This window comes from Thunnus albacares, chromosome 6, assembly GCF_914725855.1.
Source record: "Thunnus albacares chromosome 6, fThuAlb1.1, whole genome shotgun sequence".
Classification (NCBI taxonomy): Eukaryota; Metazoa; Chordata; class Actinopteri; order Scombriformes; family Scombridae; genus Thunnus; species Thunnus albacares.
The window spans coordinates 2,104,707-2,176,795 of record NC_058111.1 but is presented as its reverse complement, the minus strand read 5'-3'; the positions used below and the strand labels follow the sequence as shown (position 1 = coordinate 2,176,795).

The window sequence follows — 72,089 nt, the reverse complement described above, 5'->3', positions numbered from 1 at the left end:
AGCGCCTCCCGCAGTGTGTTGCTGGCACAGCAGAGGCAGCCGGCATCCTCCAGCTGCAAGAAGCTGATGAAGTCACGCAAGAAAATGTTGGTGCTGGTCAGCGTCTTCTGCATTTGTTTTGTGCCGTACCACCTGGTTCGCCTTCCCTACACCTTCCTGAGGAGGTGGTGCGCTTTTAGCCAAGTGTTGTACTACGTGAAGGAGACGACCGTCCTGTTGTCAGCTCTCAACATCTGCCTGGATCCACTAATCTACTTCATCTTTTGTGAGGCGTTCGGGGCTCAGCTGAGCCGTCCACATAGCAAGAAGGCAAGGAGGCGCAGTGAAGGGCAGCCGAGAGCCACAAACAATGAGGCATCACCCAGCACTTCAACAAGACAAACTGATGGGCTGTAAGTTAAAGGATCATTCTGGTGATTTTCTATATTTTTCTTCTTGAGAGCAGGAAAAAAGTGTTGCACACACACTCTGGCTCCATTTGTATTTCTCTCCTATTCGAATGATGTTTCGGCCCTCAGGTCTTCTTCAAATTCAACAATCATATTAGGACACAGGCACGGGTATGTTATATGGGCCACACCCTAGTAACACAGCTGATGGTGATTAGATAATCATGTTCCACCATTAGGGGGAGTAAAACAATCAAAAGGCCTTCAGAAGATCAAAACTTTTAACAAACAGTGACAGGAACTACAGCCAATCAATTCTCTTCAAATAAACTGACAAAAACCAATATGTTTCATACCATATATAGAGATTCAAATTTTACATTCCCTTTGGTTAAGCACATTCAAATATGTTAAAAAATACATTCATGTTGACTAGATTTCTAATAGATATACAGAAAAAGTTCAACCTCAGCTGTGAATAAACATCATAAACAACTTATTCTAAATATCTACTAAATAGAGGAATATTACAGAAAACACTTCAAGTCATAATCTATATTTACTCCATGAGGTGACAGGGTTCTCAGACGGTGGATCCAACAGTGTTCCCTCCTGGAAAGTAAAACATCCAAGGTACCTTGGAGGGAGTAATACTTTCTCAATACAAATATATTCTAGAGAGGAAATATGATGATTAAATTCAACAGAATGTGCTGCTACTGGATAATTCATGTTTTTGCATCTAATAGTGCTTCTATGTTCAGCAATATGAGTTTTCAGTGCTTTACTCATCTTTCCAACATACCACACAAGGCCTAGTGATGAGATAAATGACTGACTTAGTGTGACATAAAAAACTCCTTTAATAGGGATCTCTTTACCTGTGTGAGGATGTTTAAAACTGTTACAACAGTAAATATAATTACACTGACTACAACGGCCACAGTGACGGTTGCCTTCAGGGATACAGTCGGTGTTAAAGTAGCTCGTGCTGGTTGTGATTGAAGAGGAGGTAAATATGAATGTACCAGGTTTTTACCTCTTTTATATACCATGAGAGGTCGTTCTTTGAATGCACCATTGAGTTGAAAATCAGATTCAAGTATATGCCAGTGTTTTGTTATTATTCCCTTTATCTGTTCTGCACTCTCAGAATACTCTGCTCTAAATATTATACATTGTCATTTGATTTCACCGTAGGTGTATTTTAAAAGATCAGACCTAGATCTGTCTTTTATTATACTGGCAGCATCATTTAGGACAGATTTTTTTGTATCTTCTTTGTTAAAAATTGTTGTGTCATTTGTCATTTCATTCACGTAAAATTTTCTGGCAAATTCGCTTTAATCAGCAAAACTGACTAAAAGGGAGAATTTTTTTTAACAGTAAGGGATGATCAGAGCAGGTCCAGGGTCTTTCTCTTCTTCCCGCGTCATGTATAGCTTTTCCTCTGCCTTGACTCCTTCTTCTGACTGTCATGCCTGGTTCGTCTATGGCTTGTTTGGCTAAAAAACTGGAATTTGAGGCTGTTCAGCTGGTCAGTTTTTTTACGTCCTGCAGACCGTCTTCTGGGGCTCTGTTCAGGGTTCCTCCAGTAATAGATGTTGCCCTCACTCGCATCCTTCTTGACTCTGTTGAATTTTTTCATTTCCATTTCTTTGACCTCTCTAGAGAGCACGTCATTGAATTTTCCTTCATTTCTGATTGCTTGGGATAAAGAAAGCTTGTTATATTATCCATTGTGTCAAATCTTCATCTGAAAAGCAACTAAAGCTGTCAAATAAATGTAGTGGAGTAGAAAGTACAATATTTCCCTCTGAAATGTAGAAAGTAGCATCACATGGAAATACTCAAGTAAAGTACAAGTATATCAGGGTGCATTTAAACATAAGAGTCACACCACCCTCTGCTGGTGTCACACGGTGCTGCACCAACACTGATTCATAGATGACAAACCCACATATAATCAATTTAACTTCCACTCTGACTGGACTAATCATGGCTAATAACTACATTTAGACTAATTAGATAATAATTAGCACCAAACTGATAAAAAACCAACGGAGATCTTGGATCTGACAGTGATGTGAAACAAAATAGGTGCTCTTGATGCACAGGTAGGCAGCCAAATAAAGTAATGTGGTAGTTTGACCCTGAGGGAGATCAGTGTTCCACTAAAATAAAGACTTATTAGCTTTTGTACGCTGACAAAGATATGAATGTGTCTGAACATCTTTACTTGTCTTTTCAATAACATGTCATACACACCCATAAACACACACATTTCTATACACATATCCATATATTTATATATGTAAACACACACACACACACACATAATAAAAAAAAACATTTAGCTCAACATCCCAGTATCTTTTAATATTTTAAAAATGTAAAAATATATTCTTATTGTTTCTTGTTCATTACTTGTTATTTATTGTCATTTTATAAATACAAAATACAAATCAGAGGAAAAACCTGAATAAATTAGTGGAGAAACAAATGCAGGTGCGCTGCGTGGTACAATCAAGCAGTTAACGTCCAATCATGCTCTGTAGCTTGTGTACAAATGTTGAGCAGGCCCAGCTGATTCTGATTTTGTATCAAGATGGCGAGAGGAAAAGATCTAAGTGACTTTGAAAGAGGGTTCATTGTTGAGGCACAGATGGCAAGAGCTTCAGTCACAATTTCAACAGTTTCAATAAGAACAGTGAATAAAGTGACATCTGCATTTAGATCTAAGGGAATGTCATCAGGAAATAAGGGAGGAAACTGTGGTTGACAGTTTACATTTGATGCTGGTGCATTAGTGTGATATGCAAGGACAGACAGAACGTGACTGAGAATGTCAATGCAAGAAAAGAAGAATGCACATTTGAGAGTTCAGTAGTGCAAAAACCACAGACAGTGGTCTACAGAGAGATGGAAAAAAGTGGTTTGGTGAGATGAGTCATCCTTCACCATATTCTCAGGTGGACGAGTGAATGTGTGAGACACTTCAATGTGAAACACATTGTTTTCTTTTGCATGTATTTGTATTAAACACATTTTGTAAATAAACTGTAAATAAATTGCCATTTGTCAATGGCGTCATACCCCTCTACCAAAGAGTATAGTGCACAAGATGCATGTGTCAGCGTTGTGTTTTTCCACCATGATTGTGTCTACCAAAGAATAACTTACACACATAGAAGATAACACATTGGTGTTGTGGCTGTTTGCCACAATGGCGTCTAACAAGGAGTATATGCATACAAGATAATACGTCAGTATTGTGGTTGTTCAACAGAAACTGTTAAAATTGGACTTTTATTCAGTTTTAAGCCACATTTTTATGATAAACCTTTTAGATCTTGGTCATCTTTAACTACATCTTTTAACTGGATGAAGGATTTTAGTCATCAAACGTCTGGATCTTAAGTTATCAGAGAAACAAGCTGAGCAAACGTCAGCAGCAGCTCAGCTAGCAGCCCCTACCAGATGTCCAGTGCCTGCTGAACAATGTCAGACAAACACAAATTTTTAATGTGAAACTGCTTTATTCAGTGTTTTTACCTGTTTTAATCAGCGGGTCTGTTTGTTTTGAAGAGGAGGAGACCTCTGCGGATAATTTGGCTCCTGGTAAAAACATCCTCAACCATGAACACTGGAGTAATCCTAACCTGAAGAAACTGGTTGTTTAACAATGAAGACAACAACTCCCATGATCCCACACTACTTCACACCATCATCACACTCTGTCTTTTTTATTGTTTTGATTGAGACCCCTAGCACCTGAAATTATATATTGTGCATTTAAATGGATCTCTGTTTATGACATGATTCTAGTGTTATAGGTCTGTATGTTTCTGCAGGTGGATTTTGACGGGCCAGTCTGAGTCTAAAGACCCAGCTGATTTTTCTTCTTACTCCACCACTAACCACAGCCGAGCTAATTTGGTGCTTAGTGACACAGCAACAGCCCCAGTAAAACCTTACTCTATTTCTTTTGTGGTCTTCCAACAAACAATGAACAAAAAAACAGGAAATGAAATAGCATCTGAACAGCAGTGTGTGTGTTTTCTGAGCCATTATGCAGTAACCACAGATTCACATTCACAGAATCTTCCTGTCCTGTGAACGCTGCACAGAAGGAGGCATTAAAGCAAACAGTTTGTATCGGAGATCTCCACTGACAGACAGAAAGGTGAGTGCTGCAAATATCTCATCTTCAGTTCTTTGTGCTTCTACTATTTAGGGCACTATTGTATTTCGTGTGTTTGTTTATTTGTTTGTTTCTTTATTATTACGGGACATCAGACCTAAATTTGACCCCCTAAACATGCTTAAAAACTCACCAAATTTGGCACACACATCAGGTCTGGTGAAATATTTGATAAAATGTAAAAATTAACCCCCGAAGTGCCAAAATGTGCTCTCTAGCGCCACCTATGTAATTAAAATGGCCACCACGGCCCGTAGGAATGTCATAGAGAGATCAAACCAAAACCAAGTTATTTGTCTCATCAAGACCTACAAATCATATGCTGACTCCCCTGACCTAAATCCAACAGGAAGTCCGCAATTAGCCTTTCAAAATGAGACTTTTTCTCAATTTTAGCTCCCGAACAAACGCTATCTCCTCCAAGGGCGTTAATGTTATTGGATTCAAACTTTAATACATGACTTATGACACTATGCTGAAAAAGTTGTTAAAAACGCGCGAAGGCCCATTCAACGTTGCTTGCAGCTTTAATTTTATGTTGAAATTTTGAGTCTTTTTTAAAAAATCTAAATCTTAATATATTTTCCAAGACAACTTAAGATAAAAACTGTTTTAAACAACTCTTGACACTTTGCACAGAGTTTATAAGAGGTTAACTACAGTCCATGTCCATGGGCTGTGTTTTTGTGTTTGTGGGGGTGGGGGGTGGCTACAGCAAAGGGCACAAATGACTTCTTGTATCCATTTTTCCTGGCTAGTGGGACCTTGAGTTTCCTGCCAGATGGCAACAGCTGGAATGATGAGTGAAGGGGGTGGGTGGGATTGTTATAGACTTGGGTTGCCTTTTTGGTTGTGGACTGGTTGTATAAGTTCTGGGGTTGCAATTGTTTATCTCCAATGATCTTATCCAGCCCAAATGAACATTTTACTTCATTTGTATATTTGGAGAACAGAAGGGGAGATAAAATGCACCCCTGTGGAATGCCGGTGTTCAGGTCAAGGCAGATCAATTTACCAAGTGAGCTATCGGCCTTAGAAGTGTCGCACTGTGTCTTTTAATATGAGAAACATATTGTATAAGTCATACAGATGCTGCATTTTATGGCAATCCATCCAGTAGTTGTTGAAATATTTACATCTGTACCAAATTAGAGGACCAAACAACAGACACCATCTTAGCCTGGCTAACAAAGCCACTCTGTTAAAGGCTAATAATCTAGGTGGCTGTTTATGTCAAATATGAGCAGAAACATAAAGGTCAGATATGTCTGTGAAAATTCTGGTAACGTTATATCTAGAAGTATTAAGTTAAAGGAAAGTTCACAATTTTTCAAATGTGTCTTTCCTCGTTGCGGGGGCTTGTCAATCGTCTGCTTGCCGTCCCCTTTGGAGCTGCTATCACCTGTGGGCCCGCCGACCACCAGCGTTTTGTGCCTCTTAATTTTCCTGGTAGCCACATAAAGGTAACTCATGCTTTGCACATGTGAGCACAATGTCAACTATAACTTTTATATGCTCCCGGTTTCTTTCTATTATCTCACTTTGTCGGCCTTCTGTGTTGACAAGCTGATTGTGAATGATTGTGCCATGTCTGGACTTGTCGCCTTCTCTGTAGTTATTGTATTTCTCCACAGCTATCTGATGAGCTTTGCTGGTTTCATGTTTATAACAAGCTGTGTTCATGTGTTTCTAATCCTTATATCCATGACGTCTAAATTACTCTTCCCCACCTATCTCATCAAACTACCGACACATTTTACAAAATACTGCATCCTTGCTAAGTCTGTAATGTAAAAATGCGTACTTCCTATACCAATATAAGGAGAAGCTCCTGGCCTCATGTCCAAAAACTGAGATGGGGTACTGTTTGAGTTTGGGCTGTGTTGCTGGTTCATCTATAGCTGAAAGGTCTACTGAAGTCAACGAGGCAGTCGCGATGGATGAGATTGATGAAGAAAAGATTGGAATGGAAATACATCCTTGAGAACATGACTGACTTTCACCTAGGTGAAACTGGCAGCCTTGTCCTTCAGTTATAGCCCCTTCTGTCCTGCCAACAGAACCCACGTCCCACGTGGAGCCCACGCTAGCATTAGCTTGATTTTCACTAACATGCGGAGATGGTGGTGGAAACACCTGTGATGATGGGGCATAGGCAGTCGAGGATTCTGGCAACTCTGATCTAACTCTTTAAAGTATTTATAACACAATATAGGATTGATTTTTCAAAAAAGTGTTTTTGGCCATCATCTGCTGCTGAACAACCTCCCTACCATGATATGCGTGCCCAGGCTTAACTGGCCTGGGTCAATGTAAAATGGCCTGTTGTTATTGGTCCAGACTTCACACATGATAGTAGCCTAATAAATGTCTTTCACTTTTTTAGAAAGGTTAACTTTTTTTAAGTCTTAATTGTGTATTTAAATGTTAATTTTAATAATTAAAAATAAAAGTTAAGAAGATATAGTCAGTCATTTAGGATGGGCCAGTTGTACAAGTGTGTTGTCCAACACTGTGCCTGCTATACTTCCACCGCAGCTCAACAGGGAAACACTGTCCAAGGAAACAAAAAGAGGCAATTTGATGGTAAAAAGACTGTAAATGTGGCAGATGCAGCTCTCTTCATGACGGCACAGACACAGGTCAGTTCTTTGAAATGGGTATTTATTGCTGGGGCACGTCTTGTTTCTCTGATGCATCCACACCTTAGTCATACCGTGAGAACTCATCGGTTGCTTCTCGAGTCCTTGAGAGTCTTTTGAAAGCCCTTCTGACTGTCTGCTTTGGCTTCATACATCAATAATTATAACTTTGAATGTAATATAGCAGAGCTTCGTGAGAGACCTCCGCTCACATTTCATTGTACACAGTGTTACAATGAAATTTGCTGTTGTGGTACTACGAACAGAGAACAGAAACATGGAAATACAAAAAATGGACTAATGCACTAGTGCAGGGGTGGAACTAGACTCTCAACACAGAAGGGGTGGAGCATTCTCAAGGGGCCCTTCTGATAAAATCATTTTAAAATTCACAACTGTAAAATAGCTGATATATCCTATCCGATCCATAAATACAAATTGTCACTTATTGAGCCGAGCAAGCCTATGTCTAAGAAAACATACAGGGAAGTTACTTTGTCAGACAAGCTTGTTCTGAAGATCAAAAAAATAAAACAGGTTGCCAGTTGTGTTCAAATATTTCAGCACGCGGTGCTCTACGTGCATTGATTAATGAACGGTTCAGCTCCACCGATGATAGACAGTGACGGACCAGTTGCTCTGTCTCAGTAACATGTCTTTCTTACTCAGGCATAACAAACATAAAATGGAGACAGTGGTCTACAATACTGTACTGTATAAGGCCTATTCAAATATAAAATAGACACAGTGGTCTACATCACTATAAAGCCTATTCAAATACAAAGTAGACAGTCTACAACACAGGCAGTGACACAGACAAGGTGCCAAGATGCCGTAAGCAAGGAGTTTAACAACACATTGTTGGGCTTCATACTCCATGTGCGTAAAACAACGGCAGGCCTGCATGCAACCCACAAAGCCTGATAACAAGAAACAGTCAAACAAAATGAGTCAGTTTCGCACTCCATATCCCACCATGCACTGCTCCGTGTACACCTAGGTGTTAAACCAGAAACTCTTGGGTGAGTGCAAGATGCCGACCACCAGGTGGCGCCATCTTGCTATTGTCTAACCAAGACACAGTGGTCACTTCCATGAGGCGCATGATGGGTGTTCCACAAGGATCAGTGTTAGGTCCCCTATTATTCAGCGTATATGTTAATGATCTCCCTCAACAGTGTCATGATGTAGAACTACAAATGTATGCAGATGACACCACTGTGTACACACATGCAAAAACAACTGAGTTAGATGCTGCTAAGATAACAACTGCATTGGAAAGGATCACACATTGGCTTGATCAATCATGTCTGAGTCTAAATGTAAACAAGACAAAAGTTATGTTTTTCTTTAAAACCATAATACAAAGGTAAAACGATTGAAATAGTTACTGATTTTAAATATCTTGGTGTGACACTGGATCCAAATTTGAACTTTAAGAAACATGTTAAAAAAAAAACGGTTAAAACCATGAAGTAAAACTTAGCACATTTTAGACATTTTAGAAAGTGTCTCTCTTTGGATGCAGCTAAGATATTTATGCATGCTATGATTCTTTCCCATATGTCTTATTGCATCACATGTTGCATCACATAGAGAAACAGCTATAAAACCTCTTTAGTCCTTATACAAACAAACTCTAAAACTCTGGACAAAAAGCCAATGCATTTCCATCACTGTAGGATACTGTTTATAAAATTTTAAATGGTTGGCCCCTCCTCCACTAAGTGACTTTGTGTACACTCACTCAGTAAGTTCTATTAGATCCTCCAGAATATCCTCTATACAAGATTGTACCAGACCTTTTCATCGCACTGCATTTGGGCAGTCAGCGTTCTCTGTGGAAGCCACAACTCGTTGGAACGTCCTACCTGATGATATGAAGAGCTGTAGTTCCATCAATATATTCAAGGCCAAATTAAAACATCAACTAAAGACCAATCAGCTCTGCAACCTCTGAATCCACACTTCATCTAGGGTCTTCTCATTAGCGCAAGTAGTCTTGCTTTTAATTTGACAAGTTTACATTATTAATTTCTAATTGACATTGAAAGTGTATGTGATGTTCTGTTGTGTGTAGGTTGTTGTGAGGCTCTCTAACAGCTGGTGTCCTGTATTATTAATTAATATTAATAATATTAATAGTTTCATGATTTCATAATAACCAAACACACTCCTACCAGTCCCAACAACATTCATCTAACATTCTGACTCATTTCTTCACAACCAAAATTTAAGTTAATAAAGACTAATTATAGATGTTTGTAACTTTATTGAGCCCTGAACAGGCATTTCCCAAAAAAAGAGCAGTTCGAGAAAAATCTGAAAAAATTAACAAAAATTGCTATTTTTTCTGTTTTATACTTTCTTGACCCCACACATTTATCAAGTTTAGCTAAATTAAGTCTGAAACTAAGCATTTGGCAGTGGTGTGGTCAGAAGCCAGTCAGACAGGTCATTAAAGGAAATGAGGTATACAGTAGGATAACATTCATTCAATCATTCATTCACACATTCATTTTATCAAAACAGTTAACAAATTCAGAGTGTTTCATAGTGGTGTAATACAACAAACCACATTACATCCAATTAGAAAACTCTAGGATGGCATTTAGACAGCATATTTATGTTCTTATCAAAAAGAAACAATGCACATATCATACTGCGTGTCAGATGCATTGTTCACATGCACGTCACACGCAACACATGCAACATATCTTTTGCATGAGATGTGCACGTGGAAAATGTGTCTGACACACTTTCTGTCCAGACACAAGACGAGAACCCCTTGGCTGAGGTGGGGGCTCGTCTCTACTCTGTGGAAGACAGACTCTGAGTCTTCTGAGGACTTTTTATTTTTTGTCACGATCAAGACACACAAACAGACTTATTAATATAATATTATTATATAATATTAATAATGTAATATTAATATTCAACTAAACAACAAAATGCATGTTCAGGCAGGCAGACTGGGCCCAAGGTGGGCCCCTTTGTAACTGGACCTGGGGCAGCCACCCATCTGCCCACCACTCACTCCGCTACAGCACTAGTGGTTACAACCCTTTCAGTCACCTATGTTCATTTGCTACCTGTTATACATCAGTATATTCCTATACTGTACAAGACAAATCTGTTTAATCACATCAGATTTAAATTTTAACTTTACATCCATTTTTTTCAATCAAATAAATTGTTTATTTATTTATTGTATTAAATAATGGAATCAAATATGAATCAATTATCACTTATGCATCATGAACATGGTGCATTTATGCAACAGCACTTACAGCAGATATCCACTTGATATGACTAACTCAGACTGCTGAAGCTTCATATAAGCTTCACATCAACTTTTAAATGACTGTGTGGACACACTGTGGATTTTGGCCTCCATCACTTACATTGAAAGCACATTTGAAGGGGATCTTTTAATATCCAGTATGAACAGGAGGAATGATTACAGCGAGGAAAACCTCTTTCACTGTTCATATGGACACCTGACTGCTGAAAGACATGCTTAACAAAGGGCACCTGGACTCACTTTAGATTTAATCCAAAAGGCTTCTTCATGTCTTACATGTGTAACGATAAAGTCAGCTGATGGTTCAGTAGGATACATAGTTAATGTGTGAAACTATATTTAACACTATAAAGATGATATAATTGTGTTCACCCTTCTTAGAACCTCCACAAACATGGGTGACCTGGTAACAAAGCGAGTGACCAACAATGATCATAATATGACTCACTGTGATCAGGTCGACACATCAGCCCACCTCTTCTTCATGCCGGTCTACAGTCTGGTGTTTCTGGTGAGTGTCTAATATTCACATTACAGTCACATTTTCTCCTCCTCCGTATGCTAATCAGCACACATGTTAATCTCTTAAAAACCTGTCCTGAGTTCCTCTTGTTTCCTCTCCAGGTGGGTTTGGTCCTCAACAGCTTCACCATGAAGGTTTACTTCTGCTCAGCTCAGCAGCAGATATCCAGCATCCTGATGGTCTACCTGAAGAACCTGGCAGTCTCCGACTTCCTGCTCTGCCTTGACCTCCCCTTTCGCATCATCAACTACACCAGCAGCTCCATCACCTTCCGCCTGGTCTACTGCACCTTTGGAGTCTCCACCTTTTACCTCAACACGTACGCCAGCATCCTGTTCATGGGCTACATCGCTGCTAACAGGTAGATCGCCCACCCTAGACTCCAACAAACCATGCAGTTTATCAGCACAGTTAATACTTTTTATAAATGTTTTATTGCTTTATTGTCTGTTTTTATATCCCTGCACATTATCTTTATACTGACTCTACAGAGCAACAGCAGTAACTACAGCTGTAAGTTCTTACAGTCAAATAAAAAACTGACTTCAAACTCAGAAAATACAGATGAAAACTGAATTTCATCTGAATTATATTTATAATTTCAAACAACAACCTGTGCAGTTCAATAAATTAGCAGATCTGAATCCACTGAATGAAGACCAGGGGTTTATACAACATGCAAAATTTAGTCAAGAGAACTTTTGTTTGCGTTAGAAGAGCTATTTGTATTTGTTAACTTAACCTAAACTATGAATGCAGCCCTTTCACTCATATTCTTAATTTGAAACAAGTTACATTTTACAATATACAAATTCAAGTGAGTTTATCTTCCCATATGCACAGACATAGAATACAAGCACATTGGAACTCCTGCAAGCTGAAATGTTCATGAGCTTTCTCCATGTCCTCGTATCATTGCAGGAGTAAAGAGCTGGTCCTCTCCTCTAGAACTAATATTAGAATCTTCATTCCTCATGAAATCTGTGGTTTGATTCTTTGTATCACTGTTAATCAGTGAAATAATCTGCTGACGCCTGCCTCTCTTCTCTCCAGGTATCTGAAGATCATCCATCCTTTAGGAAATCACATCCTTCAGACAGTGCAGGCTGCCCGCATCATCTCCACGGTAACCTGGGTTTTCCTGCTGGCCATAGTGATCACCTACGTCACCTTGTCACTACTCACACAGGAAACTCTGACCAATGTCCCTGACACCTGTGACGACTTGCGAAGCACCCAGGTCATTGTGTTCTACAAAATCATCCACACCTGCTCCACAGCCATCTTCCTGTTCGTCTTCGTCTCTCTGGTCTTCTTCTACTACAGCGCCTCCCGCAGTGTGTTGCTGGCACAGCAGAGGCAGCCGGCATCCTCCAGCTGCAAGAAGCTCATGAAGTCGCGCAAGAAAATGTTGGTGCTGGTCAGCGTCTTCTGCATTTGTTTTGTGCCGTACCACCTGGTTCGCCTTCCCTACACCTTCCTGAGTAAGCGGTGCGCTTTGAGCCAAGTGTTGTACTATGTGAAGGAGACGACCGTCCTGTTGTCAGCTCTCAACATCTGCCTGGATCCACTAATCTACTTCATCTTTTGTGAGGCGTTCCGGGCTCAGCTGAGCCGTCCACATAGCAAGAAGGCAAGGAGGCGCAGTGAAGGGCAGCCGAGAGCCACAAACAATGAGGCATCGCTCAGCACTTCAACAAGACAAACCGATGGGCTGTAACTTAAAGGATGAGTCTGGTGATTTTCTATATTTTTCTTCTTGAGAGCAGGAAAAAAGTGTTGCACACACACTCTGGCTCCATTTGTATTTCTCTCCTATTCGAATGATGTTTCGGCCCTCAGGTCTTCTTCAAATTCAACAATCATATTAGGACACAGGCACGGGTATGTTATATAGGCCACACCCTAGTAACACAGCTGATGGTGATTAGATAATCATGTTCCACCATTAGGGGGAGAAAAACAATCAAAAGGCCTTCAGAAGATCAAAACTTTTAACAAACAGTGACAGGAACTACAGCCAATCAATTCTCTTCAAATAAACTGACAAAAACCAATATGTTTCATACCACATATAGAGATTCAAATTTTACATTCCCTTTGGTTAAGCACATTCAAATATGTTGAAAAATACATTCATGGTGACTAGATTTCTAATAGATATACAGAAAAAGTTAAACCTCATCTGTGAATAAACATCATAAACAACTTATTCTAAATATCTACTAAATAGAGGAATATTACAGAAAACACTTCAAGTCATAATCTATATTTACTCCATGAGGTGACAGGGTTCTCAGACGGTGGATCCAACAGTGTTCCCTCCTGGAAAGTAAAACATCCAAGGTACCTTGGAGGGAGTAATACTTTCTCAATACAAATATATTCTAGAGAGGAAATATGATGATTAAATTCAACAGAATGTGCTGCTACTGGATAATTCATGTTTTTGCATCTAATAGTGCTTCTATGTTCAGCAATATGAGTTTTCAGTGCTTTACTCATCTTTCCAACATACCACACAAGGCCTAGTGATGAGATAAATGACTGACTTAGTGTGACATAAAAAACTCCTTTAATAGGGATCTCTTTACCTGTTTGAGGATGTTTAAAACTGTTACAACAGTAAATATAATTACACTGACTACAACGGCCACAGTGACGGTTGCCTTCAGGGATACAGTCGGTGTTAAAGTAGCTCGTGCTGGTTGTGATTGAAGAGGAGGTAAATATGAATGTACCAGGTTTTTACCTCTTTTATATACCATGAGAGGTCGTTCTTTGAATGCACCATTGAGTTGAAAATCAGATTCAAGTATATGCCAGTGTTTTGTTATTATTCCCTTTATCTGTTCTGCACTCTCAGAATACTTTGCTCTAAATATTATACAGTCATTTGATTTCACCGTAGGTTTATTTTAAAAGATCAGACCTAGATCTGTCTTTTATTATAGTGGCAGCATCATTTAGGACAGATTTTCCACTTTGTTAAAAATTGTTGTGTCATTTGTCATTTCATTCATGTTCCTGTCAAAATGATCAATTTTCTGGCAAATTCGCTTTAATCAGCAAAACTGACTAAAAGGGAGAATTTTTTTTAAAAGTAAGGGATGATCAGAGCAGGTCCAGGGTCTTTCTCTTCTTCCCACGTCATGTATAGCTTTTCCTCTGTCTTAACTCCTTCTTCTGACTGTCATGCCTGGTTCGTCTATGGCTTGTTTGGCTAAAAAACTGGAATTTGAGGCTGTTCAGCTGGTCAGTTTTTTTACGTCCTGCAGGCCGTCTTCTGGGGCTCTGTTCAGGGTTCCTCCAGTAATAGATGTTGCCCTCACTCGCATCCTTCTTGTCTCTGTTGAATTTTTTCATTTCCATTTCTTTGATCTCTCTAGAGAGCACGTCATTGAATTTTCCTTCATTTCTGATTGCTTGGGATAAAGAAAGCTTGTTATATTATCCATTGTGTCAAATCTTCATCTGAAAAGTAACTAAAGCTGTCAAATAAATGTAGTGGAGTAGAAAGTACAATATTTCCCTCTGAAATGTAGTGGAGTGGAAGTATAAAGTAGCATCACATGGAAATACTCAAGTAAAGTACAAGTATATCAGGACACATTTAAATATAAGAGTCACACCACCCTCTCCTGGTGTCACACGGTGCTGCACCAACACTGATTCATAGATGACAAACCCACCTATAATCAATTTAACTTCCACTCTGACTGGACTAATCATGGCTAATAACTACATTTAGACTAATTAGATAATAATTAGCACCATACTGATAAAAAACCAACGGAGATCTTGGATCTGACAGTGATGTGAAACAAAATAGGTGCTCTTGATGCACAGGTAGGCAGCCAAATAAAGTAATGTGGTAGTTTGACCCTGAGGGAGACCAGTGTTCCACTAAAATAAAGACTTATTAACTTTTGTATGCTGACAAAGATATGAATGTGTCTGAACATCTTTACTTGTCTTTTCAATAACATGTCATACACACCCATAAACACACACATTTCTATACACATATCCATATATTTATATATGTAAACACACACACACACATAATAAAAAAAAACATTTAGCTCAACATCCCAGTATCTGTTAATATTTTAAAAACGTAAACATATATTCTTATTGTTTCTTGTTCATTACTTGTTATTTATTGTCATTTTATAAATACAAAATACAAATCAGAGGAAAAACCTGAATAAATGAGTGGAGAAACAAATGCAGGTGCACTGCATGGTACAATCAAGCAGTTAACATCCAATCATGCTCTGTAGCTTGTGTACAAATGTTGAGCAGGCCCAGCTGATTCTGATTTTGTATCAAGATGGCGAGAGGAAAAGATCTAAGTGACTTTGAAAGAGGGTTCATTGTTGAGGCACAGATGGCAAGAGCTTCAGTCACAATTTCAACAGTTTCAATAAGAACAGTGAATAAAGTGACATCTGCATTTAGATCTAAGGGTATGGCATCAGGAAATAAGGGAGGAAACTGTGGTTGACAGTTTACATTTGATGCTGGTGCATTAGTGTGATATGCAAGGACAAAGAGAAGGTGACTGAGAATGTCAATGCAAGAAAAGAAGAATGCACATTTGAGAGTTCAGTAGTGCAAAAACCACAGACAGTGGTCTACAGAGAGATGGAAAAAAGTGGTTTGGTGAGATGAGTCATCCTTCACCATATTCTCAACAGGTGGACGAGTGCATGTTTGAGACACTTTGTTTTCTTTTGCATGTATTTGTATTAAACACATTTTGTAAATAAACTGTAAATAAATTGCCATTTGTCAATGGCGTCATACCCCTCTACCAAAGAGTATAGTGCACAAGATGCATGTGTCAGTGTTGTGTTTGTCCACCATGATTGTGTCTTCCAAAGAGTAACTTACACACATAGAAGATAACACATTGGTGTTGTGGCTGTTTGCCACAATGGCGTCTACCAAAGAGTATATGCATACAAGATAATACGTCAGTATTGTGGTTGTTCAACAGAAACTGGCATAAATGGACTTTTATTCAGTTTTAAGCCACATTTTTATGATAAACCTTTTAGATCTTGGTCATCTTTAACTACATCTTTTAACTGGATGAAGGATTTTAGTCATGAAACATCTGGATCTTAAGTTATCAGAGAAACAAGCTAAACAAATGTTAGCAGCAGCCCGGCTAGAAGCCCCTCCACAAAGTTCGGTGCTCGTCGAACATTGTCAGAGAAACACTGATTTTTAACGTGAAATATCTTTATTCAGTATTTTTACTGTTTTAATCCCTATGTACATTTGTTGTTGGAGAGGAGGAGACCTCTGTGGATAATTCAGCTCCTGGTAGAAACCTGCTGAACATCTGAATCTTAAGTTATCAGAGAAACAAGCTGAGCAAACGTCAGCAGCAGCTCAGGTAGCAGCCCCTACCAGATGTCCAGTGCCCGCTGAACAATGTCAGACAAACACAAATTTTTAACGTGAAACTGCTTTATTCAGTGTTTTTACCTGTTTTAATCAGCGGATCTGTTTGTTTTGGAGAGGAGAAGGCCTCTGTGGATAATTTGGCTCCTGGTAAAAACATCCTCAACCATGAACACTGGAGTAATCCTAACCTGAAGAAACTGGTTGTTTAACAATGAAGACAACAACTCCCATGATCCCACACTACTTCACACCATCATCACACTCTGTCTTTTTTATTGTTTTGATTGAGACCCCTAGCACCTGAAATTATATATTGTGCATTTAAATGGATCTCTGTTTATGACATGATTCTAGTGTTATAGGTCGTATGTGTCTGCAGGTGGATTTTGACGGGCCAGTCTGAGTCTAAAGACCCAGCTGATTTTTATTCCCACTCCACCACTGACCACAGCCGAGCTAATTTGGTGCTTAGTGACACAGCAACAGCCCCAGTAAAACCTTACTCTATTTCTTTTGTGGTCTTCCAACAAACAATGAACAAAAAAGAGGAAATGAAATAGCATCTGAACAGCAGTGTGTGTGTTTTCTGAGCCATTATACAGTAACCACAGATTCACATTCACAGAATCTTTCTGTCCTGTGAACGCTGCACAGAAGGAAGCATTAAAGCAAACAGTTTGTATCGGAGATCTCCACTGACAGACAGAAAGGTGAGTGCTGCAAATATCTCATCTTCAGTTCTTTGTGCTTCTACTATTTAGGGCACTATTGTATTTCGTGTGTTTGTTTATTTGTTTGTTTCTTTATTATTATGGGACATCAGACCTAAATTTGACCCCCTAAACATGCTCAAAAACTCACCAAATTTGGCACACACATCAGGTCTGGTGAAATATTTGATAAAATGTAAAAATTAATCCCCGAAGTGCCAAAATGTGCTCTCTAGCGCCACCTATGTAATTAAAATGGCCACCACGGCCCGTAGGAATGTCATAGAGAGATCAAAACAAAACCAAGTTATTTGTCTCATCAAGACCTACAAATCATATGCTGACACCCCTGACCTAAATCCAACAGGAAGTCCGCAATTAGCCTTTCAAAATGAGACTTTTTCTCAATTTAAGCTCCCGAACAAATGCTATCTCCTCCGAGGGCGTTAATGTTATTGGATTCAAACTTTAATACATGACTTATGACACTATGCTGAAAAAAGTTGTTAAAAACACGTGAAGGCCCATTCAACGTTGCTTGCAGCTTTAATTTTATGTTGAAATTTTGAGTCTTTTTTAAAAAATCTAAATCTTAATATATTTTCCAAGACAACTTAAGATAAAAACTGTTTCAAACAACTCTTGACACTTTGCGCAGAGTTTATAAGAGGTTCACTACAGTCCATGTCCATGGGCTGTGTTTTTGTGTTTGTGGGGGTGGGGGGTGGCTACAGCAAAGGGCACAAATGACTTCTTGTATCCATTTTTCCTGGCTAGTGGGACCTTGAGTTTCCTGCCAGATGGCAACAGCTGGAATGATGAGTGAAGGGGGTGGGTGGGATTGTTATAGACATGGGTTGCCTTTTTGGTTGTGGACTGGTTGTATAAGTTCTGGAGTTGCAATTGTTTATTTCCAATGATCTTATCCAGCCCAAATGAACATTTTACTTCATTTGTATATTTGGAGAACAGAAGGGGAGATAAAATGCACCCCTGTGGAATGCCGGTGTTCAGGTCAAGGCAGTCGGAGATCAATTTACCAAGTGAGCTATCGGCCTTACAAGTGTCGCACTGTGTTTTTTAAGATGAGAAACATATTGTATAAGTCATACAGATGCTGCATTTTATGGCAATCCATCCAGTAGTTGTTGAAATATTTACATCTGTACCAAATTAGAGGACCAAACAACAGACACCATCTTAGCCTGGCTAACAAAGCCACTCTGTTAAAGGCTAATAATCTAGGTGGCTGTTTATGTCAAATATGAGCAGAAACATAATGGTCAGATATGTCTGTGAAAATTCTGGTAACGTTATATCTAGAAGTATTAAGTTAAAGGAAAGTTCACAATTTTTCAAATGTGTCTTTCCTCGTTGCGGGGGCTCGTCAGTCGTCTGCTTGCCGTCCCCTTTGGAGCTGCTATCGCCTGTGAGCCTGCCGACCACCAGCGTTTTGTGCCTCTTAATTTTCCTGGTATCCACATAAAGGTAACTCATGCTTTGCACATGTGAGCACAATGTCAACTATAACTTTTATATGTTCCCGGTTTCTTTCTATTATCTCACTTTGTCAGCCTTCTGTGTTGACAAGCTGATTGTGAATGACTGTGCCATGTCTGGACTTGTCGCCTTCTCTGTAGTTATTGTATTTCTCCACAGCTATCTGATGAGCTCTGCTGGTTTCATGTTTATAACAAGCTGTGTTCATGTGTTTCTAATCCTTATATCCATGACGTCTAAATTACTCTTCCCCACCTATCTCACCAAATTGCTGACACATTTTACAAAATACTGTATCCTTGCTACGTCTGTAATGTAAAAATGCGTACTTCCTATACCAATATAAGGAGAAGCTCCTGGCCTCATGTCCAAAAACTGAGATGGGGTACTGTTTGAGTTTGGGCTGTGTTGCTGGTTCATCTATAGCTGAAAGGTCCACTGAAGTCAACGAGGCAGTCGCGATGGATGAGACTGATGAAGAAAAGATGGGAATGGAAATACATCCTTGAGAACATGACTGACTTTCACCTAGGTGAAACTGGCAGCCTTGTCCTTCAGTTATAGCCCCTTCTGTCCCGCCAACAGAACCCACGTCCCATGTGGAGCCCACGCTAGCGTAGCTTGATTTTCACTAACATGCGGAGATGGTGGTGGAAACACCTGTGTTGATGGGGCATAGGCAGTCAAGGATTCTGGCAACTCTGTTCTAACTCTTTAAAGTATTTATAAATCAATGCCCGTTGTGCCATAATAATGAATTAATTTAGCTGTAGCCCACAATATTGGATTGATTTTTCAAAAAAGTGTTTTTGGCCATCATCTGCTGCTGAACAACCTCCCTACCATGATGTGCGTGCCCAGGCTTAACTGGCCTGGGTCAATGTAAAATGGCCTGTTGTGATTGGTCCAGACTTCACACATGATAGTAGCCTAATAAATGTTTTTCACTTTTTTAGAAAGGTTAACTTTTTTTTAAGTCTTTATTGTGTATTTAAATGTTAATTTTAATTATTAAAAATAAAAGTTAAGAAGATATAGTCAGTCATTTAGGATGGGCCAGTTGTACAAGTGTGTTGTACAACACTGTGCCTCCTATACTTCCACCGCAGCTCAACAGGGAAACACTGTCCAAGGAAACAAAAAGAGGCAATTTGATGGTAAAAAGACTGTAAATGTGGCAGATGTAGCTCTCTTCATGACGGCACAGACACAGGTCAGTTCTTTGAAATGGGTATTTATTGCTGGGGCACATCTTGTTTCTCTGATGCATCCACACCTTAGTCATGCCGTGAGAACTCATCGGTTGCTTCTCGAGTCCTTGAGAGTCTTTTGAAAGCCCTTCTGACTGTCTGCTTTGGCTTCATACATCAATAATTATAACTTTGAATGTAATATAGCAGAGCTTCGTGAGAGACCTCCGCTCACATTTCATTGTACACAGTGTTACAATGAAATTTGCTGTTGTGGTACTACGAACGGAGAACAGAAACATGGAAATACAAAAAATGGACTAATGCACTAGTGCAGGGGTGGAACTAGACTCTCAACACAGAAGGGGTGGAGCATTCTCAAGGGGCCCTTCTGATAAAATCATTTTAAAATTCACAACTGTAAAATAGCTGATATATCCTATCCGATCCATAAATACAAATTGTCACCTATTGAGCCGAGCAAGCCTATGTCTAAGAAAACATACAGTGAAGTCATTTTGTCAGACAAGCTTGTTCTGAAGATCAAAAAAATAAAACAGGTTGCCAGTTGTGTTCAAATATTTCAGCACGCGGTGCTCTACGTGCATTGATTAATGAACGGTTCAGCTCCACCGATGATAGACAGTGATGGACCAGTTGCTCTGTCTCAGTAACATGTCTTTCTTACTCAGGCATAACAAACATAAAATGGAGACAGTGGTCTACAATACTGTACTGTATAAGGCCTATTCAAATATAAAATAGACACAGTGGTCTACATCACTATAAAGCCTATTCAAATACAAAGTAGACAGTCTACAACACCACAGGCAGTGACACAGACAAGGTGCCAAGATGCCGTAAGCAAGGAGTTTAACAACACATTGTTGGGCTTCATACTCCATGTGCGTAAAACAAAGGCAGGCCTGCATGCAACCCACAAAGCCTGATAACAAGAAACAGTCAAACAAAATGAGTCAGTTTCGGACTCCATATCCCACCATGCACTGCTCCGTGTACACCTAGGTGTTAAACCGGAAACTCTTGGGTGAGTGCAAGATGCCGACCACCAGGTGGCGCCATCTTGCTATTGTCTAGCCAAGACACAGTGGTCACTTCCATGAAGCGCATGATGGGTGTTCCACAAGGATCAGTGTTAGGTCCCCTATTATTTAGCCTATATATTAATGATCTCCCTCAACAGTGTCATGATGTAGAACTACAAATGTATGCAGATGACACCGTTGTGTACACACATGCAAAAACAACTGATTTAGCTGCTGCTAAGATAACAACTGCATTGGAAAGGATCACACATTGGCTTGATCAATCATGTCTGAGTCTAAATGTAAACAAGACAAAAGTTATGTTTTTCTTTAAAACCATAGTACAAAGGTGAAAAGATTGAAATAGTTACTGATTTTAAATATCTTGGTTTGACACTGGATCCAAATTTGAACTTTAAGAAACATCTTTAAAAAAAACGGTTAAAACCATAAAGTACAACTTAGCACATTTTAGAAAGTGTCTCTCTTTGGATGCAGCCAAGATATTTATGCATGCTATGATTCTTTCCCGTATGTCTTATTGCATCACATGTTGCATCACATAGAGAAACAGCCATAAAACCTCTTTAGTCCTTATACAAACAAACTCTAAAACTCTGGACAAAAAGCCAATGCATTTCCATCACTGTAGGATACTGTTTATAAAATTTTAAATGGTTGGCCCCTTCTCCACTAAGTGACTTTGTGTACACTCACTCAGTAAGTTCTATTAGATCCTCCAGAATATCCTCTATACAAGATTGTACCAGACCATTTCATCACACTGCATTTGGGCAGTCAGCGTTCTCTGTGGAAGCCACAACTCAGTGGAACGTCCTACCTGATGATATGAAGAGCTGTAGTTCCATCAATACATTCAAGGCCAAATTAAAACATCAACTAAAGACCAATCAGCTCTGCAACCTCTGAATCTACACTTCATCTAGGGTCTTCTCATTAGCGCAAGTAGTCTTGCTTTTAATTTGACAAGTTTACATTATTAATTTATAATTGACATTGTAAGTGTATGTGATGTTCTGTTGTGTGTAGGTTGTTGTGAGGCTCTCTAACAGTTGGTGTCCTGTATTATTAATTAATATTAATAATTTCATGATTTCATAATTCATAATAATATATGATAATTATGAATTATTACTAATAACCAAACACACTCCTACCAGTCCCAACAACATTCATCTAACGTTCTGACTCATTTCTTCATAACCAAAATTTAAGTTAATAAAGACTAATTATAGATGTTTGTAACTTTATTGAGCCCTGAACAGGCATTTCCCAAAAAAAGAGCAGTTAGCGAAAAATCTGAAAAAATTCACAAAAATTGCTCTTTTTTCTGTTTTATACTTTCTTGACCCCACACATTTATCAAGTTTAGTTAAATTAAGTCTGAAAATAAGCACTTAGCAGTGGTGTGGTCAGAAGCCAGTCAGACAGGTCATTAAAGGAAATAAGGTATACAGTAGGATAACATTCATTCAATCATTCATTCACACATTCATTTTATCAAAACAGTTAACAAATTCAGAGTGTTTCATAGTGGTGTAATACAACAAACCACATTACATCCAATTAGAAAACTCTAGGATGGCATTTAGACAGCATATTTATGTTCTTATCAAAAAGAAACAATGCACATATCATACAGCGTGTCAGATGCATTGTTCAAATGCACGTCACACGCAACACATGCAACATATCTTTTGCATGAGATGTGCACGTGGAAAATGTGTCTGACACACTTTCTGTCCAGACACAAGACGAGAACCCCTTGGCTGAGGTGGGGGCTCGTCTCTACTATGTGGAAGACAGACTCTGAGTCTTCTGAGGACTTTTTATTTTTTGTCACGATCAAGACACACAAACAGACTTATTAATATAATATTATTATATAATATTAATAATGTAATATTAATATTCAACTAAACAACAAAATGCATGTTCAGGCAGGCAGACTGGGCCCAAGGTGGGCCCCTTTGTAACTGGACCTGGGGCAGCCACCCGTCTGCCCACCACTCACTCCGCTACAGCACTAGTGGTTACAACCCTCTCAGTCACCTATGTTCATTTGCTACCTGTTATACATCAGTATATTCCTATACTGTACAAGACAAATCTGTTTAATCACATCAGATTTATATTTTAACTTTACATCAAATTTTTTCAATCAAATAAATTGTTTATTTATTTATTGTATTAAATAATGGAATCAAATATGAATCAATTATCACTTATGCATCATGAACATGGTGCATTTATGCAACAGCACTTACAGCAGATATCCACTTGATATGACTAACTCAGACTGCTGAAGCTTCATATAAGCTTCACATCAACTTTTAAATGACTGTGTGGACACACTGTGGATTTTGGCCTCCATCACTTCCATTGAAAGCACATTTGAAGGGGATCTTTTAATATCCAGTATGAACAGGAGGAATGATTACAGCGAGGAAAACCTCTTTCACTGTTCATATGGACACCTGACTGCTGAAAGACATGCTTGAATAAGGTCACCTGGACTTGCTTTAGATTTAATCCAAAAGGCTTCTTCCTGTCTTACATGTGTAACGATAAAGTCAGCTGATGGTTCAGTAGGATACACAGTTAATGTGTCAAACTATATTTAACACTATAAAGATGATATAATTGTGTTCACCCTTCCTAGAACCTCCACAAACATGGGTGACCTGGTAGGAGAAGGAGTGACCTCAGTCACCAACCAGACCAACAATGATGATAATATGACTCACTGTGATCAGGTTGACACATCAGCCCACCTCTTCTTCATGCTGGTCTACAGTCTGGTGTTTCTGGTGAGTGTCCAATATTCACATTACAGTCACATTTCCTCCTCCTCTGTATGCTAATCAGCACACATGTTAATCTCTTAAAAACCTGTCCTGAGTTCCTCTTGTTTCCTCTCCAGGTGGGTTTGGTCCTCAACAGCTTCACCATGAAGGTTTACTTCTGCTCAGCTCAGCAGCAGGTATCCAGGATCATGATGGTCTACCTGAAGAACCTGGCAGTCTCCGACTTCCTGCTCTGCCTTGACCTCCCCTTCCGCATCATCAGCTACACCAGCAACTCAGCCACTTTCCGCCTGATCTACTGCACCTTTGGAGCTTCCACCTTTTACCTCAACATGTACGTCAGCATCCTGTTCATGGGCTACATCGCTGCTAACAGGTAGATCCCCCACCCTAGACTCCAACAAACCATGCAGTTTATCAGCACAGTTAATACTTTTTATAAATATTTTATTGCTTCATTGTCTGTTTTTATATTCCTGCACATTATCTTTATACTGACTCTACAGAGCAACAGCAGTAACTACAGCTGTAAGTTCTTACAGTCAAATAAAAAACTGACTTCAAATTCAGAAAATACAGATGAAAACTGAATTTAAGCTGAAATTTACAATTTCAAACAACAACCTGTGCAGTTCAATAAATTAACAGATCTGAATCCACTGAATGAAGACCAGGGGTTTATACAACATGCAAAATTTAGTCAAGATAACTTTTGTTTGCGTTAGAAGAGCTATTTGCATTTGCTAACTTAACCTAAACTATGAATGCAGCCCTTTCACTCATATTCTTAATTTGAAACAAGTTACATTTTACAATATACAAATTCAAGTGAGTTTATCTTCCCATATGCACAGACATAGAATACAAGCACATTGGAACTCCTGCAAGCTGAAATGTTCATGAGCTTTCTCCATGTCCTCGTGTCATTGCAGGAGTAAAGAGCTGGTCCTCTCCTCTAGAACTAATATTAGAATCTTCATTCCTCATGAAATCTGTGATTTGATGATTTGTATCACTGTTAATCAGTGAAATAATCTGCTGACGCCTGCCTCTCTTCTCTGCAGGTATCTGAAGATCATCCATCCTTTAGGAAATCACATCCTTCAGACAGTGCAGGCTGCCCGCATCATCTCCACGGTAACCTGGGTTTTCCTGCTGGCCATAGTGATCACCTACGTCACCTTGTCACTACTCACACAGGAAACTCTGACCGATGTCCCTGACACCTGTGATGCCTTGAGCGCCCAGGTCATTGTGTTCTACAAAATAATCCACACCTGCTCCACAGCCGTCTTCCTGTTCGTCTTCGTCTCCCTGGTCTTCTTCTACTACAGCGCCTCCCGCAGTGTGTTGCTGGCACAGCAGAGGCAGCCGGCATCCTCCAGCTGCAAGAAGCTGATGAAGTCACGCAAGAAAATGTTGGTGCTGGTCAGCGTCTTCTGCATTTGTTTTGTGCCGTACCACCTGGTTCGCCTTCCCTACACCTTCCTGAGGAGGTGGTGCTCTTTGAGCCTGATGTTGTACTACCTGAAGGAGACGACCGTCCTGTTGTCAGCTCTCAACATCTGCCTGGATCCACTAATCTACTTCATCTTTTGTGAGGCGTTCCGGGCTCAGCTGAGCCGTCCACATAGCAAGAAGGCAAGGAGGCGCAGTGAAGGGCAGCCGAGAGCCACAAACAGTGAGGCATCACTCAGCACTTCAACAAGACAAACTGATGGGCTGTAACTTAAAGGATCATTCTGGTGATTTTCTATATTTTTCTTCTTGAGAGCAGGAAAAAAGTGTTGCACACACACTCTGGCTCCATTTGTATTTCTCTTTTATTCGAATGACGTTTCGGCCCTCAGGTCTTCTTCAAATTCAACAATCATATTAGGACACAGGCACGGGTATGTTATATAGGCCTTCAGGGATACAGTCGTTGTTAAAGTAGCTCGTGCTGGTAGTGATTGAAGAGGAGGTAAATATGAATGTACCAGGTTTTTACCTCTTTTATATACCATGAGAGGTCGTTCTTTGAATGCACCATTGAGTTGAAAATCAGATTCAAGTATATGCCAGTGTTTTGTTATTATTCCCTTTATCTGTTCTGCACTCTCAGAATACTCTGCTCTAAATATTATATAGTCATTTGATTTCACTGTAGGTTTATTTTAAAAGATCAGACCTAGATCTGTCTTTTATTATAGTGGCTGCATCATTTAGGACAGATTTTTTTGTATCCTCTTTCTTAAAAATTGTTGTGTCATTTGTCATTTCATTCATGTTCCTGTCAAAATGATCAATTTTTGGCAAATTCGCTTCAATCAGCAAAACTGACTAAAAGGGAGAATTTTTTTTAAAAGTAAGGGATGATCAGAGCAGGTCCAGGGTCTTTCTCTTCTTCCCGTGTCATGTATAGCTTTTCCTCTGCCTTGACTCCTTCTTCTGACTGTCATGCCTGGTTCGTCTATGGTTTGTTTGGATAAAAAACTGGAATTTGAGGCTGTTCAGCTGGTCAGTTTTTTTACGTCCTGCAGGCCGTCTTCTGGGGCTCTGTTCAGGGTTCCTCCAGTAATAGATGTTGCCCTCACTCGCATCCTTCTTGTCTCTGTTGAATTTTTTCATTTCCATTTCTTTGATCTCTCTAGAGAGCACGTCATTGAATTTTCCTTCATTTCTGATTGCTTGGGATAAAGATAGAAAGAAAGTTTTTTCTTATCAATTGACCATTAACCCTCATTCTCTAACTTGTATTTGGGCTCATTTGAAGATAAGTTTGTTTATTCTAATCATGGCTTCAAGGAGAATATATTCTTATAGAAGAGGTATTTGGATGATGTGTTTTGTTTGTTTAAAGGGTCCAAGATGCATCTAGAGTCATTTTTTACATACCTCAGCTCATGTTCTGAATTGAAGTCATTTACTATGAATTATGACAACAAACGCATCTGTTTTCTGGGCAGGTAGAGTACAGGCACACTGTGGGTTTATGAGAAAACAGCTGAGACTGAACCAGACAGGAAATGTTTGAGAACAGGAAGTAAAAGAGGCCAAAAAGCATCAGATGGTAAACATAAATAATCAGTAGCTGCAGTGTTTTAATCTGTTATCAGTAAAGTTTGTCTGATCCTCACAGTTCTTCAAGTTTGTTGTTGATCTGAATCTTGTGCTATTTTGGCTCAATAAAAGCATCGCCGTCTCACCCTTTGAGCTGTATAATGATGTCATCAGTAAGATTAAATATGTCTGGTCTGTTTCCTCTCCTGTTCTGGTGAACATGAACCAATTTTACTGTCCAAATTTAGCCTTCAGAGTTTCATTTCTTCATCAAGCAGGAAGAACAAAATGTCTAGATCATAGGTGACAACTTCACACTTTAGCAACGTGTTAAAATACTGAATAACTCTCTCAATCATGAACCAAATTTAGAGCAAACTGGATCCATAAACTTGTGTATTTGAAGAGGAAACACTTTTAAAATAAGAAATAATCAACACTGATCAATCTACACAAAGATGTGGTTAAAGTATTGCAGTAAAAGTACATAAGTATTATGAGCTTGATGTAGTTAAAGTATTGCAGTAAAAGTACATAAGTATTATGAGCTTGATGTTATTATTATTAATAGTGAAGCATCAGTGTTAAAGCAGCATGTTACTGTTGTAGCTGCTGGAGGTGGAGCTAGTTTACACTACTTTATATACAGTTAGCTAGTTTAGTCCAGTGGTTCCCAACCTAGGGGTCGGGGCCCCTCCAAAGGGTCAGCAGATAAATCTGAGGGGTGGTGAGATGATTAATGGGAGAGGAAAGAAGAAAAAACAAAGTTCTGATACACAAATCTGTTTTCAGTTTTTGGACTTTTTCTCTAATCTTTGATTTTTGCTGAAATATTGGATCATTTGAACATTTATTGAAATGAAAGCATGTGAGAAGTTTAGAGGGAAAAATCACTATTTGGTGGAGCTGTTAACAACTCATAGACATGTGAAATGTGACCCCGACTACACACTGCTTTTTGTAAGACGTCAAAAGCCAAAAAGGTTGGAAACCACTGGTTTCATCTTTAACAATGTGTTGTATTTTAAAAACTTGTTATATTATCCATTGTGTCAAATCTTCATCTGAAAAGTAACTAAAGCTGTCAAATAAATGTAGTGGAGTAGAAAGTACAATAATCTTGAGAATGAAGTCAGCTTCTCAACCTCCACTGAGAGACAGAGCTAACAGCTACCTGACTTCCCATCTCTCTGACACAGACACCGAAGAGACATGTAGTTTATCCTCTAGAAGATATTCTGCCCAGTGTTTTTCTCAGCCACCGATGCATGACGCATTCATCCATGCTCATCCTTCCAAAGGGGGGACTAGAACATACCATAACTGGTTGGAAAGGTTGGAAACCACTGGTTTCATCTTTAACAATGTGTTGTATTTTAAAAGCTTGTTATATTATCCATTGTGTCAAATCTTCATCTGAAAAGCAACTAAAGCTGTCAAATAAATGTAGTGGAGTAGAAAGTACAATATTTCCCTCTGAAATATAGTGGAGTGGAAGTATAAAGTAGCATCACATGGAAATACTCAAGTAAAGTACAAGTATATCAGGACACATTTAAATATAAGAGTCACACCACCCTCTCCTGGTGTCACACGGTGCTGCACCAACACTGATTCATAGATGACAAACCCACCTATAATCAATTTAACTTCCACTCTGACTGGACTAATCATGGCTAATAACTACATTTAGACTAATTAGATAATAATTAGCACCATACTGATAAAAAACCAACGGAGATCTTGGATCTGACAGTGATGTGAAACAAAATAGGTGCTCTTGATGCACAGGTAGGCAGCCAAATAAAGTAATGTGGTAGTTTGACCCTGAGGGAGACCAGTGTTCCACTAAAATAAAGACTTATTAACTTTTGCACGCTGACAAAGATATGAATGTGTCTGAACATCTTTAAAATATAAATTAAAGGAAAAACCTGAATAAATGAGTGGAGAAACAAATGCAGGTGCACTGTGTGGTACAATCAAGCAGTTAACATCCAATCATGCTCTGTAGCTTGTGCACAAATGTTGAGCAGGCCCAGCTGATTCTGATTTTGTATCAAGATGGCGAGAGGAAAAGATCTAAGTGACTTTGAAAGAGGGTTCATTGTTGAGGCACAGATGGCAAGAGCTTCAGTCACAATTTCAACAGTTTCAATAAGAACAGTGAATAAAGTGACATCTGCATTTAGATCTAAGGGTATGACATCAGGAAATAAGGGAGGAAACTGTGGTTGACAGTTTACATTTGATGCTGGTGCATTAGTGTGATATGCAAGGACAAACAGAAGGTGACTGAGAATGTCAATGCAAGAAAAGAAGAATGCACATTTGAGAGTTCAGTAGTGCAGAAACCACAGGCACTGGTCTACAGAGAGGTGGTAAACCGTTTAGATCTTGGTCATCTTTAACTACATCTTTTAACTGGATGAAGGATTTTAGTCATCAAACGTCTGGATCTTAAGTTATCAGAGAAACAAGCAAATGTCAGCAGCAGCTCAGCTAGCAGCCCCTACCAGATGTCCGGTGCCCGCTGAACAATGTCAGACAAACACAAATTTTTAACGTGAAACTGCTTTATTCAGTGTTTTCACCTGTTTTAATCAGCGGGTCTGTTTGTTTTGGAGAGGAGGAGACCTCTGCGGATAAATTGGCTCCTGGTAAAAACATCCTCAACCATGAACACTGGAGTAATCCTAACCTGAAGAAACTGGTTGTTTAACAATGAAGACAACAACTCCCATGATCCCACACTACTTCACACCATCATCACACTCTGTCTTTTTTATTGTTTTGATTGAGACCCCTAGCACCTGAAATTACATATTGTGCATTTAAATGGATCTCTGTTTATGACATGATTCTAGTGTTATAGTTCGTATGTGTCTGCAGGTGGATTTTGATGGGCCAGTCTGAGTCTAAAGACCCAGCTGATTTTTATTCCCACTCCACCACTGACCACAGCCGAGCTAATTTGATGCTTAGTGACACAGCAACAACCCCAGTAAAACCTTACTCTATTTCTTTTGTGGTCTTCCAACAAACAATGAACAAAAAACAGGAAACGAAATAGCATCTGAACAGCAGTGTGTGTCTTTTCTGAGCCATTATACAGTAACCACAGATTCACATTCACAGAATCTTCCTGTCCTGTGAACGCTGCACAGAAGGAGGCATTAAAGCAAACAGTTTGTATCGGAGATCTCCACTGACAGACAGACAGGTGAGTGCTGCAAATATCTCATCTTCAGTTCTTTGTGCTTCTACTATTTAGGGCACTATTGTATTTCGTGTGTTTGTTTATTTGTTTGTTTGTTTCTTTATTATTACGGGACATCAGACCTAAATTTGACCCCCTAAACATCAAAAACTCACCAAATTTGGCACGCACATCAGGTCTGGTGAAATATTTGATAAAATGTAAAAATTAACCCCAAAAGTGCCAAAATGTGCTCTCTAGCGCCACCTATGTAATTAAAATGGCCACCATGGCCCATAGGAATGTCATAGAGAGATCAAACCAAAACCAAGTTATTTGTCTCATCAAGACCTACAAATCATATGCTGACACCCCTGACCTAAATCCAACAGGAAGTCCACAATTAGCCTTTCAAAATGAGACTTTTTCTCAATTTTAGCTCCCAAACAAACGTTATCTCCTCCGAGGGCGTTAATGTTATTGGCTTCAAACTTTAATACATGACTTATGACACTATGCTGAAAAAAGTAGATAAAAACTCGAACGGTTTGGATTTTATAAGCCATGAAAGTTGCAGTGCCACATCACCATTGTGTCAAACAGAGGCTTCTCGTGTCTAAACTATAAGTCTGACCACTTTCAAACCTGAATTAATGGATTCACCATGAAATTTCCTACTAAAGTATGATGAATGTAAGATTTTGCCAAAGTCATGGGATTTATGAGGAGATTTCACAAGAAGCGTACTCCAAAATCCTCCTCTCCGACTGCTCCTGGTGATGTCACTCCCTCAGTGCTGTGAAACATTCCGCAATACACACTCATTTGTCCTGCAAACATTGAATAAAAGGCTGTGGCAAGTTATGACCTGAGGAAGACTTTAAGTGACAGCTAGTATGCTAGTGTTAATAAGTTTAGCCAGTTAGCTTGATAAGTTACTAATATTATTTATTAAAGAAACATCAGACCGCCCAGCTGCTCCTATTTACTGCTAGTAAATACGTTACCAGTAACCCGCTGTCTACTGACTAAGTTAGTGTTGGTGTGAAGAAAGGCCTAATATCTCTTTACCAGGTGTGTGCACTAGCTCACTCATTATATAGATCAGTGGTTAAACCGCACTGTCACGCTGGAGCTATTGCATGACGTAGGGCTAGGTAGAGAGAGCGCGATGAAAACTGGAGGAAACTCGGATCATGTCAACACTAACACACCTCAGAAGCGCTGTGTGTAAGCATTTTGGATTTTACTCTATCAATGGCAAAATTATTGATAAAGATAAGGCTGTTTGCCGACTTCGTATGAATCAACTACTTTACAGTAACGTTACCACAACAACAAATGGAGTCACCTGTTAGCTTCTCACCCAAGCGAGGCTAAAGAATCAGAGCACCAGCAGCTACACAACCTCGCCCAACTTCCTATTTTTTGCCTATAAATTCTAATGTTCTATATAATTTGAACGAATTCCATAGCACTGTGAATTCATTCAAAGTGACAGCCGTAGCGCATATGCTGCACGGGAGATGGACCTGCTTTTCTGCTGCTCTGTTCATTTAAGCTTCAAGTCTATTTTTTTCCAACACTGCATCAGTGCCATTCCTAGTTGTAGAGACTAACTAACATGTGCAGTTTTCTCATGACATGGCTTGCCATTGTACCCTTTTCTCTCGTGTTTTAAGTGCTTCTTTCATGGTGACTGACTTGTGACTTAATTGACTTTTCTTGCTTGACGTTTAGCATTGACTTGACTTGGCTTACTTGAGTCTAAGTTACAGTGAGAGTCACAGTGATTTAAGACTTGCTTGAGCCTTTAAGGTTAAGACTTGAGACTTGCTTGTGACTTGCACATGTGTAACTTACTCCCACTTCTGATATTTGTGAACATGAACTACTTTCTCCCAAAGCCACAAACCAGAGACTCAAATTTGTGATGCCATCCAGAATAAAGTCTGGAGCTGCTTCATATACAATGAATGTGAATCTAATTTTGTAGTAAGTTTAATACCCAAATAAGCTTTATACTATAGTAAACTTTCATATCTGAAACATAAAATGTACCTGTATACTAGGCTTGGGCGATGTCTACAGAATTACTTTGTAAAGCAAGCAGTAAAAAGTAATTTTATGATATATTCTGGTTATTAAACATCTTGAAATCTCATACATCTCAAATGGGGATTTGTATTGAATGGATTGCACAATATTGTAAAATGTCAGTAGAAAAATGTATATATTTATTCAGTGTCAAAGTTGATATAAACGTACTTTTACATAGACCTTCTGGTTTTTGTACATTCAGAACTCCATATATTAATGTGAAATGTCTGTAGATATATTGGGGAGTTGCTTGCAATTACTGTCACATAATGTTTATATAAAGTAAACCCTATACATGAATGGGAAAAGCCTGAAAATATATTTGAGAGCTGCTTGTAATTACTGTTAAATAATGTTTATATAAAGTTAACCTCATACATTAATGGGGAAATGTATGTAGATATATTTGATAGTTGCTTTTTAAATACTATCAAATAATGTTTATACAAAGTAAACCCCATACATTTATGGGAAAAGCCTGTAAATATATTGGAGAGCTGCTTGTAATTACTGTCAAATAATGTTTATATAGAGTAACGATTATTAAAATTATGTTTTTGTAAACTATTATCACATGATGTTATTTTTTTGTACAATATAAAACCAACATTTACCAGGGATCTACTGTAAATAGATTGGATAATCACGTAAAATAAAAGCTTAAAGCTCTCAAGATACCATTAATGGGTGTTAAAGGAGGGTAATTTAAATGTAATTTTACATAATTTTTCTGTGTTTTACATCCATAAATCTGTACTTTGATGGGGAGTTCTTGTGGATGGATTGGATAATTCTATGAATTTACCAAAGATTACTGTATGAAAACAAGAGTCTTCATTTAAATTAGGTAATTTTAAGGTAGTTCTGCAATCTTTTTCATTTTTTGTGCAGATTTATACATTTGTTCAACATTCTAGTGATGTTTTACAATGAGATTTTCTTTTTATTTTATAATGGTTGGACTGTAAAAATGCAGACAATGTCCAAAGTAAATATCTGTATTTTTAAAATAAATCTCTGTAGAATAACTAAAGGTTTTTTACTGTTATTTGACGGTAAGTGTTTGGCAACTTTTGCTGCCAGACTTTTTACTGTTTTTTTTTTTTTACAGTGCAGAGAGGACATTTAAAAAACCCTTTTAAAGAACTGGACTGTGATCATGATGTTTGGACCATGAGGTCAGATTTTGGAAATAAAAAACACGAACAAACATCTGACTGTCAGTTTCACATTGAACGAATCTGCTGTCTGTCTCTCAAACGGACAAACTGACTCAGTTTGTCAACAGTTACACTTTACAAATCTGTCAGTGTGACATTTAAACTCTCTGTGCTTCTAAACACGACTGCAGCACTTATCTGTTTGAACAGAAGACACTTTAAAAATAAAGTTATCTCAGTGATAATCTGACATTAACGTCCATCCTTCAAAGAAACACTAAGTATTTCTGATAATCTGACTCTGACATGCAGTATCTGTTTACGTTAAGGTCTGACAGCTTAAAAAGGTAACAGCTGAAACATCACCGAGGTTAAAAGCAAACATGAAGCTGTAATTAGTGTGTCAGCGGGCGGTTGGAGGCTCCTGGCAGGAGATGAAGGCGGCAGGTTGACATGAGGCGGCGGCGGCGGCTGATTTTGGATTTAAAGAGTCCCAGACAGAGTTTGACGGACAGCGGCGTGCTGCGGGCCAAGTCCCGCCCCCTGAGCTTTACAGACGATGTGCAGGTTTTTAGGTTTAATCTCAAAACTCAGCTGCAGCCAACATGAAAGACAAGATGACCGTCTACACCTGCTACCTGCACAGGTGCACAAATAAATAGGTCGTCAATCAGCAGGTTTTACATGTTTTTATCTATTAGCTACAAACAATCACTTTGCTTATTACCAATCAGTTTTTAGATTGATTTCCTTCCCTCCAGACAGCCGTTGTTTTCACTTAATTTCTACATCAGACGCTTGAAACTTGCTGCAGACAGATAATCCAGTTTCTAGCAGAAAAGAGAAGAAGATGAGGAAGACTGCAGGACATGAAACTTCTCTTCATCACAGGTTGAAGTTTAGTAAAGTGCTGTAGTATTTGTGCTGGATTAATGTGAGTCTCTGGGTGATGAGATTCACTAAATACTTTGTCTGTAAACATCATTATTAACTTATTATAGTATTTATTATTAACACATCCAAAATGTGACCAAACGTTTGTCTTTTTTGACGATAAACTACAAGAAAACTCTAGTATATGTTGCACTGTACACCGTCTATTTGTTCCCTCAATTATTATTATTAACTAAAGTTATTACAAAAATACATTTGTGGGATTTGTGAATCGATTCAGGTTTGCATTTAATTTATTTCACTCCTATAACACAGTCAGACTCACAATAGATAGTTTTTTTTTAATAAAAAGGATGGAAATCAATGCTGCAGAACCAGAAATATCATTGTTTTTATTTTACTCATTCCTCTTCCTTGTCAAAACCCAGCGCCTACATTACCCACAATGCAATTGTAGATTGAGGTGTGTGTATACGCTAGTAGATGCTAATGTAGCCTGGAGCTGTTAGCCTCCAGCAGAGATGAGGAGCTTCTTTCTAAATCCACACGTCCAGATTTTTCATGTGTTTACTTGTATTACTACGTTGTGGGGACTCGCCTCCAAAAGAGTCCCCACAACGTAGTAATACAAGTAAACACATGAAAATCATTAAATTTACAGTAAAGATTTACTTTTAAAGTGAGGTTAGTCTCCAGGACATTGATGTGTGTGTGTGTGTGTGTGTGTGTGTGTGTCACAGTAACAGCAAGTTTCATCATTAAAAGCATCAAATTTACCATCATATAGGAGAAAACAGAGTCCTGATTAATGAGCTGAATGCATCATTTATTTTTTATATATTTAATCATTTCCCCACATTTTTACTTTTTTCTGTTCATTAGATCATCACATGTGTGTTTAAATGACAGTTTGTTTGTTTTTATAGTAAATAACATAAATGTTTATTGTAATGATAACTGCAGTTTGTATTGTTTGTTAATGTCCTTTTCATTTCATTTTAAATTAAAATTAATGTTGTTTATAAGTTTCATTTCTTTCTCTTTTAAAATGTATTTTTAAGCTGTTGTTTAAATCAGCTGCTGTTTTTTATTATAATTATTATAATAAGTATTTATTATTATTTTGTGAATTCTCTTAACTAACACGTTCACATTCAGTAAAAAGAGAGTTCACAGACAAATCAACATGTTTTTGTTATTGTTCCCACCAAAGATACAAATAATACTTTCTACTAGGGGTGTGCCCGAATATAAATACATTATTCAGCAAAGCACAAATAGTGGGTTTTATACAAATATTTGTTTCATACAAATATTTTAAAAATTATTTGTTGGGGGTGTTCCCCAGAGATAAAGCTGAGCTACTGACACAAGCAAAATGCTGTTAAAGACTCTCCATGAACTGTTGTTCCTCTTCTCCTTTCCACAAAGTTAGGTTGTAAAAAAATAGGCAATAAATGAAAAGTGCAAAGCAAGAATCACTTTTGAAGTTCCTCCCTACACATTACATGGTGTTACATGTGTGTTATGGGTGTATAAATAGGTAGAGGTCTGTCTGCAATGAGGCGATGAGTAAAGTTTTAGCTCAGTAATCATTTTAATTTTCTAAAATTAAAAGTGTAATAAAAACAAAAACAGGATTTTTAAGCCTCTTTCCACTTTTATTCAAATACAAATAATTTTGCTGCCTCAACAAATACAGATACAAATACAAATACTGGGATCTCTGCACATCCCTACTTTCTACTGAAGATTAAACCCTGTAAACTGTTTCTGTGATGTGATGGAGGCAGAAACCTGCAAACCTGGACACATAAAACAAAAACATGCAGGTAATTAATTGGGTGAACTGACCCTTTAAACCTGTCACATCTGAAACTGAGCGAGAGGCTGAACCGACATAACTTTGATTTTGGCTTCACTGATCCTCTTCTCGAACCCTGATTGGCTGCTTCAGACTGAAGACTCTACACAACTAGTAAACAAAGTGTGTGTGTGTGTGTGTGTGTGTGTGTGTGTGTGTGTGTGTGTGTGTGTGTGTTATATTGGCAGGTATCTGAGGTCCTGATTGATGCCAGCGACCCCCTGCGACAGGAAAACTGTAGCAGCAGCATTCTGATTGGTGGATTTCACTCTGGTCTGAGCGCGCTCACTGTGGGACACTCTGGCCTCGCTCCATCGCTACGGTGACAAGAAACATCACTGCTGAACACACACACACACACACACACACACACAGACATTTGTATACTTGAGAGGACTCTCATTGATAATCAGTTCCATGTTTTGTTGGCATTTTGATTTTCTGTAAAGGTTATTTTCCCTCCTCGTCTCAGTTGTTGAATGTTGTTATTTCTCTGAAACAAAATTAATCTCTGTTAAATAAAATTAATTCCTTATATTTAACCCTTGTGTGTGTGTATGTCCCCTTATTATCTATTGTCTCTGAACCTAAACCTGATTCTAACTTTAACCCTAAAACCACGTCTGATTCCTCAAACACTTTCTAAAAAAGTCCTAATTTCCTACAATAAAGTCTTAATTTAAAATAAAAATGTTACCTCTTTCCAAAGCTTCCTCATTTTATAAAAAAAAAGCTTTTCTCACTTTCTACAAAACTCCTAATTTTATGAAAATTGTTCTCATTTTCTAATAAAACATTCCCACTTTCTAAAAAAGTCCTCATTTTACAAAAATGTTCCCCAATTTTCAAAAACATCCATCATTAATTTTAAAGGATTTCTATTGTTTGATCCATCACTGAGCACAACATTAAAACACTGCCGTGAAATCCCTGAATAGTTCTTCTTTCACTACTATTACTACTACGACTACTACTACTACTACTGTTACCGTGACAACCGGCGTTGTTGGCGCGCCGGTTGCCCCTTCAGGCTTGGCTGCGGTTCAGACACTCGGTGCAGCTCTCCAGGTTTCCTCCCCCCTCCTGCAGTATTTGGTTTGCAGACACAACAGCCACCGACGGCCCCGCTCGCAGCCTTTTCTCCTCGCTGTTTTGTGGTGTTTTGTGGCGGCTGCGTTGGTCTTTCAGAGGAGTGTGTGTGTGTGTGTGTGTGTGTGTGATTGTGTGTGTGTGTGTAACAGAGGTTTCTAGGATTTACAAAACGGCCGTCACCCTCAGAGTACCACGATTTGTCCTCTGATGACACTCAGAGCTGGAAAGTAACTAAGTACATTTACTCAAGTACTGCACTTAAATACAATGTTGAGGTACTTGTACTTTACTTGAGTATTTCCATGTGATGCTACTTTATACATTTCAGAGGGAAATATTGTACTTTCTACTCCACTACATTTATTTGACAGCTTTAGTTACTTTTCAGATTAAAATCTTACATAAAATAACGTAATAATAAGAATATAAATTACAGTGTATTGTGGCTTGTGGCTGTTTATAAAACATCAGTGTGTGTTTGTTTCATGTTTCAGATGACAAAGAGACATTTCTCCTCACATGGTTTCAGATAAATGACTATTTAAGGCCTGAAGAGGAAAAACTCTCCAATATTTCACTAAAATGCAAAAGATTAAAGACAAGTTCAGAAAAATGAATCCAAATTTATGTAGCAGAACTTTATTTCTTTTTCTTTCCTACCCAATCTACCATCTCACAACCCTTCAGATTTATCTTGTTATCAGTCATAACCTGCTTTTCTGCAGAATGAGTTTACTTTTTTTACTAGTTTAGATTTAGCCGGTAATACTTCTATACTTTTACTGTAGTAGGATGTTTCATGCAGGACTTTTACTTGTAATGGAGTATTTTTACGTCGCTGTAATGGTACTTTTACTGCAGTAAAGGATCTGAATACTTCTTCCACCGCTGCTGACATCAGAGTTTAAAGTCCTTTGTTCATTTTAACGGACACAGAAGAGATTAAACATGTTTCAAGAAGCTCCCTTACATCTGCTCCTGTAGTGTGAGTTCAGGGAGATGCTGTACGTGTGTGTTGGGCAATAAGGGTGTGCCCGAATACAAATATATTAGTCGGCAAAGCACAAATAGTGGGTTTTATACGAATATTTGTTTCATACAAATATTATTTGTTGGGGGTGTTCCCCAGAGATAAAGCTGAGCTACTGACACAAGCAAAATGCTCTTAAAGACTCTCCATGAACTGTTGTTCCTCTTCTCCTTTCCACAAAGTTAGGTTGTAAAAAAATAGGCAATAAATGAAAAGTGCAAAGCGATAATCACCTTTGAAGTTCTTCCTTACATGTTACACGCTGTGCTGTCTCTGTGTTATGGGTGTATAAATAGGTAGAGGTCTGTCTGCATGAGGTGATGAGTAAAGTTTTATCTCAGTAATCATAATAATTTTCTAACATTAAAAGTGTAATAAAACAAAAACAGGATTTTTAAGCCTCTTTCCACTTTTATTCGAATACAAATAATTTTGCTGCCTCAACAAATACAGATAGAAATACAGATACAAATACAAATACTGGGCTCAGGGTCGTTTCATGGAAATGTGATGTATGGAATCTCCTACTTGAAATGACAGAGGACAGAATAAATAAGAAGGTGTTTATGTGGAGTAAATCACACAGTTCTCCATGGACAAAAGAGCTTTACTCAATCTTTGCTATACTGTTTGTTAATGTTAACTCTATTAAAAGCTTTTATACATGTTTTATTCACATCTTTCTTATCTAGATGAGAGCTGGTGTTCCTCCTCTGGCTGTTGAGGTCAAGAGATTGGAAAATATTCAGGAGGAAAACAGATCATAAAAAATTTGAGTAATTTAGGAAAATTGGAAACTGAGTCTGGTTTTCTTTTGTACTGTACAAACTGTTGTGATTTAACAGAGTTAATTATCCATTAAATTGTGTTTATAAGCCTGGAAAAGAAGGAAAGACTGACGACAGCTTTTCTTAAGTGGGCCGAATGGCTGAAACAAGCCACCTAGCGGCTGGCGGACCTGTCACTCAAAGCAGCCATGTCCTTCATTATGCAGAACTTTACAGCTTAATAAAATTTAAACGGGTGAGTTATAAAAAAATTCACCCCCCGTACAGTTGTCATGAAAGAGGAAATTAGCTACAGAGACCAAAACCGTTGTTTGTACCAGGCTGTAAACATGTTTATTTCTGCTGTAAAGTTGGGTATTTTAACATGGGGGTCTATGATTGACTCGCTTTTGGAGCCTCAAGTGGTCGTTCAAGGAACTGCAGTTTTTGGCACTTCCGCATTGGCTTCATTTTACAGCCCCGGAGGTTGCTGCTTGGTTAACACGTGTAACAGACATCATTTGGATCATCATAGACAGTAGAGCATAGCCTGTTTAGTTGGTAATCTATAGGATGTGTAAAGCTGCAGAATGCACACTGTGTACGATGATGGTAATGACACATTTTAACATTGCTTGAATGGCCAGGGAGGACGTCCAGTTACGCTGTCTAACTCCCAGCCAATCCAAACTGGGCAAAGAGGCGGGGCCGAATGGCTGAAACAAGCCACCTAGCGGCTGGCGGACCTGTCACTCAAAGCAGCCATGTCCTTCATTATGCATAACTTTATGGCTTAATCAAATTTAAACAGATGAGGTATAAAAAAATTCACCCCCCGTACAGTTGTCATGAAAGAGGAAATTAGCTACAGAGACCAAAACCGTTTTTTGTACCAGACTGTAAACATGTTTATTTCTGCTGTAAAGTTGGGCATTTTAACATGGGGGTCTATGGGGATTGACTCGCTTTTGGAGCCTCAAGTGTCCATTCAAGGAACTGCAGTTTTTGGCTTCATTTTACAGCCCCGGAGGTTGCCGCTTAGTTATGACTCCCAGAAGGACTTTTGATTCTTCTTCACCTCACCTTCAACTCTCTGCACCGAGAATACTTCATTCCTGACCTCCCTCTGTGATGTTCATCTGACTGAACTGACATTTAAATCCTCAGGATGTTGTTCTTTCATACTGTGGCTGTAATGAACACTGCAGCCTGTAGGGGGCGCTAACAGGACTGGAGTCTTGTTTTTTTTGTAAAAAAAATCTTTAGTTCATGCACACGTTCACACACACACTGAGATATTTTGGGCTGTTTTGGGGACATTAACTGCTGTGTTAAATCGAGCCGTCTTAGCGCGGAGCTCTAATATGGAAGTAATGAAAAGTTGTGTGGTCAGATTTTAGATTTAGAGGCGTTAAGTTTGCTGGATTCCTGTTGGGATTAAACCAGATTAGTTTGTGGTGTGGCGGGAACCTGCTGAGGAGAGAACAACTTCAACCTGCTGCTGTTTGACCGAGAAGGAAAATGTTCAGATTGGAAGGTGGAAGGTTCAGTCGGTGCCTTCAGAACATCTAAACAGGTCACACGGTTACTGATGGAAGCTCATTTCTTATTGTAGACATCCTGAATAAAAGATGAACACTTTGAGCACTTACAGCCTCTTCATCCCTGATAGCTCACTGCAGCGCTACAGTTTATCATCCTGAAACCTGGATCTGTTTGAGCCGTAGGTTCGTCTTCTTCTCATGAGTTGATGATGAGTTTTCATGTTGATCTGAACTCAGAGGTACTAACATCTTCTAAACAGTTCCTCCCACTTCACAACTCTATTCACTAACAGAGACCACGCCGTTTGAACGGTATAAAAGTAGATTTATTTGGATTGTCAAGAGGGTTCAGGATTGATGAGGAGAGTGTACGGTGGGCTGGATGTGAGTGGAGGAGAGGGATGAAGGGGGTCGATTCCTTTTTTTGTTCCCCAACGAAAATCCAGAAAACCAAATTCAAAAGACCACGCAATTTTGATGATCCTCAGCGACCGTTGCTATGGTGAAGACGCCAGCGACAGCAGCGCGTTTGTGTCAACGGGATGAAGACGGGGTTATAAAACTGAACTTTACATTTCACATCCCTCATTTAAGCCCTACACTCATCAAACTGGACTTTAGATTGTGCATTTTATTCAACCTCCACTGTTACATCATGTAATTATTAATTTATTCTCTTGTCACCTTCTTATATTTCATACACTTTGTTTCTTTGTCCATAGCAACATTATTTTCTTTACAGTTCAATGTTCAGTAAAGTACGTTGATCTCGATCATAACCAATAATCTGCAGTACTACATAATGTTATACTGACTATATGTTAAGGTTGTTGCTGGTGTCTTCACCATAGCAACGGTCGCTGAGGATCATGGGTACGCTAATGTAGCCGCTTCCGCTATCGTACAAAACTGACAATAATACTTGATTTCTAAACCAAAATTGCATTTGATCATTTGAATTTGGTTTTCTGGATTTTCGTTGGGAAACTAAAAAGGAATAGATCACGTGACCTCCATTTTTGGTTTCAAACGCAAAAACGAATTGGCTGAATGTCCGCAGACCTGCTTGATATTCAATCCAAAAAGGAATAACAATAAAACGAATCGGCAAAAACCAAAAACAGGCCGGGTTTGATTGGTTTGATTGGTTTGATTGGTTTTTCGTTATTTGATTCTGACACCAAAAACATTTTTTTGTTTTTTGTTTTGAAACAAATAACAGATTTACTGTTTTTAGGTTTGTGAGTTACAAATGAATTACGAATTATCCGACGATACCTGGACCCAAATAAAACACAGGTGAGACACATAAAATAATCAAACACAGGAAGTAAAGTGACCAGACACAAGGAGGAAATATTTCAAAATAAAACAGGAACTAAAGTAAACAAACAGGTGACACAAAAAACACAGGAGGAACACACAAGGGGAACAGAGGAAACCAAAACCAGGAAACACAAATGCAACACAAATGAAAGAGTCCCTAAAAAACTCCAACTAAAAACTGAAAAAGTCTCGGTAGGACGTGACAGTTTGCTGATAATCAGGGAATCTTTAAACTGTGTGATATTTGAATGGAGTTTGGTTTTCTGGTGTTTTGGGGTGAAAAAGACACACAATGATCCTCACATTACAACTATGCAGGACTATTCAAACCTCTGAGACTTAATTATAATATACAGGTTTACCCCCTCAACACACACACACTTGCAGGAGGAAATATCAAATCTCTCTTTTTCTTTACACCTCAATAACCCGGGGGAACGCTTTGTCCAAACACAACAAAACACATTTACAACGCTTCATTGATGGCACACGCTCACCCTCCCACACCAACACACACACACACACACACACACTGACCTCTCTGAGTTTCTTGAGACCTTTGCAGACAGCCAATGAGAAGGCAGGTAGCCGGTGATGTCACCAGGTGAGTGTCAGTGTGTATTGTTGAGGGAACAGAGGGAGGCACGCTGCCGGGACGACACCCGACTCCTCTCTACTGTTGGACGTGTTCGTAACGTGTCATTAGCCGTCACTCCTTCTGAAAATAATCTCATTACTTTGCTGGCAGCGGTTTAATGTTGTCGCCAAATGTAACAATACAGTTTTTTGTATTGTAGTGAACTTGAAACTCAGATGAAAGTGGAATAAAGTTTAAAGTTTGCACTCGTTGCTACCAGCCGTGATAAAAGCACCTGAACACAACACAAAGTTAGAAACTAGCTGCTAAAACTGTGAATTATTAATATATGCATTAATTTACAGGCATAAATATTCTTTTAATGTACCTTCAATGAAAAAGGCACCAAAATGAGTTGAGATAAAGTCACTTAACATGTAAATCAACTGTATTATAGTTTTATTTCTCATATTTTTCTGCTGTATTTATGTGCATGAATAGTGAAACTGTCTTTAACTGTTCTATAGAAGTATTTTAAGTGATTGTCACTAAAGATTTGTACATTTTTATTGTACATATTTCTTGTATTTTGGGTTTCTAGCTGCTTTATACTTTGTTAAAATGACAAAATGAAGAGTTATCGCTGAGTTTGAGCTGGATAAATGACACCGTGCATGTGGGGAAGAGACTGAGGAGTTTAAAATGTTTTAACCAAAATGAAGCTGGACTCCAGAGGGTTAACCCCTGCTCTGCTGTAGTTTTAAACCTCGATAACCCTGATGAAATATGAGAATATATTTCATGTCTGTCTGCTTGAATATGAACCAGCTGCCAGTCTGAACTGGGAGCAGTGGGCGAGCGAGGTTAGAGGCCTTGGAGGTGTTTCTCTCTCTCTCTCTCTCCCGGGGCTTTAATTGGCCCTGAGCTCTCAGCAGGTCGCCATTGTGGACGTAAAAGAAGCTTAGCAGCACGAGGCCCGGCGGCTAACAGCTAGCTACGCATACACACGTGCGCACACACGCACACACACACACACACACACATTGACAACACTGATGGTTACAGCAGGTACACTGATCATAGATGCATGATTTTGTGAGCGTGTGTGTGGGTTAGGGGGGTATTACATGTCCTGTGTGTCCATGTTTGTGTTTTGAGGTGGGTAGTTAATATGTGTGTGTGTGTGTGTGTGTGTGTGTGTGTGTGTGTGTGTGTGTGTGTGTGCAGTGACCTCCTGTGCAGAAGTCAGCCGTTCCAGCTTGTTGTCTTTAGTTCATCTCCACGGGGGACAAACACACTCAAGATTAACCAGGCAGGTTAACACACACACACACACACACACACCTGAAAATACTGCTAAAGGCATCACCCAGCATATTGGCCCACTTGCCCCCTATGTCAAAACTAACACCAGGAATCTTGGTGTCATATTTGACCCTAAATTGAAATTTGAACACCATGTCAATAAAATGGTTGAATCCTGCTTTTTTCAACTTAGGAACATTGCAAAAATCAGACCATTACTGTCAGTCTCTGACCTAGAGCACATAATTCATGCCTTCATTTTTTCCCGTCTCAATTGCTGTAACTCCCTTTTCACTTGCCTTAGCCGAGCTGACCTGTCACATCTTCAGCTTGTACAAAATGCAGCAGCGAGGCTGTTAACTAGGACCAGCCGCAGATCCCACATCACTCCTGTTTTAGCTTCACTGCATCGGCTGCCAGTGAAGTTCAGGATTGATTTCAAGATTCTCTTAATCACTTATAAGGCCTTACACGGTTTAGCTCCTGCATATATATCCCAGCTACTAAGCCTGTATACTACCATGCGGTCACTTAGGTCTTCCAACCAAAACCTGTTGGCCGTACCACGTGACAAACTAAAAACCAAAGGCGACTGTGCTTTTGTTAACCCTAACCCCCTAACCCTAACCCCCTAACCCTAAACCCCTAACCCCCTAACCCTAAACCCCTAACCCCCTAACCCCCTAACCCTAACCCCCTAACCCTCTAACCCTAACCCCCTAACCCCCTAACCCTGACCCTAACCCTAACCCCCACCCAGACTTTGGAACAATCTCCCCACTTCCATCAGATCAGCTGAATCTGTTGACTGTTTCAAAAAACACCTAAAAACCTACTTTTATAGAACGGCTTTCTCATAACATTTCATAAATTCAAGTGTGTGCTCTGGGTGATGACTGTATGCTCGCTGCGTTCGTATGTGTGAGATGTCTGAATGTGTTCTTGAATGTGTCTTTCATGGTTTTTGTGTCCCAATGTCACTGTAAAGCACTTTGTAACCTGTGTTAAAAAGGTGCTATATAAATAAAGTTTTACTTACCTACTTATATATATAACATTTGTAAGGTTTTGTATGTCAGTTTTAGGATTTTTCCTGTTTCATCTTTCACCACTAAACACTGTAATTAATGTCTGACTGCAGTGACAGATTGTTTAAAGAACAGTGATGTCAGGTTCAGATGAAGTGTAGCTGAGGTGGGAGTAGCTGTCAGTGTGTGTGTGTGTGTGTGTGTGTGTGTGTGTGTGTGTGTGTGTGTGTGTGTGTGTGTGGACGTCCAGTAGCGAGCAGGCTGCCAGCAGCCAGGCAGCCGCCGCTGTTGTCCAACAAATCCTGCCGTCCGTCCTCCCTGTTATTAGGATCCCAGCAGGGAGGCGGAGTAAGAAGGAGGGCAGGCAGGCTTTAACATCTGTCCCACTGAACCTGAGTTAGACCACCAGGTAGCCCACCTGTAGTCCTCATACTGCCCCACTGAGGAGTAATTAGCTGCTAACTGCTGCCAGGACCGGAGGCAGTTTGTTTAAATATCTGTCACCTTTAACAACCTTAAACCAGCTTTAACCCAGAAAAAAACTGAGATGTTGAAAGACTGTCGAATGCTCCTTCAAGACGTCCTGTAATGGTTCAAAAATAGCTCCAAAATGAAAGTTGTGGTAGTAGTGGTAACTGTTAAAATGTGTCATTACCATCATTGTACACAGTGTGCATTCTGCAGCTTTACACATCCTATAGATTACCAACTAAACAGGCTATGCTCTACTATCTATGATGATCCAAATGATGTCTGTTACACGTGTTAATCAAGCTGCAACCTCCGGGGCTGTAAAATGAAGCCAAAAACTGCAGTTCCTTGAACGGCCACTTGAGGCTCCAAAAGTGAGTCAATCCCCATAGACCCCCATGTTAAAATGTCCAACTTTACAGCAGAAATAAACATGTTTACAGTCTGGTACAAACAACGGTTTTGGTCTCTGTAGCTAATTTCCTCTTTCATGACAACTGTACGGGGGCTGAATCTTTTATAACTCACCCGTTTAAATTTTATTAAGCCGTAAAGTTCTGCATAATGAAGGACATGGCTGCTTTGAGTGACAGGTCCGCCAGCCGCTAGGTGGCTTGTTTCAGCCGTTCGGCCCCGCCTCTTTGCCCAGTTTGGATTGGCTGGGAGTTAGGCAGCGTCACACACCGCCAAGATGGCGACGGCCGGAGCGGCTCACTTTGAGCTTCAAAATCGCTCTTCAGAAACCAACGAGTGACGTCACGGTAACTACGTCCATATTTTTATACAGTCTATGGTGTTAATGTGTCACTTTCAAGATAATCCTGATAATAATGATATACAACCAAACACACAGCAAACACATTAACTATCTTAGTTAATACAAGACATGTAATCTTTATAATCAATACTGGCGTACAACAATATTATCTAGGATAAACAAAACAAAAAAAGATGATCATCAAGAGTTTGGCTTCTTGTAGATAATCTAACAATTGGACATTTTTCACAGTTTCCATTGAGATTCTGCAGTAAGTTAATGCTAACTCAGAGCTTCAGAGAATTCTGTCAGTGGCTGTTTGGCATCTTGGAGTTAACGTAATGCATATTTCTACAACTCCACAGTCTGATCTGTCAGTGTGTAATGTGTTGGTTGTGGCTCGTAGTGATGAACCTACAGAGACTCTGCAGCTTTATAGTGAGTTCCATCTCATTGTTTATCTGTCCGGCTGCAACTTTACTGTTTTGGTTCACTCTCAGCGTCTCTCATAGCGTCGTTTTGGGTCGCAGCAGGCAGCTGTTTTCAGAGAAAAAGCTGTAAAAAGCCACTGTACACTACCTGCTCAGCACCAAACAGACACAGTTAGCTGTAGACTAGCTGGTGAACATAGTGGAGCATTTAGCAGCTAAAGAGCCAGATATTTCCCTCAGGAGTTGGTAGAGAGTAAAAACAGAACTAAAAGAGAGTGAATATTGGACTTACATTCACCAGGTGGACAGAAACACGACTCTAAATGAATGATAATGTTGCTCCGTAACTGCTGGATGTGGAAAAAAAGCAACTGTTTGAGACAAAAAGAACCTAAACCAATCAGATTATGTTTCAGGAAAATGTTAATTAATATATACGTGACTCTGACAACATATTTATGATGATCTTACAATACAGCATCCACTTGTAGCATCTAAAACATCATGAAACCGTTGACAAAGTTCAGTTTAGACTCTCAGCTCTTCAGTAAAAACGCAGGTCAGGATGTCGTTTCACTAAACGACACCAGCTGGCTGCTGAACTTCAGGTCACAGACGGTCAGTAATCCTCCAACCTGCTGCCTACCGGTCGGGTTTTTGGTCGACTACGGCAACCCGGAGGCTCCGTCTAATTGGCAGAGGGTTAAAATGAGAGCTCAGCATGTTGCCCGGCAACAACAGAGACACATCAAAGAGGAGCTGAGAGGACGACCTGCTGACCGACACGCCCATACACACCCCCTGTCTGCCAAACACACACGCCAACATGTCGCTGTGACGGACTATAAAAGAATAAATACACCTTTAAAGGTTTTATAACTGACATTTATATAGAGGCTGTTTAGTTTAAGATAAATCTGAGAGGTCATGAGATGATTAACAAGTTATAAAAGAGGAATTTAATGTTTTTTTTTATCCATAAAAATATTTTTTTAAGACAATAATCTTTGCTTTTTCCTTGTGAATTACTGGATGGTGTTAAACTCTTTAGTCTGACAACCTCTTAAATGTTCACAGCTCATAAAAATATGTAACTGATGATTAATGTTGAAGTTTGAGACTGTGTGGTTTTATGAGTCTTTTGAGAATACAAGTACACAATATGGCTGATGTTCACCCAGCTCTCTCCTAAAAGTTACACTTATACATAATAATAATAATAATAATAATAATAAACTTTATTTATATAGCACCTTTCATACAAAATGCAGCTCAAAGTTCTTCACAATAAAAAGATAATTAAAAAAAGATAAATAAATAATTGAGAACATTAACAGGAAGAATAAAAGGAGGCAAACAAGAAAAATGAGAGCTACATTAAAACAGAGGAGACAAAAATCTGAAGTAAAAAACATAATCATTCATGAATAAGAATATAAATGCATATGATATGGTGTAAAAGTCATATTATAGAAAGGTGTCGTTTAAAGACTGCTTCTCTAACGTGTTTCGGTAAGGCGTTCCAGAGTTTTGGAGCATAATTGAAAAAAGCTGCATCTCCAATTTTCTTGAGAGAAAGAATGTGGATGTCAAGCAGTCCTGCAGAGGATGATCTCAGGGTTCATGAGGGAGCGTAAGGTATCAGGGAGTCTGTGATGCAGCTCGGCCCTGATCCATTGAGAGCTTTATAACAGGGGAGCCGGTGTAGGCTAGCCAAGACTGGACTGATGTGTTCTTCTCTTTTATGTTTTTGTTAACAGTCTGGCCGCAGAGTTTTGAATGAGTTGTAATCTTTCGATTGACCCTTTAGGAAGACCTGTAAAAAAGTGCATTACAATAGTCTAATCTACTTGAAATAAAAGCATGAATTAGTTTTTCAGCATCTTGTTGAACTTTGGCAACATTTCTGAGATGAAAGACACTGTTTTAGTCTCTTTGTTTATATGAGACTTAAAGCTCAAGTCAGAATCTAAAATGACTTCTAGGCTTGTTACCTCTGATTTGATGAAGGGAGTCAGGTTGCCAAGTCTTTTATATATACGTGTATATTAATTAAAACAACAAATACAGTTAGAAAGAAAAAGTGACGCTGTCTGAGTTTCATTCATCTTAACAATGTAAATACTTTCCATCACTGCCTGCTGTATTTGTTTACGTTGTATTTGTTGTGTTTGTTATATTTGTTTACGTGCAGCCTCATGATGGAACAGGAACGAGCAGAAATCAGATGATTCATATGAACGTTTTGAGCCGTTCGGGGGATTCAAAGCAGCGGGTCACATGTCCTCTCCTGCAGACTCACATATGTCTGCTGCTGTGTTCTCTCTGCTGCTATCTGACGAGCAGCAGGCCCGCTGGCCGAGGTGATTAACCCCCCTCCACGACCACTTAACCAGCCACAAAAGCTAATGGGAAAAGTCAAATTTAATGGTTAGCCAGTTGGGAGGGGGGGGGGACGGGGGGTTAGGGGGGGGGGGGGGGTCAGAGGGAACAGATTTCTGTCTCCGCTGGACGCGATCGAACGTCTGCTGGACTGACTGCTCGTTAGACTGAACTTCTTCCTGATGTTTATACTCAAACTGCAGACAGACAGAGAAGAAGAGGAAGCTGCAGTTTGACCTTTGACCCCTGAGTGAGCGCACAGATCAATATTCACAACACGATCAGAGATGATACTGTAGGATTTCTCTTTTTCTGAGAGGTGATCCAGATGTTTTAAACCTTGTTTATGGTTAATTCCTCCATCGAAACACGAACAAAACATTTCTCTCCTCTTCTTTCTGTCTTAACTTCCTTTCTTCTTCTATGTGTCTCCTTTCCTTTTCCCTCATTTCCTCCTCTCTTGTGTTCTCTCCTCTTCTCTCTTACTTTTATGTCCTCCTCTCCTCTCCTCTATGTTTCCGGTGACTGTGAGTGACAGCTGTGGATGGACAGTTTTCGTTAGGAAGAGGAATCAGGCAGCTGCTTCTTCCAAAGTTGGCAAACAGCCTGATCTCTCATCCCAAAATCCTTTTGGAGTATGAATGTTAAAACCGTCGGATGCTTTGGTGATGTGATTACCTGATCACCTTTATTTTTATTTATTACTGACAGGTCAAAGGTCAATAAGTCGAGCTGGTAGTGAAGTCGGAGCTGATTGTAAACTTCTGATCAGAGAAACTATTTTCTGTGTTCCTTCGACAGGTTTTGATGTATTTTAGGAAAGTTTTTCTCTTTTTTTTTGCCCTCAAATGATGACGTGACAGTGATCTGGTTTCTCCTCACAAAGCGACTTTGAAAACCAAACCTCTACTCTCCTCCTCTTCCTCCCCTCATCCTCTTCCTCCCCTCATCCTCTTCCTCCCCTCATCCTCTTCCTCTCCTCCTCCCCTCCTCCTCCTCCTCTTCCTCTCTGTTAATGTGTCACCTCGTTGGTATGTCAGTTTGTGAATTAGATTTCTAATTGCTGCTGCAGACTAACTGACCTGCTGTCAGATTACAGGTTAACTCAGCAGAGGAGCATCAGGTGTGTGTGTGTCTGTGTGTGTGTGTGTGTATGTGTGTGTGTGTGTGTGTGTGTTTCATTACAAACATGTTTTAAACTTCAGTCAGTGAAAAATCTTTCTAATCTTAAAACTTTCCTCAGCGAGCTTTAAACAGAAACATGAAACTAACTGAGTTTGTTCAAACTTCCTGCTTTGATCTGAATAATGACACAATACTATAACGACGGGGCTGAGCTGCTACTCTGTGGTGCACAATCAGTAGCTTATAATATAATATTATACTGTACTGCAGGTCATGTACTGTATAAAGTACAATACTACACTTACACAACTGTGTGTACAGACTAATCTGCACAATACTATACTGCAGCATAAGGTTCTTTACAACACTATGCTATCCTGCTATTACTGTATTGCACTGCACTATACAGTAATATACAGTAATATACAGTAATATATGGTTTCAATACTACACTGTAGTACAGTACTCAGGTTACTGTACTATAAGCTGCTGACACTTGTGGAATAAAAGTGCTTTAAGAGAAAGTTTAGGCTCAGGTGGGAGATATTTGTATGTTTTTTCCTGCAGGTCTGTTCTGTTTCAGGTGTTTCTTACCTGCCTGCAGGACTTTTTACTCCACCGGCAGCTCCTCATCCTGACAGAGCAGCTCACACTGAGGCTGCAGCCGACAGCGTCACTCCGGCCAACCAGCTGATTGGACAGACTCAATCTGTCATCACACACACACACACACACACACACACACACCTGTCTGTCTGTGTGGCTGCTGGTTGTTTCTGTGCTTCAGTCTGTGCTTGAGTCTCACACACGAACCTTCAGCTGTGAATCTGGATATTTTATCGTCTCATTTCTTCTTGTCAGGATTTCTTTTAAACCAACTTATTTCCGGATTTACGTGCAGAAAAAATAAAAGTGCCTTTTAAGTGTTTTTTTTTTTTTTTTTTGCACCTTCGCGGGATTTTCTGTATTTGTGGAATCTGCAGCGCGCTTTTTACGCACAACCAGGCGCAACACGTGCAGCCTGCAAACGAAGATCTGGAGAATATTTCGGCGCCGTGCAGGTCTGAGCTTCAGTGAGTTCATGTGTGTTCATGTCTGAGCTTTAACAGAGATTAAAAAAAAAAAAAAAAGATGAATGAATATGAATCTGCAGGCGGGTATTTTAATGTGATGGAGGAGTGATGGCTGCAGGTGAACAAGATGATGAGACGCAACAGGTGGAGAAAAAGTTCTTAAATCCTCCGCTGAGAGTAAAAGTCCAGATTTATTTTATTCTATTATATTTAATGGACTTCAGCAGCATGAAAAATGTAAAAACTACACGAGAAAAGCTCGATTTGCTGCTTGTAGATGTTGCTGCATATTAACTGCTCCGGTTTTTATTGGCTCGTTGTTTGCACGTGACACTTAACGGCAAATAAGATGAATGTATTTATAATATAAACACAACATGATGTAAATAAAACACGAGTGAGAAAATGAACTGCAGGAGAGATGCAAGATAAAATGTATTTATTTCAGTCCAATATTATATTCTGAATGACAAATTGTTTCTTAATAGTGAATCTTAATATCTTTGTTATTCGATCTATAATTTGATTATTATTAATAATGTTATTTTATTGCTTTTAATGTTTTTTAATTCGGTTTATTACATGAATATTCCCACAGTAAACCATCAGGGACTCACAGTCTGTACACACTGTGAGTTTTTCTTGTGGAATAATACACTACATGGCCAAAAGTATGTGGACACCGCTGGCATTGTCTGTTTTTCCTGGTTGGGTCCAGACTTTATGTTAAAGCTGCAGAATCCAATGAACAACAGAGTTCTTCCAGCTTTGTGTTTCCCCCCGTTAATGTGACAAACCAGCTCTGGTGTGGAAGAACTTGACTGGCCTGCACATCAGTGTCAGACCTCACTAACATCTAATGTGTCTGAATGGAAGCAAATCCCTGCAACCAGCTTCCAACATCTGCTGGAAACCAGCCTGAAACCAGAAGAGAGGAGGCTGTTAGAGCAGCAGGTTCAGTGTCCACATACTTTTGGCCATGTAGTGTGTTCCAGTTGATGTGATGGTGAAGAGAAAGAGAGAGACGACTTTTTTATTTTTTTTTTAACTGAGTGAAGTGTTGATCATCACCATATCAACACACAGTCAGCTGGCACACACACACACACACACACACACACACACACCCTCCTCTTCATTCACACACAAACTCTCTCCGTCTCCCTGTAGGGAATCCCTCTCCTCCTCCTCCTCCTCCTCCTCCTCCTCCTCCTCCTACTCCTCCTCCTCTTCATCACCACATGCTCCAGGACTTGGCCCGTAGCCCTGACACTGTTGACGTTTCCATGGAAACCTTGGCTTCTCTTTGGGCCCATGACCCCAGTGACCCCTGTGACCTCATCGACCTCGGGGAGAAGCGGCACGAGCCGTCGTCGGTGTGGGGTGAGTCAGGAACAAGTACTCGGATACTTTAACGTATCGATACTATAGTATAAAAATACTATTGCAAGTAAAAGTCCTCGTTATGCAGAATGGTCCCTGCCGGAGTCTTATATACATTTACATGTATTTTGTTGTTTTCTTTGTTTGTTTTTAAAGCTTTTTTTGGCTTTGTGATTATTTATTTTTCTGTGTGTATCTGCAATAATTACAACTGTCAAATAAATGTAGTAAAAAGTACAATATTTACTCTGAAATGTAGTGGAACTGAATTATAAAGTACAATAAAATGCAAATACTGAAGTAACATTAAAGTACCTTAAAATGATACTGTAGTACAGAACTGGGGGAGATGTACTCACTGCTTTTAAAGGAATAGTTTGACATTTACACTTCGGTTTTAAACCTGAAAAGCTAAATGTTTGGGGCGGGGGTGTAGATTTGGTTTTATTTATACACACATAAACAGCCGGACTCTACAAAAAGTTGACTTTACTGATTATGTATTTGCTGATATAACGAGCCTGAAATTTAAACGTAATATCAACTGATGTTAGTTTTATCCAGCGAAGACGTTTTCAATTCTGTGATGTTTGAAAAGTTTAAACTATAAATAATAATAACCACTTCAGATTTCTGCACCGTTTATCACGCAGACTGTATATAAACATGGACGTAGTTACCGTGACGTCACTCGTTGGTTTCTGAAGAGCGGTTTTGAAGCTCAAAGTGAGCCGTTCCGGCCGTCGCCATCTTGGCAGTGTGTGACGCCGCCTAACTCCCAGCCAATCAAAAATTTGGCAAAGAGGCGGGCCGAATGGCTGAAACAAGCCACCTAGCGGCTGGCGGACCTGTCACTCAAAGCAGCCATGTCCTTCATTATGCTGAACTTTACAGCTTAATAAAATTTAAACAGGTGAGTTATAAAAACATTCACCTCCGTACAGTTGTCATGAAAGAGGAAATTAGCTACAGAGACCAAAACTGTTGTTTGTACCAGGCTGTAAACATGTTTATTTCTGCTGTAAAGTTGATATTTTAACATGGGGGTCTATGGGGATTGACTCGCTTTTGGAGCCTCAAGTGGTCGTTCAAGGAACTGCAGTTTTTCGCACTTCCTGTTGGCTTCGTTTTTCAGCCCCGGAGGTTGCTGCTTGCTGCCGATTTGAAGACCAGAGTTGCAGTTTCTGGTCGGCGCCGTCTTTTCTGTTTGGAGCCAGGACCTTTCCAGATAAGCGCTACCTCAGACCCAAGCTAACGTTAGCTTACTGGGAACACTGAGTGCTGCACTCGGGCTAACGTTAGCTACTTAAGCTAAACAGGGCAGATATCATAATTAAGTCACATTAAACTTACTGGAATTTAGAGACAATAGTCAGCAGGTGAGTCAACTGTCAATCACAGCTGTCAATCAACATCCACACAGCAGACATCAAAGCTGCTATAAGTCTTCAAATCTTATTAATGGAGCAATAATTTCCAAAATGACCACCAGCACACTTATTAGAGGACCTGAATTTAGATTTTGATCCAGCAGCAGCAGCAGCTTTATCTGCTGACTGAGATCTTTATGGAATATTTCCATTTTTCTGTAAATGCCACATTCAGCTGAGCGGGACGCTGCGTACCGGCGGCTCATTCATCAAACACAGGAGGTTCCCGGTTTCCTCTGTGAGCTCAAACGCCACGGCAGGTTCCACATGAGCGATCTGTCTCGACTGAAATATATCTATGATGGTTTACATTAAGATCGATCTTTTAATTTTCTCTGTGTCACCTCGTTCAGAGTGTTCAATTCATCAAGCTGCTCTCAGCTGTAATCTGAGGTTTGGAGACGTTGAGCAGCAGCTGCACTTCCTCTAACGGCCACTAGAGGCTGCTGATGGAAACGTCAAGAGACTAAACAGTTCATCCTCACAAAAGCTAAATTCACTTCTGCTGATGTGAGATTTTAGAAATACCTTTTAATTAAGGTTTAAGCAGAAGTGCACAAGTTTGCCTTGATTGACAGGTGTCTCAGCCAATCACACATCAGCATCAGCAGGCTTCACATCACCAGAAACTCAAAGTTAGAAAGTAGTGTAAACACATCCTATTACTGTAAAACTTTACTTTTATTTATCATGAATAAAACATCTATAAACTGCTAATAACTGGTTTATAACTCACTTTAATGTAGCTGCCAGCAGAAGTGTTTATTAATGTTTTAACAGCTATAACTTTTAATGCTGTATAAACAGATAACGACAAAACACTGTTGTAATAATATAAAATATGTCTTCATGACAAATACTGCACATTAATAAACACTTAAAATGACCTTATATCTGCTTATAACTACATTATAGTGTGATATTAACCAATCATGATTTAAAGTAAGTTGTTACTTTTGAACTGATCTCTCAGAGTTTGATGTTGTAAATATTGTAAATAATTAGATGGTCGGGCTTGTTCTCCACCCACTATTGTGTTGAATCAGGTGAATCTGAGTTGTCCTGATGAAGACATGATGTCAAACTGTACTAAATAAATTGTTTGTTTTTTGCTTAAGTGCTTTTTTGGAGCACTTGTACTTGAGTATTTCAATTTTATTTCACTTTGTACTTCTACTCCACTTCATTTCAGAGGGAAAAGTTGCACTTTTGTACAATTTTTTACTTGATTTTATGTGCAAAACAGATGATGTATTTTATATTTGTAATTAAATCAAATGACTTTTTATAGATCTGCTTTCACTTTGACATTAAAATGTATTTTCCTGTTTCCTGTTGAATGTTGTAAAATAATAAAACATAAATTAATGCGCTGTATATCTGAGTATACAGTATATAATAAATACAACACTGAGTGGAGCCATTTTGCACAAAGTACTTTTACTTTTGATGCTTAAAGCAATTTTTCCAACTAATACTTCCGTAGTCTTACGATAAGAATTTGTAAGATTAACATAAGATTTTGAATGCAGGACTTTTACTTGTAAAGGAGTATTTTTATACTGTAGTATTGCTACTTTTACTTAAGTAAAAGGCCTTAATACTATGAGTTTTTTGTGTGTGTATCTGGAAGATTAAAACATTTATCCATTAGGGCGAAATCATCCCTGAATGACAGGAATAAGTTGCTTTAGTAAACAGAACTAAACACGTTTTCACTGGAGGACGTTACTGTGTCTGCAAATCAAAGATTAGATTCTCCTCCAAACTTTCCTCTTTAGCTGTTTCCTTCAGACCTTCATATCAGCTGCATCCTGCAAAAGTTTAGTGTTGATTTTTGAGGAAACACATGATACATGTGTGACGTGTTATCAGCAGGTTAGAGGCTGTATTTAAGGATACAGAAGCTTTATGTTATGTGGGAGAGAGATTTACTGTATCTGAAAGTAACGTTTGTCTTTCTCTGTGTGTTTTTTTTGTGTCAGAGGCTCAGTGTGTTTTTAACAGCTCTCCTCCTGCTGGTTTGACGTGGACAGAGCAGCTCTCCCCTCACCTCCAGAGGAATAAACAGGTACTACAGCTGCTCCAGAAGCTTTTCACTGGGAACCATCTGAACAACGATATGTTTAGTTCAGCTTAACTCAGCTGGCAGTTTCCCTCCTTCCAGTGTTTGTGCTGATCTATATATACACAGAGATGTAACTGGTGTCCATCTTCTCGTCTGACTCTGGAGAAGACAAGAAGGTTTCACATTAAGTTGTTTTTTTTTAATGTTTCAGCTTCAGGACACTCTGCTGCAGAGAGAGGAGGAGCTGGCCAGACTGCAGGAGGAGAACAACAAACTCAGAGAGTTCCTCAACTCCTCCTTTGTGAGGAACCTGGAGGAAAAGGCTAAAGTGAGTTCAAACTGCTGTAACGTGAGAAAGGAAAAATGCTCATATCAGTAAAGAGTACATGCAGTTAAAAGCATTTACAAGGTATGATGTGAGAAAATCAAACCAAGAAAACATAAACCAAACAGCTGCTTTTTTCATTTGAAAACGTGTTTGCAGCCTCTGAAGTCTCAGATTACCACAAAACAAATCTATAAACATCTAAACATCTTTCATTTTTATGCTCCTGTGATGGATTACTCATCTCCAACTGAACACCATCAGTCCATTAGATGTTTTCTCAACTACATCTTGGAGTTGATCTCATGAGCGCAGTATCAGTTTGTGATACCAGTAAGTTATTGATGATCTAACTCCGTCTCTGTTCTTCCCTCACAGAAACTAACCGCTGACGGGAGGAAGAAGCTGAAGAGGAACCTGATGTACGTTGATGACGGACCTCATCTTCTGTCCTCTCAGCAGGTCAGCAAGCGAGTCTGCAGGAACCTCACCGCTGAGTTCTGCTCTGATTTCTCCGAGACGTCTGCCGCCTCCGAACCAAACCTGGACCTCTGGGTTCTGCGAACGCTGGGGCTGAAAGACCGAGACACCATCGACACGTCCAACGACTCCTCTTCCTCCTCCGGACTCAGCCTCAGCAGTTTGGTTTACGATGCTGCAGTCACCTCGCCGCAGTCCACCTTGAATTCTTCTTCAGTCGCCGCCTTTACGCCTCCGTCTGTCCACAGCTACTGCCAAAGACGTCAAACTGAGTTTAGCTACAGAGCTGCTGAACGCCAAGAAGCAAATAAAAGGAGCTGTGCTGATCCTGCCGTCAATAACTCAGCTCCGAACTGCACAAGTTCTCCAGATCAGCGCTCTGACTTCACTGCCGCTGGACAGTATGACGCTCCTGCAGCTGTGATCAGCAGCTTCGGCTCATTTCATTCACCTTTAACAGAAGAAACACCTTTCAGACGGTCACCAGAGAGAGCAGAGATCTGCTCCATCACAGCCTCGGGTCAGTCCCAGCGTCCGGAGGGGAACCCAGCAGCTTACTGGTCACCACTGAAACTCAGAGGCAGCTCGACTCCATCGCAGGACACGATCCAGTTCAGTCCAGCAGGAGAAAGAATCCGTTACTCCCCCGTCTCGTCCTTGAGTCCAGTCATGAGTCAACCGTGGACACCGGTGCAAGGCCGCGGCCCAGCGAGCCCGCCGGCGGGTTCTCAGCCTCCTGCCACGCCTCAGACGCCTCGCAGCCGGACTGAGTTGGCGTTCAGCATGTCCCTCAGCCCGTCCAGCAGCGTTAAGACTCACAGCTTCCCCCAGGGACAAGCCTTCGTCAGGAAGGACACCGAGGGAAGGTGGAACTTCACCTGGATGCCCAGACAAGGACCATAGACTGACTGACCATCCCAGGCCAGACTTTAAGATCTGCGAGTCAGTGTTGAACTTACTGCCGGCTTGTTAGACTGGGCTCTTGGTTTGATGCTGGTTATATGAGACAACACAACCAGCAAAAGACCTTAAAGGACATTCAGACAACAGTTTAGGGCCATAAAGACAGAGACTATTACTTTAAACAGATCCAGATCTTTGGTTTAATGGGAATGGTTCCTCTGATAACTGTTTGTTGAAACATTAATCACCTGATGATCCTGAGATTTCAAAAAAGCTGCATTTTGTTCAGAGTTTAGAGTGAGAAGAAAAAGAAGAAAACTCGCGGTACGATGAGACTAACCAGCTCTTTGGAAGCATTATAAACCTCATTTTAGGATTTACATCTAACGCCAAAAACTGTGGGAACATTTTACAATTTAAGTATGTAGTTAACTTAGAGATAAACTTACAATGAGTGTAACATAAAAAATTAACTAAAACGTTGTCTGTATGCTGAACTATATATTTAGTTTGTTTGTGAAACTGCCACAAAAACATTAGCGATCACATTTTGTGTCCCTTGTTATATCAAATAAAACGGATCCAACATGGCGCCACAAAGTGACGACGACTGCCTCGTAAGTAAAACAGTAACTGCAGATTTTAGCAGATTTCGAGAACCAAGAAAAATGAGACTAAAAAGAAAAATACAGCTAATCGATGTAAAACTGCCACTAACTGGAGGATATGTAATTTGTTTTTCATGTTCTCACTGCCACCATCGCTAACGCTGCCACCACTAAACTGGTTCTATTTGTAAACATAATCTGCGACATTAACTTCTAAAACTTTATCTTCTGGATTCAAATACTTCTCAACGTTAATGGTTTTTATCTTGTAGCGTACTAACTAGTAATGTAGCTAGCGCGTTAGCCAGCTAGCAAGCTCGCCAACTAAACACAAAGCACTTTTCAACACAAAGTTAAAATCTTCTGAATCTGTGACATCACAGAGTTTCTGCTCTGCAATTTTTTATTTTACCAGATGTGTTTAAAACAACATGAGAGAAACGTCACAAGAACATGAATTTATCGCATGTGGAACAACATTTCGTATGTGATAAATTCACCAGCATGTATGTTTTTCAGATGACTGACATTAAAAAAAATTACTTATTTACGTGAAACATGCTGTCATATGCACAAAAAAAAAAAAAATCACACATAGGCACATAGGTGACTTAGATATTTCACATGTGAAAACAATACATGTAATGTCATATGTGAAACATGAGCATATGTGGTTTGTATGAAATGACACACATGTGAAATCTCATATTTTACATGAGAAAAGAGGTTTTGCTTCATTTCTACATACAAAAAACACGTTAAATGCATGTTTGAAAACCATGTGCATATATCATGGAAGCAAAAATCAAATGTGATGTGTCCAAAATACGCATGTGCACATGTGATTTTATCAAAAGATGTGAGAGGTTTCACATGTAATATGACATGTAAAAGTATTGTCTTCATATGTGATGTCTTATATTTCCCTCATGAAAAATTTTTGTGAAAATCTATGGAAAGCCAGAGAGGTCAAAAACATGCATTGACACATTGTTGACATGTTCTTAACACATGAAAGTTTTACATGTTGTCAACACATTATAACAACGTGTTGACAACATGTTGACAATATGGTGTCAATTCCTGACTTCAGATGTCAACTTTGTATCTTTTTGGCCTCTTTTGCTGTCCGTAGAAATGTGTGCTTACGTGTGAAATTTTCACGTGTCGAATAAGATGTAAATTGTGTTTTGTATTCTTTGTGAGTGTTGTTTTCACATGTGAAGTCTTAACATTTCACATGTAAAATATCTGAGAGTCACATGAATATGTGTGAACTGTTTTGCATATGAAAGCGTGTTTCACATAACTAAACGTTTGTAATGTCTTATTTGTTTTGTGTTGTTTTTGGTATTCAGGACTAATTCATGTGTCAAAGTTCACTTCCACAGATGATGTTTCCATTTAAATGAGTTGAGTTTGTTGTAAACTTTACTGCCATTAACTCTGTCCTGTCACAGATATCTGCTGATCTGCTGCTTAAATATAAAAAAGTCTAAATCAGAGGCGACATATTCAAAGTAAATGTGAAGAATATATCCATAAATATTTAATTCACATATCAGCAGCTGATTCTGTTCAACTGTTTAACACGTTTCATGTCGGTCGATCAGTGAGGCTTTAACCACTCTAACAGGCTGTTTGTGTTTCTATATGAACTTGTACATAATGTAACTGCCTGCAAACTGTGAACTAACAAAAACAAAAAACTGATTCACAGACACGTCTGAGTCGTCTCCGTTTGTTTTACAACCCCGATGAAACCGAGAAACATCAGCAACATCACAACTCTGACATCAGGTTTCATAAATCTTCCTGCAGATAACAAAATAAATCCCAGTGAATATCAGCTTGTTCCACATCAGGAGAGACATTAAAAACCCTGGAGTCACTGTGCTGTTTGAACAGTGATGCTGCTGACAAGAAGTCCATTAATGTGTGAATTTTAACACTGTTTTAATTCCACATCTTTAGTCTGCTGAGCCAGAACACATTCGTTCTTCACAAACACAAACAGAAAAGCTGTGTTGATGCCATTTCTTTCTTTCTTTCTTTCTTTCTTTCTTTCAATCCACCGTAAATGAAGCTGTGATAAAGTACGTCTCTGGTCTCCAAGTGCAACACGGAACATATTTTCACATATGAGTCATTTTTAGCCAAATGAGGCTTAAAATAAACTCTGTTAGTCCTCATTTACTAATGGAAAACATGCCGTCTGTCCTCAGATACCAGCTGAGCACAACAGCTTTCATTAACTGTATCTATATTTCCCAAACTCCTAAATTTATAGTTTTCATGCACAAAATATTCTACAAAGCAAGAATTTAAAAACTGTTGGCATTGAACATAATCTGGGATTTTGCAGAATAGTTCAGGTTGGATGAATCCTGCTGTTATGATATAAAAAAAACAGAAGCAAGTAGAGACGTTGTCAACTCGTGTCCTCCGTCTGCAACACTGTGTATCAAAAAACCTTAAAAAAGAAGAGAAAGTGGAGCCGGCGGAGTCCACGTTAAAGACGACAACATAGAAAAGTGAGTTTGAGGTAAACAGCTCACTACTATATTCTGCTCATTTCATGTCGTATTCTGATTGGTCGGTTTGGTCACATGGTGAGGATTCAGTCCTAAATTTTTGCCAGAAATCATCCGTCGAGTCGAGATCTGAGACATCCGGAGATTTCACTACGTTTCTCTGATGACTGTCGACTTTTCCTCTGTGACAGGATGAAGTTTCACAGGTGAAAAAAGGTCTTTAAGTGGATTTAAGCGACAACAAAGTGACACCTGACGCCTCCAGTTATTCTGCAGCTTAATACGATATAAATGATTCTGATGATATTTATTAAGAAGCAGCTGGAGAATGTATCTACACCTCCCAACTCTGGCAGCTTAAACAGGCAACAGGGAAACCAGTGAAACTACTGACTTTGTTATAATTTTGCAGACAGTCTCTCCAAAAGGCAAGTTTATTTGTACAGCACATTTCAACAACAAAGCGATTCAAAGTGCTTTACATAGAGAATAAAAGGCATTAAAACAGAATATAAAAGCAACACAAGTAAAAAGACATAAAAACAATTAAAAAGTGTCAAATTTGGAAATTAAAAAAAAGCTAAAAAGGGAATAAGAGATAAAACAGGAATAAAAGTAACAGTGCAGTGTAAAATATTAACCCTCAATGTGGTTTAAAACTGGGATTTGCAACATTTTTGGTTTGTGATTCCTCAAAATAAAGCTTTGTTTTCTACAGTTGTGACCATTTTGACTAAAAAACATCTTATTTTTCTTGTTTTGGTTGAATAAAAGAAAAAAGCAAAGATTGCAAACACGGTTTTGTTTACGTTTATGTCTTGTTAATTATTTTAACACCCCTCAGTTTTATCTTGCAACCCCTTGCAGGCGTCCTGACCGCCAGGTTGAAACCAGGAAACACAAACCAAACACACACTAAAGAGGTTTTTTAAAGTCTTCCTCTGAAAAACAGACCTTAAGACTTTTTTTCATTTTGATTAAAGTGACATTTAGTTAAAATCTGATCTCATCAACATATAGAAAAACTTGTGAATCGTCCGTCTGAGGTGTCAGATTCAGGGCTGGGTTCAGTCTGACAGCCGCCTCTGTCTTTAGCTCAGTTACCAGTTAAACCAGTCTGACCATCCTCCTCCTCGCCCCTTAACTCCCTCTCTTCTCAAGAACAAAGGGAGGCCAGCGGCTCCCCGGAGACCTCGACCCCTCCTCCCTGATCCGCCCCCCACAGGTAACGATGGTGGGGTTTCTTCTCCCTGAGGGTTACCAACACGGGGTCCCGGCCCTGCCTCGGGTCCCCTGAGATGAAGCCGGGGGGGCCGAGGGAAAGTCGGGTGTGAGCTCTGTCCGTGGCGGGCCGACCGAGTGGTCTATCTCTAATGACAAGGTAAGGCCCGGCTGCAGATGTCCGACAGATTGGAGGCTCTTTCAGGGCAGGGAGGCCCGGAGTCTGGCGGGGGAATGTGAAAGGAGGCGGGCTGAGTGTCGGGCCAGGGAAAGGGGTCATTAAAGAGGCCGGCCGGCTGAAACTCAATCCGGCCCCGCCGATCGAGGGAACGGCCTCGCCGCTACGTTCTCGCAGAACCCGACAGCTTGGCTCACCTCAAAACACATCGGCTAATGAAGTCGATTCTCTCCCAGAGAGTCTCGACTTGTTTCAAGCTTTTTCCTCCACAGTTTCCTGCAGGAAGCTGAGCTGAAGGTTCAAACGTCACACAAAACAAAAGCCTTAATCTTCCTTCACTTCAGAGCAGCTCAGCTAGTTTCAGGAGTTTCCTCCGACTTTATACAACACGGAAGCTCAACTGCAAAAAACACCTGAATTTAAAATACAAGTCTGGTGATTTTCTACAAATCCCACGAAAAGACTAAAACCAACAATAAATTGATTGCAGCAAAGAGTCCAAGACAGAGGAGACCAACATCAGACACACGTTCAGAGTTATTCATCCTTTATACTGCAAAAAAAATAAGAATTTTACCGAAATTACCGACCTTTTCTTTCTCCTGGTGGCGTCCTGCACAGATCCAGTTTATAAACCTGCAGCCCTCAACAGACTGGACCCAAAAATATCTCTAAATCCATCCTGTACCTGACCTTTGACCCGACTTGTACCCTGCTGCTGCTGCTGCTGCTGGTCAGTGAAGGCAAAGAGCTCAGGGGAACCTGAGTGCTGAACAAATAAATAAAACATAACAAAAAATAAACAAAATGCGCATGATGACTGTAGAAAACAAACCAGAACGACTTGAGAAGAAGGAAACATTAGTGTCTAATGATCTGGATTTTAAGAAGATGGTGAATATTTTTGTTTTTATACTTGTGCAGCAGACAAATGGCAGAAATTTTATTAATGCTAACGTAACTTATTATTATGCTACATTCAGTATGTGGTTGGCAGCTAAGTTTTCCTTTGGATACATGTGTCAATCACCAGAAGTTGTTATTTATGTGTTGAATAATATTGTGTGACTGTGTAACAGTTTAATGACGAAGCTCAACCCTACGGCCGGTGTCTCACAGGAGGAAATGACTAAGCTAACTGCTGGTTAGCAAAGTTACAAAGATAACGTAACGTCCTCAACACATTACTCACAGAAATTACAACCGACAAACATCATCTCATACAAAAATGAATTTATTACACTATTATAATGGAGCTTGTTACACATCAATCCAGCAGGTTTTGTTGTAAACAGTGAAAATGTCCATATATAAGCTTAAAGGACATTTTGGCAATAAGTTTTCTAACCTCTTTATGTCTGTTATGTATGTCCAAACTATAGTCTTTATGTTAAAAAATGACTGTTGTTATTTTATTCCTATTGGATAATAAGGACTGACACAGTATTTTGCATATATATATGTTTATGGGCCTCTAAAGACATAAATTAAGCTTTTTAAATATACAGAAGAACATAAAAATCAAGCTAATTGATCGATAAGGTTCAGTTTCCAGCCAATGAGCTCCTATAAGATATTTATTATTTATGTATTTATTCGATTTCTGTCCTTCTGAACTAATTCAGTTCAATTTATCATCAAAACAACAAGAACAAATTTATTTGTATTGCACCTTTCTTGCAGAGATGTCATCCAGAGTGTTTTACAAAACAAGATCAAAAACTAAATTATGCCAAAAACAATATGAAAATAAATAATAACAATAAGTAAAAACAAAAAGAAAAGTTTGATTACGATACAATAAAACATGAACAATGATACCAGTAACGTTACCCTGAATTAAAAGCCAAATTTAAAGTGTAAAAGTTCAGTAAAACCTTCCTCCGATGTGTTAATCATACAATAATTAACTGAATAACAACAACACAGACAGTGTTTTACTTTGTCCTCTTTGTTCTCCGCTGCTGGTTTTCTCCCTCGCTGATCACTCCATCCAGAGGTCAAAGGTCAGCAGCATCCACACACACTTATACATGACGTATTACCCAAAAACCAATTAGTGTGAAAACACATCGGACGCTCCGTCAATCTGTAACTCTGTGTGTGTGTAAATGTATGCATATTTGTGTCTGCATTCCTGACTGTGAAGGTTCATCAATCATCTAATTACTGTTAGAGACTAATCAATACAGTCTGCACACACACACACACACACACACACACACACACACACACTGTCTGGAAGCTGAGAGCAGTCGCAGCTGTAAATAAGTGATTTTTCTCCACATAATGTTAAAATTACATCCTATATATAAATATTTATATATATATGGTTACAGGCAGCAGTTTAGTTTGTTTTCTGTTAAATTATTATATAATTAATATACTGAATTTACACTAATAAGATGTATTTACCAAGTCTTTCAAATCTGGAGTGACTCTCTGACGCTTTTATAGGATATTAAAGCTTTAATCAAACCCAACGTAATAACTGAGACTCCTGAGACTCGCTCTGAACGTTAAATTATAAATATTAAAGCGAGTTACTGGTGAAGCTTCTTACACTGACTGTCAGCAGGAGGACGACCGCTGAGAACTGTAATATATGAAATTATGTAGTTTGGTGTTTTACAGCCTTTGTCCTCCGTAGATCACATGACTTTTGTTTGTGTTTATAATGTGTAATGAGGTGAGATGACTCCCTCGGAGGTTTACTAGATCTCACCTGCACAATCTGTTTCTTCTCTTTTGTTGTTTTATGTTGTTTTGTTTTTACTGTGCAAATAATATCTATTTTACATTACATCTATTTTATTTTTTATCTATTTTTAATTCTCATCTTTAAACATTCTTTCGTCTCTCTGTTCATTAAACCCTTCACACCGACCAGGCTGACATATGTCTGTGCTGTAATCGTCCTTCTTGTTGTTGATCACTGTTATATATTTATACTCTATGTGTGCACGTTTTATACTATAATAAGCTGATGGATTGTTGTTGTTTTGCTGTGATTCTACACTTGAGACACAAAGGTAAATTTCCCACTGGGACAATAACGTCTATTTTATCTTATTAGACAATTTCAAACCTCACAATTTACATCCGGTGCCGACACTCGGACCCAACGCAGGAAGAAGTGCGTCCTTCATGTGGAGAGTTTTCAGTCCGGTTGAACTCTGGTTGGTTTTCCTGGTTGGTTCGATTCATTTGAGCAGATCTGAACAACCATACAGAGACCCTTTAGAGGTCTGGATCCACTCACCACTGAGTCCTCTGAGTGTGTGTTTGGGTTATTAAACAGAGACCAGGATCTCTCTCTGACCTTAACCAACACTTTCATACTGCTGTAGTTTCTACCAGCTATTATATGATATTTTGATGATTATGTTGCGTCTCTGAACATTTCACTCACATTCAGTATCAACATTTTTGCAACTTGCTAAATATATGAACAACATTTGCTCGTTATGTTGAGAGAAAACGTGATTTAGCAGCGTTTGGTTGTATATAAACGTGTTTCTAGCAGACAGAGTTGCTCGTTTGGTGATAATTTTACTTCAACTACAGCGACTACTTTTATGTTCTTAAAAGGGAAACTCCAGATGATCTAAAACGAGACGTCACTAATGATCCCTCGCTGCGCTGGAGGTCAAAGGTGAAGCAGGAACTGAGTCTGTAAGCGAAGTGATGGACGTTTAAAACGGCTCATAAATTTGCTTTTTCCAACTTCTCTTCATAAAAGTTTGAATATCTGTTGGTTTGTTTCCTCTCGTGTGATGTCTCAGCTTAGTGAGAACAGCGGGATTGTGGGAAATGTCAGCGGCAGACGGGGTGACATCATGGAGGCGGGGTTTTATTATGGTGGTTGAAGGCAGCTCATTAAGTGTTAATGTGGGGTTAATGTGCTCTGTGGGAGGGTGTTGTGGTCAGAGTCTGTGCTGTTAATGTTACACCTCCACCTGACGGACAGCTGCTGGCTCCGCCCACCCACCCCCCTCCACGGCCCCTACAGCAGCCGCCATGTTGGATCCTCCATCCTGCTGGCAGTTCCACATCTTGTTTCATTTAAATTATCCACTTTTCCAGCCAGTTCTTGCCCAAAATATTTCCTTGAACTCTTAGCAGGAAGGTCATTTTTTAATTTTTATAAGCAACATTTTTGCCAGATATCTCCTCTTTGTTCCCAGGATGCATCACAGCACAGTTGTCTTTAATAGCTGCATTTATATTTTCCCAGAAGTGCTTCAGTTTATTGCAGACGGGTATGTTTGGCCTCCAGGTCGTCACAGAGCCTCAAACATGGTTTCTGGCTGTTTAAGCTGTCTGCTTTTGATCTGGAGTGTTATGAAGAACTTAGATTTCAATAATTCGCTCTGATTCCCATTTATTTTTTATGTGTAGTGTTGAGCTTCCTGTGGTCTCCCCTCAGGCCTGGTAGAAGGCTGAGATTACCTGAGGTCTGCCCTGGTGATATGCATCCACAATCATATTAATCAGATTAACATCCTCAGCTGCTGTCTGAAGGCGCTGGGGGGGGGGGATGGGCGGTATCGCTGCCATCATGACTAGGTTCTCAAAGCCCCGGCAGACACGGTTAGCGCAGCGATCATCAGCAGCAAGTACCAGCACACCCCCAAGCGATCCATCACCTTCGTCAGAGCTGGGGAGAAGGCTCAACATCAGCCAAGTTCCTCCGGAGGGCTTCTCACCGCTGCACGGGACTGGAAGCTCCAAGTCGACCTGGGAAGGCAGCTCAAGTCCCCAGAACACATCTCAGCCATGACATGGTGTTAACATCAGAGTCAACGAAGCAAGTGGTTCTGGTAGAGCTTACTGTCCCCTGATGAGCGCAAGAGGGCCAAATACGCTGAGCTGGTGACGGAGTGCTGGAAAGCCTGCAGCGAACCAGTTGAGGTGGGGTGTCGGGGTTTCACTGGCCAGTCATTACACCGAACCCTCAAACTCCTTGGAGTAAAAGCCATCAAGAACATCATAGAGGCCTCAAGATGGCTGTGGATCCGGAGGAGGGATCCTTGGAGTAGTGGGCCACTTGGACACAAGTCGGGGGCTGATCACCCCTGACTGGGTCGCCTGGGCGAGGGTGTCTGATGATCTAAGACCTGAAACACCCTGTGACCTCGGGTTCATCACTGATGATGTGTCCGAGTAGCACCAAGAGGTGTACTCTAGAACCATTAGACCATTCAAATCTATGTCTGTAGTGACTCAAAAAGAACCCAAAAGCACGAATTAAGAGGCAGTAACTGAGTGTCCAACATCTTTAATCAAGTCCAAAAAACAGGCTCTGAATCACTGGAAAGCACAAAAGGCATCAAACTCAAGACAATCTGGCAGAGAACGAGTGAATCTGGGTCCGATATATGAATGAGTGACTGATGAAGATAATGAGATCCAGGTGTGGAGATGGGCGGAGAAGCTCAGGTGAGGGGAATGAGGTGATTGCAGGATCTATAACGAGCAAAGGACAAAAAGCATGTTGGAGTCAGTCTTCACCTCTTTTATAAAATAGTCCAGTATTGTAAGTATCTAAAGAAATCTTGTTTTTTAAGACCAAATTTCACCTTTAGGTCTTGAGAGCTCATACATGTCCCATCTCAACCCAGTCGCCAGAAGAAAACGTTGAATATCTATGTTTCAACACGTGAAATACGTATCATATTAACATTTCTACCTGTTGAATAATGATGTTTTATGGTGTGACAATGCTGTGGTTAAGGTCTGGTTAGGTTTAGGCACAAAGACCACTTGGTTAGGTTTATGGGAAAGATCATGGTTTGGGTTCAAATAAAAAATGGCTGCAAATGTCCTGACGTCTCGCTAAAAACACCTGCTTTCGTCGGTTGAAACAGGAAGTGGACATTGGTTTCGAGGTGGTCTCGAACCGTGTTCTCTGCTGTCAAGAAACTTACTAATCATCCACCAACCCCTCCTCCTCCTCCTATATAGGAAAGATCAACTCATATAGATCACATGTGAACTACGTCACTTTAGAAATGTTGATATGCTACGTATTTCACGTGTTGAAACGTAGATATTCAACGTTTCTGTGGTTTGCAGAAACGTACAATACAAACGTTTTATTCTGGCGACCAGGCTGTTCATCTCTGGTACAGACAGCAGTGATAACTTATTACGTCCATTGTTTGAACTTTAGATCATAGGCAGCATAAACGTCTGAGATGTGACAGTTGGCGGCTGAGCAGAAATGTTTTTAATGCAAGAAATGTCAAAATTCATCACAGAAAAGAGCAGAGAGTGGTGAGTGTTGTAAACCTCCTCGCCCTACGTAAGCGTGCCTGAACAATGTTTCATTCTGTCACCGAAGAAATTATAGAAATATAAAAATTTGTGGTTTTCAAAATTTCTAAGAAATTAAGCTGTATGATGAAATCTTTCATCTTTTATTTCTTTTAATAGAATATGCTGTAGGCTAATTAACGTTTAAATTACACCCCAACTGTCTACCTGTAAGATGTCTTCCTGCTTCCAAACATCCTTTAAAGTGTTTTTAGTGATTTTCTGTTATTTATTTCCTGCTCTGATGTCAGATGTTCAACAAAGTTCCAAAACTTAAAGTGAACGTATATAAAAATTGTCTTTGTAAGGTTTCAGCTGCTCTGACGCTTCTTTTGTGATATTTTTTAACTTTTCAGCTCAACACATGTCCATAAATGTGAATCTGTTCTGTAATCGTTGTTGATAAGGTGGTTGCTAAGGTGGTTGCTAAGGTGTTTCCATGTGTTGTTCACGTTGTCCAACATGTACGGATGGATTTGAGAAGTTGACATTTGGAGTAAAGAAGGAGAAAAAGAAGTGAAATCCTGCTACTATAGTTTGTTTACGTAGCCTCCGGAGCCGGAGGAAGCTTCCTGAAAGCTGACCAATCAGAACTGAGTGGGCTCATCAGGAGGGCGGGGCTTAAAGAGACAGGAGCTAAAACGACCTGTTTCAGACAGAGGCTGAACTGAGGGGCTGCATAAAGGACCAGTAGAAGATAAATAAGGAGTTTTTAACTGGAAATCATGCAAAGATATTCCAGTAGAGCCCCAGAATATTAATATAAAGCTGGAAATGAGCAGAATATTTGTCCTTTAAGACACTTCAGAGGATCCACACAGACAGACGACTGCTGTTAGCATCACGTACAGTTTCTATGGTGATTCTGTCTGTCTGCTCTCAGTTTAATGTTTGATGAGTCTTTATGGCATTCTGTGTGATGATGAGTAACTACATACCAACATACTAACTGCTGGAGTCTCCTGCTCAACCATTAACCCACGAACACATCCTCACACACACACACTCACACACACACATTACTGTACACATCACTCGCCAGAGGAAACAGTGATATTGGATGATTCTACCAAAGATTAAAATTCAATTGTAAAAATCTCACTTTGGACTATATCTGTTCTTAGTAACAGTTCAGTTTAAGTTGGTGTTTGGCAACAAAAACATTCAGTTAAGTTCAGGAAAAGATTGTAATTTGAGTTAATGATAAGATGTTAATTGGTCAGGATTTGGAGTTTAGAGCAAACTTTAAATTAAACAGAGGAATGATTACAGCGAGGAAAACCTCTTCCACTGTTCATACGGACACCTGACTGTTGAAGAACTGTGAAGCCGTCCTTTAAAGTGAAGTTCAGTAGAGAAAGTAGAGAAAAATCTGGAATAAAATCCCATAAAAACTGATTTGGCGGGCGTTGGTTTCCTTCAGTGGATCAAATAGCGGCGGTCGCGTGTTCTAAGCGTGTGTGGAATGTAAATCGACCAACGGAGACGACCTTTGGCACTGCGAGAGAACACACACACACACACACACACACACCTGGCACAATACCTCTGCACTGGCACGACGCCATAAACACACTCAGTCCTGTACAAATAAATACACACACAACTCAAACATAATGTGCTGCTGGCACAGAGCCACAGTGTGCTGTTAACACTCATTTCACTGCATAACAATGGACACACACACACACACACACACACACACTCACTCACAGGTATGAGCAAACTAACTAAACAGCTATAATTAATAACCAGTTGAACCCGTCCTCAGCAGGACTGGATTACACACCAACATCTGAACTGTTAAATCTGATATTGGCTCTGTGAGATTCCTCATCAGATTCCTTCTTCCTGGCGCCTGTGTCAGGCTCCGCCCCCTCCTCAGCCCACATTTCAACACTAAAAGACGTCAGATCTTCATATCAAGAAAAAATGTTCCTCTTTTGACCAGTTACAGCCTCCAGTATGGTCCACCTTTACTGTTATTTCAACCCAGTCGCCAGAAGAAAACGTTGGCATTGAACGTTTCTGCAAACCATAGAAACGTTGAATATATACATTTCAACATGTGAAATACGTATCATATCAACATTTCTACCCATTGAATAAAGATGTTTTATGGTGTGACAACGCTGTGGTTAAGGTCTGGTTAGGTTTAGGCACAAAGACCACTTGGTTAGGGTTAGGGGAAAGATCATGGTTTGGGTTAAAATAAAAATGAAACATAAAATAAAAAACGTCCGATGTCTCGCTAAAAAAAGCCGGTTTGATTTCCAACTTGCTGCCAACAAACTTACTAACCATCCGCCTGCCCGTCCTCCTCCTCCTATACAGGAAAGATCAACTCATATAGATCACATGTGAAGTATGTCACTTTAGAAATGTTAATATGCTACGTATTTCACGTGTTGAAACGTGAAATTGGTTGAAATTCAACATCTCTGTGGTTTGCAGAAATGTAAACTGCCAACGTTTTATTCTGGCGACCAGGATGGTTATCTGCAGTTAATAATGATGAACTTCCACCTGCTCAGGAAGGTAACTTCCGTCTTAACTGCGTAACTCCAACATATCACATGTTCTGCTCCTATAAAACATGTATGTAGATGATAAAATGCTCAGCTTGGCTGCAGACTCCCCCCGCATTAAACTTTTAATTGATGTGTTGCTGTCTGGCAGGGATCCTCGCCGGCGGCGGATGACGGATGGTTTCACAGGGAGGAGACGGTGTGATGCTGCAGCTGCAGCTCGCATTAATAAACGCTGATGAGTCTGCTTTTCTCTAAAAGCCATTTCTGCTTTATCATTGTGAGCACAATAAAAGACGACAGGTAAAGACAGATGGGAGGAGGAGGTAAAGGTCAGGGTGACAATGATGTTCGACAACGCTCGTGAAGATCATAAAATCTGATTAACTGTCTGTTTAATGGTGCTGATGAGTTTCAATTAGAAGCCAAAAGAGCTGAGCTGTTCTTAGTAGCTTCTTGGATCCACCTGAACTCAATCCAACACAACAGAATTGAAATAAATCTTTATAAAATTACATTTTTGTTGCCACCATGTCAGAGATTTAACTGTGTGAGTCTGTAGTTAAACGTGATGTTGTATTTATTTATTGAAATGAGTTTCTAATATTCTGTCACCTTCATTTACACACAGTTGGACAGAATATAACCAAAGAAAGTTGATAAAATACACTGTAAAAAAATAATGGACGTAGCCACCATGATGTCACCGATTGGTTTTTGGACTGTTTTGAAGCCTTGAGTTTGCATTTTGACCGTCGCCATCTTGGATTTTTGGAGCCAGAAGTGACCATATTTGGACGAGAGGGTGGAGCTGACCCTAATGCTAGCTGCTAGCTTGGTTAGCATGGTCTATATACAGTCTATGGTTAACTGTGATAATGCTAATTCCAATGCTAATGCTAATATTAACTTGTGAAAACAGGCTTAAAACCATTAAAACAAACTGTAATTAGGAAACAACTGAACATCCGATTCTTTAGAGGATCTTTTAGTTCAACCAAATACTGAACAAGACCTTTTAGGCGATCAAAATGTTACAATTAACTTTCATGAACTGAAAACACACTGGGGTTACGCCATGATTATGTTACCAAACCAACGTTGTTGCCGTGGTAGCGACTTCCACCCAGGGCTTTCAGTGTTTGGTTGAACAAAAAGAGCTTCTAAGTACCAGTAAGTACATTTTGTT

General features: G+C 39.5%; 4 protein-coding genes and 1 long non-coding RNA gene across 5 annotated transcripts in view; all 5 read left to right on the top strand.

The window, feature by feature from the left end:
- Nucleotides 1-396, top strand: part of LOC122984177 (P2Y purinoceptor 13-like) — a 1,745-nt gene extending 1,349 nt beyond the window's left edge. Inside the window, exon 2 of the mRNA XM_044354506.1 lies at nucleotides 1-396. This exon is cut by the window's left edge and continues 271 nt beyond it. Within this exon, the coding sequence (XP_044210441.1) occupies nucleotides 1-396 (396 nt within the window).
- Nucleotides 397-10,980: 10,584 nt separating this feature from the next.
- LOC122984511 (P2Y purinoceptor 14-like) lies at nucleotides 10,981-13,165 on the top strand. Its single transcript, XM_044355002.1, has 3 exons — nucleotides 10,981-11,050; nucleotides 11,164-11,423; nucleotides 12,116-13,165. Exons 1-3 carry the CDS (start codon nucleotides 11,024-11,026, stop codon nucleotides 12,780-12,782), a joined length of 954 nt encoding a protein of 317 aa, XP_044210937.1. The 5' UTR covers nucleotides 10,981-11,023; the 3' UTR covers nucleotides 12,783-13,165.
- Nucleotides 13,166-23,616: 10,451 nt separating this feature from the next.
- LOC122984570 (P2Y purinoceptor 14-like) lies at nucleotides 23,617-25,550 on the top strand. The gene is made up of 3 exons (XM_044355109.1): nucleotides 23,617-23,760; nucleotides 23,874-24,133; nucleotides 24,822-25,550. Exons 1-3 carry the CDS (start codon nucleotides 23,626-23,628, stop codon nucleotides 25,483-25,485), a joined length of 1,059 nt encoding a protein of 352 aa, XP_044211044.1. The 5' UTR covers nucleotides 23,617-23,625; the 3' UTR covers nucleotides 25,486-25,550.
- Nucleotides 25,551-52,118: 26,568 nt separating this feature from the next.
- On the top strand, nucleotides 52,119-59,842 carry gmnc (geminin coiled-coil domain containing). Its single transcript, XM_044353130.1, has 4 exons — nucleotides 52,119-52,307; nucleotides 55,723-55,808; nucleotides 56,017-56,133; nucleotides 56,509-59,842. The coding sequence occupies exons 1-4, from the start codon at nucleotides 52,166-52,168 to the stop codon at nucleotides 57,511-57,513; spliced, it is 1,350 nt and encodes a 449-aa protein (XP_044209065.1). The 5' UTR covers nucleotides 52,119-52,165; the 3' UTR covers nucleotides 57,514-59,842.
- A 7,680-nt stretch (nucleotides 59,843-67,522) lies between these two features.
- Nucleotides 67,523-71,415, top strand: LOC122984316. Its single transcript, XR_006403858.1, has 4 exons — nucleotides 67,523-67,593; nucleotides 68,230-68,333; nucleotides 70,827-70,910; nucleotides 71,052-71,415. It is a non-coding gene; the product is annotated as an uncharacterized LOC122984316 (long non-coding RNA).
- The last annotated feature ends 674 nt before the right edge of the window (nucleotides 71,416-72,089 follow it).

Excerpts from the sequence above, each read along its gene's own strand:
- LOC122984511 (XM_044355002.1), top strand. The coding sequence starts at position 11,024 with ATGCCGGTCTACAGTCTGGTGTTTCTG. Across the intron at positions 11,051-11,163 it reads TCTACAGTCTGGTGTTTCTG|GTGGGTTTGGTCCTCAACAG; the intron begins GTGAGTGTCTAA and ends TTTCCTCTCCAG. Across the intron at positions 11,424-12,115 it reads GGCTACATCGCTGCTAACAG|GTATCTGAAGATCATCCATC; the intron begins GTAGATCGCCCA and ends TCTTCTCTCCAG.
- LOC122984570 (XM_044355109.1), top strand. The coding sequence starts at position 23,626 with ATGGGTGACCTGGTAGGAGAAGGAGTGACCTCAGTCACCAACCAGACC. Across the intron at positions 23,761-23,873 it reads TCTACAGTCTGGTGTTTCTG|GTGGGTTTGGTCCTCAACAG; the intron begins GTGAGTGTCCAA and ends TTTCCTCTCCAG. Across the intron at positions 24,134-24,821 it reads GGCTACATCGCTGCTAACAG|GTATCTGAAGATCATCCATC; the intron begins GTAGATCCCCCA and ends TCTTCTCTGCAG.
- gmnc (XM_044353130.1), top strand. The coding sequence starts at position 52,166 with ATGCTCCAGGACTTGGCCCGTAGCCCTGACACTGTTGACGTTTCCATG. Across the intron at positions 52,308-55,722 it reads CGAGCCGTCGTCGGTGTGGG|AGGCTCAGTGTGTTTTTAAC; the intron begins GTGAGTCAGGAA and ends TTTTTGTGTCAG. Across the intron at positions 56,134-56,508 it reads ACCTGGAGGAAAAGGCTAAA|AAACTAACCGCTGACGGGAG; the intron begins GTGAGTTCAAAC and ends CTTCCCTCACAG.